The 72,089-nt window shown below is 36.3% G+C and overlaps 3 protein-coding genes across 5 annotated transcripts; all 3 read right to left on the bottom strand.

Moving 5' to 3' along the window:
* Positions 1-22,044: 22,044 nt before the first annotated feature.
* On the bottom strand, positions 22,045-23,042 carry LOC111022135 (uncharacterized). The gene is made up of 4 exons (XM_022299300.2): positions 22,766-23,042; positions 22,642-22,691; positions 22,313-22,394; positions 22,045-22,226 (listed from the first exon to the last, which is right to left on the bottom strand). Exons 1-4 carry the CDS (start codon positions 23,025-23,027, stop codon positions 22,180-22,182), a joined length of 441 nt encoding a protein of 146 aa, XP_022154992.2. The 5' UTR covers positions 23,028-23,042; the 3' UTR covers positions 22,045-22,179.
* A 7,921-nt stretch (positions 23,043-30,963) lies between these two features.
* On the bottom strand, positions 30,964-34,550 carry LOC111022133 (zinc finger CCCH domain-containing protein 18). 3 transcript variants are annotated; one of them, XM_022299294.2, is made up of 9 exons: positions 34,357-34,550; positions 34,090-34,214; positions 32,796-33,676; positions 32,537-32,704; positions 32,262-32,441; positions 32,094-32,173; positions 31,846-32,016; positions 31,648-31,771; positions 30,964-31,575 (listed from the first exon to the last, which is right to left on the bottom strand). In XM_022299294.2, the coding sequence occupies exons 3-9, from the start codon at positions 33,659-33,661 to the stop codon at positions 31,500-31,502; spliced, it is 1,665 nt and encodes a 554-aa protein (XP_022154986.1). In that variant the 5' UTR covers positions 33,662-33,676; positions 34,090-34,214; positions 34,357-34,550; the 3' UTR covers positions 30,964-31,499. The 3 variants fall into 3 exon arrangements, with proteins under 3 accessions (XP_022154986.1, XP_022154989.1, XP_022154988.1); XM_022299297.2 differs by lacking the exon at positions 34,357-34,550 and having other exon boundaries at positions 30,964-31,569; positions 34,090-34,343; XM_022299296.2 differs by lacking the exon at positions 34,357-34,550 and having other exon boundaries at positions 30,964-31,572; positions 34,090-34,342.
* Positions 34,551-44,823: 10,273 nt separating this feature from the next.
* LOC148208641 (uncharacterized) lies at positions 44,824-47,455 on the bottom strand. The gene has a single exon (XM_088118054.1). It carries the CDS (start codon positions 46,137-46,139, stop codon positions 45,072-45,074), a length of 1,068 nt encoding a protein of 355 aa, XP_087974180.1. The 5' UTR covers positions 46,140-47,455; the 3' UTR covers positions 44,824-45,071.
* Between the last annotated feature and the right edge of the window lie 24,634 nt (positions 47,456-72,089).

Raw genomic sequence — 72,089 nt, 5'->3', positions numbered from 1 at the left:
ACAAACAGCATACTTATCAAGGAACAACGTGTCATGCTTATTAAAGAATCAACACACACACATTATGCTCAACCAAATCATGAAACATTCACAGTCATGCTTTTCATCACATTATGCATTCAAACATAGACACATTCTATAAAACTCAGTGACAACCACAACCAGGAACACATTAACTACCAGTACCAACCTCTAGTCTCCCTAACATCTCAAGTACCTCTACGCTTATCACAGCTACTCTAGCCTTCCACAGTTAACTCCTTCGAGCAAAGTCGGCCCCTGACCATTTATACCCAGAGCCCCAACTCTGCAGCATCGGCCCTCGACCATTTATACCCGAGGCCCCAATGACTTCACCGTCTACTGGCCCTTGACCATTTGTACACAAGGCCCAATAGTTCTCCTTTCGAAAGACTCCTCGCATCGACCCCCGACCATTTATACCCGAGGCCTCGACGCTCATCTTTATCCAATATTGGCGTATCGACCCCCGACCATTTATACCCGAGGCCTCGATACCCAATTAGTGACGTATCAGCCCTCGACCATTTATACCCGAGGCCCTGACACTCACCAATTCACTTCGTAACTTTCATAACTCCACAAATCATTTCTAGCCTCCAACCAGGATTTCAGTACTACTTCCCTAATAACACCAACCACCACAACGCCCATCAACAACACCACCACTAGTATGATTTCAATGCATCTCTCAGCTCACCAACACAATTCAGCATGCTTCCACAACATAAACATCATTCTACTAACAAAACAATAAACCAAACATGCTTTCACAACATACCAAATCTTAACAACAGCGCCACAGTGAGTTTAGTCATAACAGAGCATAATCAACAAATTGCAAACGATTGGAGCCCAACACAATTCATCCAAACACTTAATATCCAACGTCCATATTCAATAAGCACTGCTAGATATAATAAAACTCATGAGATACGTCAAACACTTCATACAAATTCAGGCAACAAACATTTCCAAAAATAAATTCACTTTAACGAACATTCCCTACAATCATACATCATTCTACAACAGATCTCAGCAGTTCAACAATACAAAATTCCCACTATTATCACCGACGGACATTCAACACTAACCACGCATACAAAACAACATAAACAAGAGTTACACTACACAACCACGTATCAGAACCAATATTAAGCATCATAAACAGCACATCGACAACCAAATAACGAACATCAACGCACGCACCCGCCCCCGTGCTACTTACTTTGTTATGTCCCAAAATTCTCATAAGAGTCATACTTGCTACTACGTCATGCCTCATGCATCAACAATCTCATAACAGTCCAATATGCGATACACCAAAATGATCATATGTAAAAGCCAATCAATCTAAAATAGTCCAACATGATCCAACAGCTCCAACAGGCATCGTTCCCAGAAAGCATAATCAACCACTTAACCAAAATATAATTGATAAATTCCTAGCATACATCAAACACAACCGATTTCAATATGCTTTCGAAACAACAGATTATAGTATCGGTATACAAATTTCATCATGAAAACCAATTAGAACATAATAACAATTCAATCATAGTCATCCAAGATCACCTGGCTACAATTTATTCACACAACCACATAATTTTCCCAAGATACATCAACAGTTTTATCAACAATGACGTTTACTAAATGATAACAACGACAAGCGACATACAAGTATCACACATGGGCACACGAGCAAACAACCATATCATATCAGCACACAACAACCAATCCCTCCAGTAAGAGACTACTTACAACAAAGTTCTAATGCGCTACCAAGTTCACCGTAGGGTTCCTAAATCCAAAAGCAAACCAAACTTGATTAGAATTCATGTTAGAAACACTCAGTTTGCATCGAAAGTGAGTTTAGATGATCCGTTACCTACTATCTCACCATAAAACCTCTTGGGTAAGGAGTGGGTCGACGCCGAGGAGGTTCGGACATCCAAAACTGAGCTCGAATGTCCTTATGCTTGCTGTTCCGATGTCAAAAGCGATGGGTAACGTTGATTCGGGTCCAAATAGGAGTGGGTCACTGCCGAACGTCCTAAAACACTACTGTATTGTAAATTCCCGTTGGAACGTCACTGGTCGCTCGTGGGTAACATCTGTTTGTCGAGTACTATCGCGGTTCGTGAGCCACCACCACCTACTGCTGCCGACCCCAAGCCCCACCACCACCGCACTGTTTTCGCATCAGAGAATTGGCTGCGCGCAATGCTAAGCCATCGGAGAATGCCCAAATAGTCGCTGCCACTGGTTCGGGTCGTGAGTACTCTGTTATGCAGTTGTGGCTGCTACAGAACTTGTAGCGTCGCCCCTACTGTCGGGAAATCGCGCCGCCGCCGAGGATGCGTCGCTGCAAACGCCTGCTGTTCGTGGGTCTGCTCGATGTCAGCTGCCGCCGGAGAAGAACTTGAACTACCATGGGCGACGCCGTCACTGGAGGGCTGGGTCGCCGGAGGGAGCTGTTGCCGGTGCTGCTTCGCCGGAGAAGAAATTCGAAGAGGGGGGGGGGGGGGCTGGCGGCTGCAACAAGAAAGGGAGAAGGAGATGATGGTGAGTTAGGGTTTTCTTTTGTTTATTTTATTTATTTTGCATTTAAACCAAAAAAGCCCACATTCCCAATTTTTAAAGAATCCTTTTAATTAGTTTTGAAAATGAAAAGCCCAACTTCCAACTCTAATGGAAAGCCCATGGGCTAGAAGAAACTAGAATTCTATTTTCAAATAGTTCTAACGGCCCAAAACAAGAAACCCGAAATAAAATAGCTAATTTAAACTCTAATAGCCAAGAATAATAACCCAATAAGTAGAAATTAAGAGTCCCAAAAACCATGAATTTAAGATTTAACTAAAAATCTCCTACCCTGCTCGAGAACTTAGATTATCTTAATCCAATGAAATTAAGCTTAATTCTAATTTAGCCAAAAATTATAATTTCAAAATTATAAAATCCAAGAATTAAAGTTATCAGCTTAGGGAAAAAATCCAAAGACACTATTTATCTCTAAAAAGACAAGTCAGAGAACGCGGGGCGTTACACAATAACTAGAGAATAAAACATCGAGGAATAATAATAGAAATTAACATTTCCACACAAACATCCAAACGCCAGAACTCTCGTGGCTTCAATCACACGGCCCACTAGTCTCTAACTCCCTCGAGTTGCTTCTCGCCCAACACCCTGAGTTAGTACTCCAAGTCTAACTCTTCGAGGCGTATCGGCCCTTGACATTTATCCGCAAGGTACCGACATCCCTATACAGAAGCTTGGCGTTCGACCTTGCCATTTATCCCCAAGGCCTTGAACTCTTACTCATAAACCTCGCACAATGTTAGTCCTCCAAGTCTAACACTTCGAGTCGTATCGGCCCTTGACATTTATCCCCAAGACCCCGACACTCCTCTACAGAAACTTGGTGTTCGACCTTGCCATTTATCCTCAAGACCTTGAACTGTGCATCGTCCTTGACATTTATCCCCAAGGCCCCGACGACTACTCAGCGTATTGGTCCTTGACCGCCACCACTCAAGACCCAATACTCATCATCAATTAGACTCATCATGGCGACCCCCGACATTTTATACCCGGAGCCTCGACACTCATCTCTACCAAGACTGGTCTGTCAACCTCAACCTTTTGCTCCTGAAGCCTCGACACCTAGTAGTGACGTAATCGCCTCGGCCATTGCCCACGAGGCCATGAAACTCGTATATCCACTTTTCATCACACGATAGACCACACATTTGAATCACAGTCCTCCACTAGGATTCTATCACATAATACCCAAATCACCCACTATAAGGGCTTTGAATAACCAAACGACTAATCTGCATTTGCACTTTTGGCATAAACAAAATAACACGCAACTAGTCTGTTCCACCACTCTAGAAAACTCCAACTAATCCCTCCAAGACATCTATAAGTCATTGACCCTTCTAGTCACAACACAATTTTTCCAACATGGTTTTCATCATACAAAGCAAAAGCAATAACCCAACAGCTTCCAACTAAGCAACCATCAAACTAAATAATATAAAATTTACACATGCATTTCATCTCAAACATGTTTTCAAACGTCAGAGATTAATCACTCCCAACCATACTAATAAAAAACTTTCCAATCATACGCAAAAATCAAAAATGAAACGTTTTCATAATGTATATGAAAAAAAAATACATCAACATGCAACCCAACAATATCCACTAGTAGTTCACAAACCAAGCCTAACAATTTTTATATACATGAGATAAATTAACATAATAAAAATCAGCACGAAACCATTCCACTAACACTCAATAATGCACGCACCCACCCCTTGGTGCTACTTACACACTGCTACGCTTATAAATCTTGCGTTGATTCAACACCTAAGCATCAATAGACAAACAAAAATAATTAAAACAAAAATTCCAGCCATCAAAATCCATTATAATGGGTCTTGCAATGTCCATTACAGCAAAATCGACGTCGTTTAGGTGCGGGTAACTCAGGCCTAACTCGAATGGATGTGGTCTGCGTATATCGAGCTTTTAACGGATATGGGTAGATGCCGAAAGCCACAAACTGTTGCTGTTAGTGCTTTTGCATCAATAAAAACTCACTAATCGATACCCACTATGCTGTGTGCAGTGAGGACCCGATTTTAAATCAAAATATAATCAATGTTAGAATTATTTGTGAAAAAGAAATCAATTTGGATAAGATTTGGTGGCCCAAAGATTTTCTCTAAAAATGTCCGGCTTCAAATTTGGAATGTCTTCTGCTTGGACACCTTCTTTTCTTTTGCCGATAACTTCTGCTACAGACCTTAGATGATGGTGATCTATATGTGACTACAAAGTTCTTTCAAAGACCTTTAATTTGATACCTAATTTGACTAAATTCAGTCAAAAGGCCAGTAAGATATTAATCGTCGAAGTTGGGACACTGCTTCTTCGGCGGCTGCAGGATTTCCAGAATGCACAGTATTTTTGAAAACGCGACAACTTCCAAACTGCTGATAGAAAACTATCGATTCTGAGCTTTATGGAAAGCTAACACATAGAACTTTCGAACCGTACCAGTTTCACTCAATTTAAACTTCTGAGAAAAAAGTTATGGATTTCTAAATTTGGCTCTCCATTTATGCTCTCTGCATGTTTCTCTCAATTTCTGGGGTTCGAAGAGAAATTGATAACTTTGGCTATAGGGCTCGGATTAAAGTGAAACTTGGTTTGTTGGAAAGCTTTTGAGGTGTAGAACACAAACAAATAAGTTTTGAAGACTTTAAAGTAAATTTTCAAAATAAAAAATTCTTTGCAAGAATGATAGACAAAGTTGGCTCGCGGAAGACAATGAACAATGAAACTTTTTAAGATATTTTTTTGGATAAAGGAATTTAAAGACAATGACAAGAATTTAAAGTCTGAATATATCCCGGTCTAGAGCCTAAGCTCTGATACCAAATGATACACGACAACCCAAGCGTATTGAGCTACTCGAGCCACAAGCCACTTGAATCCAATCGTATAGTTGGTTCAACCCGAAAGTCCAAGGTTAGAGGAAATTACCTTTGTAGTCGTTGCCTCACCAGACAGATGACTCACTATGCTCGAGGCCGGAAACACTCCACGAGTTTGATGACCAATCAAACAAGCATGCTCCGAGGGGTTCAAATATGAAGGCCTAAGTTCAACCACACAAAGGGATTCGAAAGTATAGGGGGGTTTGCACGAAGCAATTGAGAGAAACACTCACTCTATTTTAATCTATTAGAAAAGTCTAAGGTCTAGAATAATGAAGGGGTACATGCCTTTATATAGGCCAAGGGCCTTGGCCTTTTAAGGAAAATAACAAAATTAAAAAATAAAACAAAAATTGATAAATTCCCTAATAGTCTAAAACTTGCCTAAAAGTGAATTTAAATTTGATAAATAAGACAAAGAAATCAGAGATAAAATCCTAAAACAAATCTCCCAAGAATAAACCAAAATATTAAGGAAATATATTCCTTAATTGGGAGGAGTCGACGGCAAGGAAGGATGGCGCGCATGGGGGATGAGCGGACAGGCGGGGTGCGCACGCGGGGGCTGGGGGCACGTTGGGCGTGCGCGCACGGCGCTGGGCTGGCGCTGGCACGGTGGCATGCAGACGGGCACTAGGGCAAAGCGCTGGCGTTTGCGTAGGCGCAGGGCAGAGGTGCTGGCACAAAAGCGCGCACAGGGCGCTGGTGCTTGGTGGGCGACATGGGCGCTAGGCCGCAGTGTGCTAGCGGCATAGGCGGCAAGGCACTGGCAGGCGTGGGGCGCGCATGGGCGCTGGTGGCCGTAAGACGCGCAGGTGTTTGGGCGTGCAAAGGGCATGGGCGCGCTGACGGCTGGCATAGGCGAGCAGCAGGGGTGCGTGGGTTTGGCGTTGTGTGGTTAGCGCGATAGGGGAGCGCACTTGCGATGTTAGCGCTGCAAGTGGATGGCTTCGCGAGTGGTTGGCGCAGGCGTTGGGGCGTTGGCCGCTGGTATCAGGCGAATGCGCATACTGGCGGGGCCGCTGCCTCTTGTGAGGTTAGCACGGAAGGAGCGCGCAGGCGCTGGCAGGATAAGGGCTCGCGTGGGCGGTGTTGGTCGGTGGGGGCGTAGGCATAGGCGCGCGTGTTGTGGGCATTTTGCGTACAGTCGAGTTCTCGTCTTTGCTTGACTTGATTCCAAGGACTTCAAGACAATTATGATCACATCACCTAGCCTCTACAGCAACCGAAAGCGGTTGTGAAAGAGTAGAACTCAGTTTCCCAAGAAAAGCTAGAGAATTGCGGGTGGTGCATTTTCCCAACAACGTGTATCTACCATGTTTTGCATAAAAACTAAGGTAGGAAGCAAAAAGGTTAAGTTTTATTAAATTGCATGATATTTTAAACCTCATACAACAACATTTCATCATTATTTTCCTCATAAATCATAATTGCATTTTGAGTCATTCACTTCTTTAAAATAAGTTTTGAAAGCAACAAGTCCATGAGGATTCAACCTTGGATTACTCCAAAATATTACTTGTGACCGTGTAAACTTACACGATCTCTAATCTTTTTAAAGGTGGAGAAAGTCCCAACAAGTTTTTGGCACCGTTGCTCGGACTTAATTTTTCAAATCATATTCTTTTTAAGTAAATTGCTTCATGTGTGATTGTTGCATACCTCTATCATTAGACTTAATTGTTATATCTAACCTTTAAGGGAGTTGTGTAAGAACAGATGGTCTGGTTGGTTGACCTTTGATCAAAAGATTGAAAGAACCCTTAAAAGGATAAGGCATGAGCAGAGGTTGAGAAAAGAAAAAGAAAATAAAAAAGAGAAAGAAGTTGAAGTTGAAGTTAAAGAAGAGACTATCGAGATGAATCGAAATCCACAAGATCCTCCACCTCCACAAGTTCCACCTGTGAACGGAGATATGGTAGGTGAAGGAGCAGCAAACCGAGTAGGAGAAGTTCCTAATCCGATCCTATTAGTTGATAATCGAGATGTAGCCATGCAGAACTATGTCACTCATGTGTTCCACAACTTAAATTCAAGGATAAGTAAACCTTTACCCCAAGCCGTACAGTTTGAGCTTAAGGCAGTCATGTTCCAGATGTTGTAGACGATAAGCCAATTTGGAGGATTAACTAATGAAGATCCTTACTCCCATCTCAAATCTTTTATTGAAATAGCTAATGCATTTCAACTTCCTCATGTCTCTGAAGATGCACTAAGACTAAAAATATTTCCTTTTTTTTTCTCAGGGACAGTGTAAGGACTTGGCTAAACATGCTAAAACCAAATTCTATCACCATGTGGATGGAACTGATGGAGAAATTCTTGGCAAAGTACCATACTTTGACAAGGAACGCGACCTTCGAGAAGACATTGTGTCTTTTAGGCAAAGGGAAAACGAAGCAGTTCAAGAAGCTTGGGAGTGCTTCAAAGAGTTACTTAGAAGATGCTCGAGCCATGAATTTCCCTCATGTGTGCAAATCGAGCAATTTTATAGAGGATTGGATCGTTCATCAAGAATGATGTTGAACACTGCAGCCAATGGCTCTTTGTTAGAGAAGTCAGTTAATGAGATCGTTGATATTTTGAACAAGATGACAGACATTAATGACCAATGAGAAGTAGGAAGGTCATTGCCAAAGAAGCAAGCATCAGCCGGAATCTTTGAGTTAGACACAGTGGCCTTAATGCAAGCCCACATGGCGACTATGAACCAGATGTTGAAACAACTGACTATGGAGAAGGAAACCAAAACCGCCACTTCAGCAGCGATTCTTGACCCCTCTCATGTTTTACAAATTTAAGATATATCTTGTGTTTATTGTGATGATAACCACTTGTATGAGAACTATCCAGCTAATCCAGCGTTTGTTTTCTTTGTAGGTCAAGATGCCCAGCGGAACTTCAATCCATATTCAAACACCTACAACCCTGGATGGAGGCACCATCCAAACTTCTTTTGGAGTAACCAAGAAGGAGCTAGTAGTAGTGTACAAGCACCCGCTCAACAATTCAAGCAAAACTATACCCCTCATGGTTTTCCCACTCAACCTACGTTCCCGCCACAGTAGTACAATCAACAAAGAGCTCAAAACACTACTCAACAAGGTGGTAACAATGCAAGTTTGGAGGCCATGATGAAGGAATACATGACAAGGAATGATGCTGCGATGAGGAACTTGGAAATGCAAATGGGGAAGTTAGCGAATGACCTAAAATCTAGACCACAAGATAAATTGCCTAGACACACAGAGAATCCAAAGCGAGATCGTGAAGGTAAGGATCAGTGTAAGGCAATCATCACAAAAAGCGGACTAAGTTATGACAGACCCTCACTTCCAGATAGAGGAACATATGTGGCTACACCTATTCCCGCATCCGTCTCCACTCCACAACCAGAAGAGAAAGCAGAACCCGTAAGTTCGGAAGAGAAAGATAAGAAGGCCGACAAAGGTAAACAAGTAGTGCCTTGCATTACCCCGCAGGTAGGTAATGTTAAGATTCCTCCACCTTTCCTCCAAAGGTTAGTTAAAAAGAACCAAGATAGTAATTTTATGAAGTTCTTTGAAATATTGAAACAGTTGCATATTAACATACCTCTCATAGATGCTTTAGAGCAAATGCCTAATTACACCAAGTTTTTTAAAGATATCATTTCTAGGTGAAAGAAATTAGGAGAGCATGAGACGGTAGCCCTAACAAAGTGTAGGAGCGATGCTCTAGGGAATCCATTGCCTGTTAAGTGTAAGGACCCAAGTAGTTTCACTATACCTTGCTCGATAAGTGGTAAGAATTTAGGTAGAGCATTGTCTGACTTAGGGCTAAGCATTAATCTTATGTTTCTTTCAGTCTTTAAAGAGTTAAAATATAGGAGAAGCTCGTCCAACTACTGTCACTTTGAAACTAGCTGATAGGTGGATGAAGAAACCGGAAAGGAAAATAGAAGATGTGCTTGTTAAGGTTGATAAGTTTATTTTTCCCACCGATTTCATAATTTTTTATTGTGAAGCAGATCTTGAGGTGCCGATCATTCTTAATAGGTCTTTTTTAGCAACTGGAGACATGGTATTCAACGTTAGGAAAGGAGAAATCACTATGAAGGTTAATGATGAGCAAGTCACCTTCAACGTCCTTGATGTGATGCATCTCCCGGATAAAGTCAAGAAGTGCTCTGCAATAGAGGCAACTATGGAGGAACTCCAGGACATGATTGTAGAAGATTTAGAAGTAGATTTGGAGGCCACATAAAAAGAATGGAAAACTGCGTCTGGCGCAATTTTGACACATTTCGAGTAGTTTGAGTTTTTGTAGCGAACAGTAGCTGATTTGAAAGCTTTGCAGCCTTTCATCCTTGAACCTCCAGAACTGGAGAAGAAACCCTTACCCTCGCATTTAAAATATGCATATTTAGGTTTAAACGATACTTTATCAGTTATCATTTCTTCATATTTAACTAATGAACATGAATATTTGCTTTTGCAAGTTTTATCTAAGTACAAAAAGTGATATTGGATGGACCATAGCAGACATAAAAGAAATTAGCCCTACTTTTTGCATTCACAAAATCATCCTAGAAGAATGAGCCACCAATTCTATTGAGAGCCAAATGAGGCTCAACCCCAAAATGAAAGAGGTGGTAAAAAAGGAACTAATAAAATGGTTAGACACTGAGGTGATCTACCCCATTTTAGATAGCAACTAGGTTAGCCCGGTTCAATGCATTCCTAAGAAGGGTGGTATGATGGTAATAACTAATGATGGCAATGAGTTGATCCCGACAAGAACGGTGACTGGTTGGAGAGCGTGCATAGACTACCGTCACCTAAACAAGGTAACAAGAAAAAACCATTTTCCACTTCTATTTATTGACCAAATGCTTGATTTTCTTGTAGGGAATGAGTGCTATTGCTTCCTTGACAAGTATTTTGGTTACAACCAGATAACAATCGCTCCAGAGGACCAAGAAAATACCACTTCCACATGTCCCTACAAGACATTTGCATTATGATGGATGTCGTTCGGTCTTCGTAACGCTCTTACCACCTTCGAAAGATTCATGACTGCTATTTTTTCTGACATGGTAGAAAGTACGGTAGAAATATTCATAGATGATTTTTCTGTGTTTGGTGAGTCATTTGAAGTTTGTTTGGATAATTTCGAGAATGTTTTAAAAAGGTGTGAAGAGACTAACCTTGTGCTTAGTTGGGAGAAGTGTCATTTTATGGTACGTGAAGGAATAGTATTAGGTCACAAAATTTCAGGAAAAAGAATTGAGGTCGATAGGGCTAAGATAGATCTGATTGCCAAATTACCCTTTCCCACTATTGTAAAAGGTGTTAGAAGTTTCTTAGGACATGCGGGTTTCTACCGTCGTTTTATAAAAGATTTTGCGAAAATTTCTAAACCTTTGTGTCAATTTTTAGAAGTAGATCCACCCTTTGATTTTGATGAAAACTGTTTGAAAGCTTTTGAGACACTTAAAGATGCACTTAGTTGAGCTCCCATCATAATTGAACCATATTGGAACTTGTCATTTGAACTAATGTGTGATGCAGGTGATTTTGCAGTGGGTGTGATGTTGGGTTAGCAAAAAGTTAAAATTCTTCATCCTATTTATTATGCAAGTAAGACTTTGAATAGTAGTCAGTTAAACTACACTGTGACTGAGAAAGAGCTTTTCGCTGTCGTTTTCACATTTGATATATTTCGTTCATATTTGATTGGGACTAAGGTGATAGTCTTTACTGATCACTCTGCATTAAAATACTTATTGCTAAAAAAGAAGCCAAGCATAGGTTAATTAGATGGATATTATTGCTACAAGAGTTTGATATAGAGATAAAAGATAGAAAAGGAACAAAAAAACCAAGTAGCAGATCACTTGTCTAATGATTTGAGTAAGCACTAGATTAAAAACATAATTCCTAATGATTTGAGTAAGTCGTAACATGATAACTCGGAAATTAGAGAACGTTCTGTTGATGAGCATCTTTTAGCTATTTCTGAAGTCCCTTGGTATGCTGATTATGCGAACTATCTCGTTAGCAACATAATTCCTAATGATTAAAATACTTAGCACGGCTGGAGTGCGCAGGCGCTGGCAGGACTAGGGCGCGTGTGAGCGCGTGTGGGCGCGCGGGCGTAGACGTGCGCATGCTGGACGCTGGCGGGCGCGCGGGCGTAGACGTGCGCATGCTGGACGCTGGCGGGCGCATGTGGGGTAGTGTCTTGTGAGGTTAGCCCGTCGTTGGTGGCGTAGGCGCGCACGTTATGGGCATTTTGTGTGCGGTCGAGCTCTCTTATTCGCTTGACTTGATTCCAACGACTTGAGGCTAAATATGATCACATCAGTTGGGCTTACAAATGTTTTATGGAAGTGAGCCGAAGACACCTCCCCACAGCGCACTATCGCCACCATCTATTCGGTCGTACAGTAGGGTTTAGGTCACTCGCACTTGCGCAAAAAACAATTTTTTTTTTTTACAAATTTTTTTTTATTTTTGGTGATCATCTTGTGGCACACAGTCTGATCCACCAGCCCATTAGCAGTGGCCCATTAAAAACAAAAACATATTTTGTAAAACATTTTATATTTATAACAGATTTTGTATAACGTTTTATATTTATTATGTGAACATTTTTTAAACATTTTTAACGTTTTTATAAATGTTGAAAATTAATGTTGCAAAAAAAGTTTTCAACCTCAAGGCTATATTCACCTTTGCTCTTTTCAATTTCAAAACACACAAATTCACAAGTTCTTCTTTTACTATCTCGACATTCTCCTTTGTTTACAAATTTTGTTATTAGCTGATTCCAATCCGTTTTCCGGTAAGTGCACACCTGAAGTTGGGTGTTGGGTTAACTAGAGAAGCAACCGGCTTAACAATTTAGCACTATGGTCGAATCGAATTTTGATTTCAGGGCAGTGGGTTCCACGACACAACAACATATTCTTCGTTATTTTGCTACTACACAAAATACTTCCCCTACAAGCAATCTACCTATATTTAGTTTTACTAAATTTAGACACCCTAAATTAAGTCACCCCACTCTTTTAGCCCACTTCCTCAAGTCTCTCAACCACACTCTAATAATAGTATATAGAATCTATTCTCAAAGGAGGTTAGACGGAGTCTCAAAGAGAAAGCCACCCACTTTCAAGACTGTGTTTTTTAAAATGCGTCGTTCTGTGTACTGGTGGCATATAGCGTCGCACGCGTGCACTTGCCACCTTGTTGCCCACTCGCTTGCGTGCGTGCGTGTCAAGCAATCCTGCGGGCCCACCAACGCACATCGGCCATTTCCCATCTGCCTTGGCCCCATGTTGGCTCAATGATTGCATGTCTGGGGATGCTAGCCACCTACTATCACCCATGTGCATTTTCAAGCTGATAAACTCTTTCTTTCATTCATCAATAGGGCCCTGGTTGGTCACTTTTTCGGGCCCAAGAAGCGAAGGGAATGAGCTCGGCTACTTCTTCTCCACACTTTTTTTTTATCCGTGTTTGTTCCGCATGTGCTTCGCTAGCCATTAGCACTTTGTTCTCCTCTTATTCTTCATTGGACGGTTCGGATGGACTTCGCCGTTCTTTCCCAACTCAAATTGAAAGGGCTGTCTCACATCGAGATGTCAAATCGTTTTCCGTCGGGGAGCCAAAAGCGTCGACCTCCATGAGAGTGGTAAGAAATCCTTCTTGGGTCATCGGATTAGACATTCCGTATGGAAGACCGCCTCTTTCAAGCACAGAGCATGGGATCACCCAAGGAATGGATGAGCTCCAAGGAAGCAAGGCCAATACCATGTATATAAGCTGTGATTTCAAATCCCGAGGTTAAGCATGCTCTGACAACTTTACGTAAGGCAGGGTTTGGTTTTTTGGGGGTGATAATGGAAAAGTTGATAGATAAGTCACCCTTACTACCACATGACAGAATCGTACGTGAGATTTTCACCGGGATTTTGGGTAGGGGTGGGGAAAAGGAGAAATGAGTTCATGCCACGATGATCTATATGTGATATGCGACAACCCAATTGTATTGGACTACTCGAGCCACAAGCCACTTGAATCCAATCGTATAGATGGTTCAACCCGAAAGGCTAAGAGTTAGATGGATTACCTTTGCAGTCGATTACCTTGAACAGATAGAATACTCACTATGCTCAAAGCCGGAAACACTCCACGAGTTTGGTGACCAACCAACCAAACATGCTCCGAGGGTAAAATTCGAAAAACCTAAGTTCAACCACATAAAGAAATTCAGTATCTTGGGTGGAGGGGTAGGGGGTTTGTACACGGCAAAAGGGTGAGAAACTCTCTAGTTTTATTCAATCAACATTCAAAAGATATCTAAAACATGAAGGGGGTACACGCCTATATATAGGCTAAGGCTCATGGTCTTTACAAGGAAAATAACAATATTAAAAAGATATTAAAAATGATAAATTCTTAAACTGTAATAAACTTGCCTAAAAGTGATTTTAAATTTGATAAAACTAAAAGAAATAAACCAAAATCAAATCCCACAAAATAATCCAAAAATAAAAGGGAAATCTTTTTCTTAAAAGAGATGGAGTGGAGGGCGAGCAAGGGTGGGCGCCAAAGGGGATGGGCGGCAGCATCAGGTGGGCGCCCATGAGGCTGGTGGTGTGGCACGTGCAAGAGGGTAGGCTGCTTGGCGTGAGTGCGCGTGGACGTAGGCACTGGCATGCGAGGGGCGTGCATGCGAGGCACATGGGAAGGGCGCTGGCATGGTGAGGCCGCGTGGGGCGCTGGCGACAGGCAGGGGCTAACGGACGGGTAGGATGTTATGAAGTTCACGTGGCAGGGGCGCGCGCTAGGTGTCATGGTCATGCTTGTCCAGGGCCTATTGCCTGGGCCGCATGCCCATAACAACCTCTTTCCACATACTTTTATGCCATGTATTTAGTTTTGCTTGTTATTTTCTTTTCCTTGTACTTTTGGTGGCGAGTGACTCCTCGCCACTTTGCATGTTCACGTCTGCCATAGCAATTATGCCTTAGAATGTACTATAGGGGGGTACACCTAGTCATTCTCCCTACATTGCGTTGTATTCTTGTTTTGCTGCTAATCTATTCTCTTACATTCAAGCTTACAACAACTTTCTAAAATGCTTTCAAATGTTTTCCAAAATCTTTTTCTCTAACCCTGTTTTCCAAAACCGTTTTCTCGAGAACGGGGGTGGAGGTTGCGACATATAGCCTTAGGGCCGCCGGCTACTCGTTTCCGCATTGGCTGACTTGCTGGAGGGTGAAAGCAAGTGCCACACAATTGCTTTCTGAGTCTCGTTAAAGTGCGATTGTGACAGTTGGTATCAGAGCCTAGTTGGCTCCTCGAGTCGGAAAACAGTAACCATGTCCGCGACAAAGCAGTTGGGCAAGTCCCACATCGACAGACTCGTCGAGATCGAAGAACAGTTGTTGTTCTTGAGGGAAATCCCTAACAACCTTAGATATGTGGAATCTCGGCTGAATGAGATCTCCACCAAAGCTAACGGAATTGATGTCGTGAATGCCCGCATAAATGGGCTTGCTATACGTGAGTTAATGCTTCAGGTTGAGACCCTTGAAGGTAAGGTTAAGCGAACTGATAACCTTGAGTGTGGCGAAAGCTCATCGAGCTCAATCGTCCACAAGGACGAGCATGTCGAAGAAATAGACATCTCCCAATATACTATTTTGTGCATATGGTCAGTGAGCTGACCGACGACTTCAAAGCCGCCATCGACGACATGAGGGCGGAGATTACCGAATTAGGCACCAAAGTAAATCTCACCATGAGAGCAGTGGGAAATCAGGCCCCAGCTGGGGGACCGATTTATTTCAACAAGGTGAAAGTTCCCCAACCCAAGCCCTTCTGTAGGGCGCGAGATGCTAAAGCTCTTGAGAACTTCATCTTCGACCTTGAGCAGTACTTCAAGGCGACAAGCACGGTGATAGAGGAATCGAAAGTCACACTAGCCACAATGCATCTTGCTGACGATGCGAAGTTGTGGTGGAGAGCGAGATATGTAGATGTACAAGAAGGCAGATGTACCATCGACACGTGGGAAAAACTAATGCAGGAACTTAGATCCCAATTTTTCCCAGAGAATGTAGAGATCCTTGCCCACCTTAAACTGCGTGAATTACGACACACATGAAATATTTGAGACTATGTAAAGTAGTTTTCAGGATTGATGTTGGACATCCGTGATATGTCCGAGAAAGACAAGGTCTTTGCTTTTATGGAGGGCTTGAAACCATGGGCCCGGGCCAAACTATATGAACAGAAGGTACAAGATAGCCCTACTACTTACGCAACAGCCGAACGACTGTTCGATCTTAGCAACGATACATCACAAGAGCAGAGGAAGACCCAAGCTTCTTCTAGTAGTGGAAACAAACCTGCTAGATCGAGGTCCCCTAAAAGTGGGGGAGCTGACAGAAATGGAGGAGGAAACCGCAGACCCTTCCAGCAGAGAGGTGGAAATACATAGAGAGGGCCGAACCTACAAAACAATAACAATCAGACAGGACCATCCTACTTCATTTATAAAAGACCGCATAGAGTATACGAGTGTCCGAATCGAGCTGCCCTCCGGCCTTCCAAGCCACATTGACGAACGATCGAGCGACCGAACGGGAAGGCCCCGAAACAGATACTCCTCCCGAAGACGTCGATGACAACCCCCATATGGGAGCACTCAAATTCTTATTGGCGCTTCAAAAGAAAGCCGAGGAAGTGAAGGAACCTCTAGAACGTGGTCTGATGTATGTAGAAGTGTGAGTCAATCAGAGAGCTGCAAAAAGCACTATGGTAGATTCTGGTGCCACCCACAATTTCATGACGGAAACCGAAGCACGTCGGCTGAACTTGCGATGGGATAAAGACCCAGGAAAGATGAAAGCTGTCAACTCGGCCGCCCTCCCCATCATGGGAATTGCCAAGAGAGTCCCAGTAAAGCTAGGGACATGGAGTGGACATGTCGACTTTGTGATAGTGCGGATGGACGACTTCGACGTAGTGTTGGGAATGGAATTTCTACTGGAACACAAAGTCATCCCCATGCCTCTCGCTAAGTGCCTGGTTGTAATAGGTTCCGATCCCACGATTGTTCAAACAAGCATCAAACAACCAAGCAGAGTGAAGATGATATCAACACTCCAACTAAAGAAAGGTCTCGCTCGTGACGAACCAACGTTCATGGCCATCCCTGTTGTGGAAGGAGGAAATTCTGAAGAGCCAATTCCCAGAAAAATCCAGCGAGTCTTGAATGTGTATGTCGATGTAATGCCAGACAACCTACCCAAAACTCTACCTCCAAGACGGGGGACAGACCACGAGATTGAATTGTTACCGGGGGCAAAATCGCCTACCAAGAACGCCTATCGGATGGCTCCTCCCGAGCTAGCCGAACTGAGGAAACAACTTGATGAGTTACTGAATGATAGATTCATCTGCCCGGCTAAGGCTCCCTATGGGGCCCCAGTCCTTTTTCAAAAGAAGAAAGACGGAAGCCTCCGCCTATGCATCGACTATCGAGCATTAAACAAGCTCACTGTTCGCAACAAGTACCCTTTGCCCATCAGCATAGACCTTTTCGATCAACTTCATGGGGCAAAGTACTTCTCTAAACTGGATCTGCAATCTGGGTACTATTAGATGCGCATCGCAGAAGGAGACGAACCGAAGACGACCTGCATCACTCGGTATGGGGCCTTTGAATTTCTTGTCATGCCCTTCGGCCTTACGAACGCTCCCACCACCTTCTGCATAATGAACCAAGTGTTTCGTGAATATCTCGACAAATTTATGGTGGTATACCTAGATGACATAGTCGTCTACAGTCCAACCATGGAAGAACACCAGGTACACTTACAGCTTGTTTTCGAGAAGCTCAAGCAGAACCAGTTGTATGTCAAGCGGGAAAAGTGTTCTTTTGCTCAAGAACGCATCAGTTTCTTGGGTCATGTCATAGAATGTGGTCAAATAGGCATGGAAGATGGAACGGTCAAAGCCATTCAAGAGTGGAAAATTCCGACGTCCATCACAGAACTACATTCATTCCTCGGATTAGCCAATTACTATAGGCGATTTGTGGAAGGATTCTCGAAACGGACAGGGCCCTTAATGGAATTACTAAAGAAGAACTAGAAGTGGAATTGGACCCCAGAATGTCAAGCCGCATTTGAGAGTTTGAAAAAGGCGATGATGGAGGGGCCAGTGTTGGGGATTGCAGACGTCACACAATCGTTCGAAGTCGAGACTGATGCGTCAAACTTCGCTGTAGGAGGAGTGTTTCTCCAAGACGGTCACCCCATTGTGTACGAGAGTCGCAAGTTAAGTGATGCTGAAAGGAGGTATGCTGCCTCCGAGAAAGAGATGTTAGCAGTAGTCCACTACTTGAGGGCCTGGAGCTCAGTCTGTCACTTCTTCAACCAACCAAAGTTATGGTCCAAGAAAGCTAGGTGGCAAGAATACCTTGCCGAGTTTGATTTTCAGTTTGAACATAAGCCAGGTCGAGCAAATCAGGCAGCAGATGCCCTAGCAGAAAGAGCGAACATGCAGCCCTGTGCATGTTAGCTCACCTAAAAGCGAGCAAGCTAACTGGATCCATTCGTGAAGCCATCAAAGAGAACTTACAGAATGACCCAGCTGCCCAAGCGATAATTCAGTTGGCCAACGAAAGGAAGACTAGACAGTTTTTGGTGAAGAATGACCCCCTCTTCACCAAAGGTAACCGTTTGTACGTTCCCCATTCTGGGAACCTAAGGAAGCTCCTACTTGGGGAATGTCATGACACGATGTGGGCAGGCCATGCTAGATGGCAGAGAACTTACGCCCTGCTAAAGAAAGGCTATTACTGGCCGAATTTGAGAGACGACGTGATGAGGTATACCAAAACGTGTCTCATCTGCCAACAGGACAAGGTCAAGCGAAACAAAATTGCGGGTTTACTGGAACCCATACCAATCCCATCACGACCATGGGAGAGTGTGTCTCTCGATTTCATCACGCACCTACCAAAAGTCGGGGAGACAGAAGCGATCATCGTGATAGTTGACCGGTTCTCTAAATATGCTACCTTTATTCCAACTCCGAAGATGTGCTCGGCCGAAATGACTGCACAGTTATTTTTCAGAAATGTTGTGAAACTATGGGGTGTCCCTGAGAGCATCGTGAGCGACAAAGATCGACGCTTCACAGGGACATTCTGGACAGAACTTTTCCGCCTATTGGGATCCAATTTGAACATAGCTTCGAGTTATCACCCACAGACATACGGACAGACGGAACGCTTCAACAGTATGCTAGAAGAGTACCTCCGCCACTTTATTGATGCTCGGCAAAAGAATTGGATCCAGATGCTCGATGTAGCTCAATTCTGTTTCAATTGCCAAAAGAGCACCACCACAAGAAGAACTCCTTTCAAAATCGTGTGTGGGCGACAACCTATGTTACCTCATGTTGTCGACCATCCTTATGTGGGCAAGAGCCCTCAAGCCTACAATTTCACTAAGGAATGGCGTCAATCCATCGAAGTGGCCCGAGCATACCTGGAGAAGGCGTCTAAACACATGAAAAAGTGGGCAGACAAAAAGCGAAGACCATTAGAATTCTAGGCAAGAGATCAAGTCCTTGTGAAATTGAGACCTGAACAACTTCGTTTTCGAGGTAACAAAGACCAGCGCCTTGTGCGAAAATACGAAGGACCTGTCAACGTCCTTCAGAAGGTGGGCAAGATATCCTATAGGGTTTAACTACCCTCATGGATGAAAATCCATCTAGTAATCCACGTGAGCAACTTGAAGTCTTACCACCCCGACACCGTCGACCCTACACGAAACGAGGTAACCCGTCCAGCAGTCACGTTGACAAATAAGGTTGACAAATAAGTTGAGTCAATCCTCGCCGAAAGAACACGTCGAGTAGGAAGACCACGAAGGGACGTACAAGAATTCCTAGTCAAGTGGAAAGGGCTCCCAGATGAAGAGATAAGTTGGGAGCGTACTGAAAACCTGAAGACAACTGCAGCAACAATTGAAGAGTTCGAGCAACGACAGTTGACGGGGACGTCAACCATATAAGTGGGGGAGAATGTCATGGTAATGCTTGTCCAGGGCATGTTGCCTGTGGCTGCATGCCCGTAACAACCTCTTTCCACATATTATTATGCCATGTATTAAGTTTTGCTTGTTATTTTCTTTTCCTTGTACTTTTGGTGGCGAGTGGCTTCTCGCCACTTTGCATGTTCACACCTGCCATAGCAATTATGCCTTAGAATGTACTAAAAGAGGGTACACCTAGTCATCCTCCCTACATTGCGTTGTATTCTTGTCTTGCCGCTAATCTATTCTCTTGCATTCAAGCTTACAACAACTTTCTAAAATGTTTTCAAACGTTTTCCAAAACCTTTTTCTCTAACCCCATTTTCCAAAACCGTTTTCTCGTCAACGAGGGTGGAGGTTGCGACATATAGCCTTTGTGTTGCTGGCTATTCGTTTCTGCATTGGCTGACTTGCTTGAGGGTGAAAGCAAGTGCCGCAAAATCGCTTTCTGAGTCCCGTTAAAGTGCGATTGTGACACTGGGCAAGGCGCTTGCAACGTTAGCGCTGCAGGTGGGCGGTCTCGCGAGTGGAAATAGCGCGCTGGGACGTGTGCGGGTTGAGCGAGGCAAGCGGCAGGAGGCATGCACAGCAATGGGTGATGGCACGCGCGGTAGGAGGCGATGACGAGCACGCGGAGGACGTTGCTTTGTTAGGTTAGCTCGTGATGGTAGGGTGTGCTGTGTAGTCAACGTGCGAGCGGTGGGCTTATTCTTCGATCAAGGCATTTTTTTTGCGTCCTCCTCGAAATCCATCTTCCTTTTATGTGGCTTCCCGTCTTTATCTTTCTTTTCATTGACGTAGCTTGATTCTTAGACCTCAAGCCCAAATATGATCATATCAATAGGGAAGGGCAGTTTGATGCATTCTTGTTGAGAATGAAGAAGAACATAAATCCTCTTTTGAACAAGAAAATTTGGTCACATAGATCCTCGATTTTGCCAGAATTCGTTGATAGCACCGTCACACACTCATTTTCTAGAAATACAAAAAAAAAAAAAAAGAAATTCCACAATCGAACTACAAAAAAAGAGTGGGCTAAAAAGCAGACCCAAATTATCAATAAGCTCTCCTAGCACGTTGAAAATTCGATCGAAAATCCCACATCGTGCTTGCCTACACATGATATACCGAACCTTATTTTGTTGTTTGAGTGATGTGCCGCCCCATCACTTTGAAATTGGCTCGTGTAAGGCCCTACAAACCATTTCACATTTCTCAAGATAAGGTGCTAACAAGTTGCTCATTGGTCCAAATCGACCAAGGTAAATCAAAACGATTTAGAGGAAATGAGTTCAAACTCCATGATCATTACCTACCTATGAACTAATTTCATATTTGTTTCATTAACAACCAAATGTACTAGGGTTGGACAGGACGATTGTCCTGTAAGATTAGTATAGGTGCGTGCAAGATAGCTCTGACACTCACGGATATAAAAAAACAAAAAAAAAACACTTTCAAAATTGAGATGGCTTAGCTTTGCCCCACTCAACAAGCTTGAGTTTGCACATCTGACTGAGAAAATAACAAAATGGCCCGCATTAAGAGATTTACTAGCTGACAAATAAAGTATATATTTGGTCCAAAACATTTTTATTTTTGTCTAACAAATTCCTAAATTTAAAAAAGTGTATAATAAAATTCCTAAACTTTCATCCAACTTTAAAAAGTATCTAATAAGTTGTGAAAATATTGTGTCTAATAGGTCACTAACATACAAAAATTAAAAAAAAAAAAAGAAGTTAAGTACCAATTAGATGGAAAATTAAAAAGATAGAGACCTATTAAACAAAAAATTCAAATTTATGTGTCTCATGGGTCTTGAATTTAAAAAGAAAAAAAAATGTAATGGGTGAGAATTTATTAGATACAAAATTGATTTAAGAGATTTAGAGATGTTTTTTAGAGTTTAAGGATATATTAGACACAAAATATTAAATTAGGTTTTGAGACATATTAGCTAAGTTATAAAATCTATTAGATATAATAGAGAAAAAGTTTAAGGACTAAACTTGTAATTTAACCTTAAATAATAAGTTGCATGCTATACTATTAAACTAAAATAAAAATAAAAAATAAAAAATAAAACTTAATTAGACTGTTTTTTTTTAATACAACATGTGGGAGTGAAAATTTGAATTCTCAATCTTATGATTTGATACATATGTCTTGTCTTAACTCGGTGAATTGTGCATTGGCATATTAACATGAGGTTTCTTCTGCTGTGAGCTAAGTAGCTCCAGACTCAAAATTGAATATGAATATTAATTCAAAAAAAAATAACATTATAGAATTGGATCACCTCCTATTCTTATATCATATTAAACACTCTGTAAACCCATAAGTTTAAAAGTGGTAGGATATTCACAGTTTAGGGCTGTAACAATTACAAACCAATGAGCAATATGTTACCATTCCATTTGATTGAGCATTTAATTTATGTAAACACATCTTTAGTACCATAATTACATGTAATACAATCAAGGAATAGAAGTGCTTAAATGAAGTGCTTTTTGTTGTTTTTTTAGATGTTTAGCCCCAAAAGAATCGCTTCCATGACTGCCAAGGCAAAAACCCACCTGCCCAAAACTCACAAATGTAAAAAACCAAGGCAACTTTTGACGTAAAAAATCATCCCTAAATACTCGAAAGTCACTATTAATACCGCATTGTGGGCAACGGAAGTAGTCGTCCTCCATAAGAACAAGCCCCGAACCTCCACATTCTTCACATCTTTGCTGTGCCACCTGCCCACTTAAGATCATGATTCTTCAACTTCATCGATTTTGGTTGGACCTTATTTTTTGGTTCGAATATCATATTAAAAGTTGTACCTCAAACCAATTAGTAACGAAAGGAAATCCACTTTTATCTGTATCGTGAGATACTTAACAACAATATCTCTATCGAACTGAAGCTTTTCGAGTTTCCTAGATGTTCTAATTTGTTAGTTAATGCGGAATTTAGTTTGCAATTTGGAATTGGTAAACTCACAATTCTCTTGGTGAACTCAATTCCGGCCACCACAAACGGGGTTACTCCAGCTGCAACATATATAGGATACAAAATGAAAACAAAAGCAATAGAGAGTATTGAATTGGAAGATTGGCGATTTTACCAATGGCGCCGACGGCTATTTGCCAAGTAATCTGGAGTTGGGAGGGATCAGCTTGCTGCTGCGAAGCGGCGTCGTTTATGGCGGCAATCGTGGTTTTTGGTCTCCGATTTGGGATCGAATTTAAAGGTTTTGTGAATCGGAAGAGAGAGTTGGAGATTGGGGCTAAAGCTTCCATTGCTGAAATTTGGAGTTTGGAGTTTGGAGTTTGGAGAAGGGAGGGGCAATTAAATGAGCCGTTCTCAGATGCGACACGTCGTCCCATGTTCACCACTCACTTCATCAAAATGTGAAATATCTTTAATTCTTTTTTACCTATTCTTTTAGGTTATTGAAGAGTTTTCAAAGCAAAACAAAAGAAATTAAAGGAAAAGTGGATCTTTGGTGGTAGCATCCTTAACTCAAGGTGGGTGGTCGGTTTCTAACTAGATCTCGCTTCTCATGGTCTTTGAGTTCATTGATAAAAAATTTTAAGTTCATTTACCATGGCTTGTTCGTCACGAACGAGAATGTTCAACTTCAGCCCATAAGGAATGAAGACCCGTTTCATGCGGTCTCTAGATGCCTTCATCAAATCTATTGTTTATGCAAGCTTCACGGGACTTCTGGCAGTTCTATAGTTTAAACAATTATATATTCATAGATATATGTGTATATATGTTGGGATTGGTCGAGCGAAATCGACATCGGAACGAATCAAGATCGAGTCGGGACGAAGAAAGATGAAAAATAGTGGAAGAAGCGAAACTGCAAGCCAGAGGAGTCGAGGAAGCAGTGTTGCAGTGCTGCTATAGAGTGCCCCTGGTGCTAAGGGACAACATCGCAGTGCTGTCGTGATGTGGTGCACACGGATGTTTTCCGTCCATAGTGCCATGACACTTTTGCAACTTATTTAAAAGCAGTTTTTCGTGTTTCAGGGTTTAGCAGCTCAAAATATTAATTTGAGTGAGTTTTTGAGGCGGCGGCTCAAGGTATTGACAGCAACATTGAGACAGATCAAAATAGACATATTCGAGGTAATTAGATCTGAGTTTATCATTCATGTACGTAATTATAGTGTGTTATAATACTAATTAGAAGCTAGAGGGTTTTCGTTGGAACTTGTAGAGGATGAATATATGGGGAGATATTTGTGAGCAGTTGTACCAATGTCATATTAGTAAAACTCGCATCTCAGCGGAAGATGGACGTAGCCATTGTTGGGTGAACCAGTATAAAATTCTTTATGTTGTTATTGATTTCCCTTTAATCTCTTATTGTGTGTGATTGCTTTTAATTTACTAGATATAAATGTGGAAGGGAAAATTGTTAGAGGCTTAATCTCCCAATAATGTATATATGTCATCCTGAATATAGTTCAACAGTTCAAATATCTTACTCATTTTTTATAAGTTGGTGGTTCAATCCCTCGTCTCCTAGTGTAGAGATTTTTCAAATCAATATTATATATCTAAATAATAATTTAAAATTACTGTACTTTTTAAAGCATTTATAAAAAAAGTGGGTACTTGGTTAAAGTTTTTGGTAAAATATAGTAGTTCTGCTGAGGTTGTGATTGGTTTGATTGGAGAAATTGTGGGTTGATGATACGATTTCAATTGAAAGTTTTAACCAAAAAAAAAAAAGGTTCGAACTTATACTTTCATAGGAACCAAATATTTGTGGAGTCGACAATGGAGAAAGGGAGAGAGAGGAAGTGGCGTATGAAGGAGATCCAAATTTCTTCTTTTGTACGTGTGAGGGGGAGAAGAGGCCTTTAGAAAAGATTGTTTGAGGCTGAGCCCAATATAAAGTCCAAATGGACTCTCTCACACCAACCCCAAATGAAACCTTAACATAAAATTAAGTTGGGTAATTAGTAACTTCTTAAAACTCCTTTCATGGCTGATTTTGAGACTCCATTCAAGGTAATTTTCAACTTTCTTGTTCTTATGAGGTGAAAAACTCAATACACAAGCATATGCAATTGTAGGTACAGTAATTGGTAAACCAAGGTCGATTCCATGAAGACAAGTTATTGCAAATATTATAAAATTGAGATTCAAACAAGTACTAATATTAATAGTATACATGAGAAGCTAAGAAGAGACCATTACAAGCTACCAACATTCCATGGGAAATCTAGACCTAGGGAGTATAAGACATGTGAGAATGAGATAATGCTAGTATTTGCATTTCACAACCATGATGATGGAAAGAAGGCAACTCTTGTTATCACTTCACTTTTAAGATTTTTACACTAATTAACTTGGTGAGATAAAGTAATGTATTATAGGAGAAGAAACTACAAAGGACATGTAGAATCTTGGATTGTGTTCAAGGAGCTCATGAAGAAGAGATTTGTGCTTCAACACTACTAAAGAACTACTGCCAAACAAGTCAACAAGCTCTACCAAGGAACCAAACGTATTGAAAATTACTATACAAAGAGATGGAGATGACCATGAACCGCTTGCACATTAGAAGAATATGAGGAGACCACGATGTCTAGATTCTTTGATGGACTCAATCTGGGCATTGCCAAAAGGTAGACTTGCAACCTTATAAAGATGTGGAGATGAGCTAATACATCTTGCCGTAAAAAAAATTGAGGAGAAAAACCATAAAAGAAAGCCAAAAGCTACCCCAAAAGCTACTTCTAAGTCTAATTCTAGTTGGAAAAAGATAGCAAACCCTTGGAGTCCAAACCTAAACTTGTCTATGTAGACAAGTTTAAGAAAAATTGAGTCTCCACCAAACAAAAGTCCCAACCCAAAAGCCCCCACTTAAGACAAGAGAGATTAAATATTGGAAGTGTCATGGTGTAGGTTACATGAGTAGAGATTGCCCAAAGAGATGGAAAGCTAGTAAAAAATGACGAGGAAGAAATTGAGGAAGAGGAAAGGGATAGTAGCATGAAGGAGAGGATGTCCAAAGCGTAGCCCTAGTTGCTAGGAGGACCCTCAATGTCCGATATAAGGAACATCCCTTAGGTACATAGTAAACTCCACCTCTTGTAGTATCATTAATTGTAGTAGGAGTTGTACTAATGTAGCATAGTATCGACATAGTTGAAAGATTGAAGTTAGTCATCACACCACACTCATGGTCTTATAGATTGCAATGACTTAATGATAGTGTCACACATCTCTGCCCATTCTTTATGTGTCATCCCAACCTGTTGTTCTTTTAGGATATTGTGCATCTTCTTATATATGAGATACTTGCATCTTCCAAAACCGAAAATTTTTCCCGTTAAATCTCATAAACCCCTCGAAGTTAGTCTTTCCACAGGATGCCATGATGTTGAACACCTACATCTCTTGTACCACTTATTAGGAAAATTGCTTACCAATTAACTTTTCCCCTTCCACAGTTCGTCAGTGAAAAAACTAAGCCAACCACAATAATAAGAGAAATATATGGAAAACACACTAAACGACACAAGCAATTTGTACTAGTTCACCGAACTATGGTTTACATCTAGTCTTCCACGATAATGAGTTCTAGTATTATTCTAGGATAAATACAATTAACAATACAATATTTGTTAAGATAATCTCTCTCTAGTGCCTCACCAAAGGCATACTAACTTCTAGGAACTACAACATAAAAATCATAAGATTACAGGAATCAAAACCTCACCAAATATCCACGAGAACTGGTTGTCGATAATGCACTGTTGTTGGGTTTATGCCATAAACTCATGGTTTGTAAACATAAAACAAATATTCATTCAATAAAGTTGTTATTAATGTAGTATCCGAAATCCAATAAACTAACATCCGAGGTTATGTCATGTAATTGGAACAATATATAACAGATATACAGTATATATTTAATATACAACGTATATATTTGATATACAGTGTATATACATACAGTATATATTCGATATACAGGTAGATAATGTTCCAATAGTAACCTAAAGAGTATATAGTATATGGATAAGGTTGGGTACCTTATCCTGGTAAAACTATGGATACGACCCACTTTATAATAGTTACAAATAACTTGTTCTAGGTCGTTCTTGTGGAGAAATGAGAGTGGAGGTATCCTATGTAATGAGTTTATATAAGACTAGACCATAAAATAAATACTCTTGTCCAATGCTACATTTTATGACTATGAAATTTGATAAATGGATGTCAAGAATGTTTTTCTGAATGGCAATCTTGAAGATAGTATTTATATGTCTCAACCAGAAGGGTTCATTAAGTAAGGTCAAGAGCAAAAGGTTTGCAAGCTTAAACGATCCATTTATGGTTTAAAATAAGCATCTAAATCTTGGAATATAAGATTTGATACTGCGATCAAGTCTTACGGTTTTGACCATAATGTTGATGAACCTTGTGTATACAAGAAGATCATCAACAACACTGTATCTTTCTTGGTGTTGTATGTGGATGATATCCTACTCATTGGGAATGATGTAGGTTTCCTAACTGACATTAAGAAGTGGCTGGCAACTGAATTCCAAATAAAAGATTTGGGAGACGCTCAGTTTGTTCTAGAGATTCAAATCATAAGGAATCGAAAGAACAAAACGCTAGCTGTTGGGACTTTCTCTACCTTAAAAAGATTAGAGACTCGTGCAAGCGCACACGATCACAAGTAATACTTGGGAGTAATCCAAGGTCGAATCCTCAGGGACTCGTTGCTTTTCAAAATAGTTTAATAAAGTGAGTGGTTCAAATATGCAATTGCGTTTTATGAAGAAAATAGTGATGAAATGTTGTTATTTGGGGTTTTAACTATCAAGAAATTTAATAAAACTCAACCTCTTTGTTTCCTACCTTAGTTTTGATGCAAAACAGGGGAAATACACTCTGTTGGGAAAATGTGCCAGGTGCAATTCTAGCTCTTCTTGGGAAACTGAGTTCTACTCTTTCACTACCGCTTTTGGTTGATGCAGAGGCTTGGATAACCTACAATCATATGTCTATGTGTTATTACAATCCTAGAGAATATTTATCAACTCATTTGCATTATGGGTCAGAGGGCCTATGTTTAGGACCATATTTTATGCATTTATGTCTAAGTTACATCACATGTTGGTTTCCTATTATTTTACTTTACTCACCCTTCTTAGGGTTGGACTTTAGTGTATAAATCAAGTTCCCACTGGCCAAATGAAAAAAAGACGTAAAGAAAAGTTTTTAAAAACCAACCCAAAAAGGTGTCAGGCGCAATTCTGGGCAAATCTAGGCAAATCCCGAGCGTGTTGAAAATGAAATCATTTTGACTAAAGCATTCCACAAAGAGGTTGATAACTAATTAGAACATTATTAAAGGAAAGCAAATGCACGAAAACATAAAAAGAAGTATTTTTCATTGAATTAAAATGAATAAACGAGCCGTACAATGAGTTCTAGCTTGACCTTTTTTTTTTCTCAAGCATGAGGGGAGTATAAACTCGCTAAAGAACCTGAGAAGAGAAAAATAAATGCAGAACCAAAGGTAGAACTTGAATTAAAAGCAATACGGTAAGCAAAAGTATGAAAATACGAGGAAATAACAACTAAAATATAAATCTAAAGCCTAAGAACGAGTTCTACAACGAAGGAGAAAGTAAATGAAGTTGAAAATGAGTTTGATAGATTTGCTACTGGAAGAATGACTTTCTTATGGAGGCCCTTGGAGTTGTTGAACTTTCCACCATTTTAGGTGGAAATCAGTTAAGATACACCTAACCACTCCCATTTGATTTAGGCTCAGGGTTATAGCTTTGATTCAAACACATGGGAAATGTCCTCTTTATCCTTCATTAATCAAAACACACATTTTGGTAAGTTGGTGTCCAAAATTGCGATAGGCGCAATTCCTGCAAAATAGAAAGCTATTATTTTCTTCCAACTTTGACCCAATTTTTCTCATATTTTTCCTAAAGTACCATAGTATAACTTTTATGCAGAAATGTTATATGCATGTTCTACTTTAATGTAATCCTTTTTTACAAATAATGATGGAAAAGAAGTCAAAATCATGGTCAAACAAGCTTACCGACATTGTTTCTGTAGTAAAAAGTCAACCCTAACACACCCCCAAACTTAACCATTTGCTTATCATATACGTCTCAGGAAAGGCTCCACAGACATCCTAACTTTAATCTCAAGCCAACAAACTATAAACCATTGTTTGTTTTGAAATAAAAATGATTCTAAATCTCCTTCTTTTCTAAAACACAAAACGTTTTTACAAAACCAAGAAATATGCACACTTCTATTTTGATTCAAAAAGTTTTACATCAAGAAGACACATGGACCAGCTACTAGCCTCTGAAGTTTTCCACACACTAACATCGGTTTCCAACCACAGCCACTCATAGAGACTTGCTAGGTAGCAACCCGGCATAAAATGATGTCGACAATAATTTTCTCGAAGCCACCTTGATATGTAGGCTACTACCCTCCAAGATGCTAACACCACCCATTTAAAGAAAACGAATGTCTATAGTGGGGACTCCCGAAAAAGTAGATGTGTTTTCTTGCCTCTCGTGTTTTTTACCACTCTTATTCTACTCTCACTTTTATTTTTCTTTCCCTCACTCTTATTTTCTCTCAATACTCTTATTTTACTTGTTTTTTTTTTTCTTTTGAACTCTTTTTTCATACTCTTTTTTCGAAAAATTTTCTTGCATAGACTCTTTTTTGCATTAAGACTCTTTTATTGCTTGCATTTTCTTTCTAACTCTTTTTACAAACGTAAACAACATTTTCTTTCTTAAAACAAAAAGACACACATTGTTCCCCCAAACGGGAAACCGTGTCCTCACTGGGGAAGGAAATTTTGAAAGATGCAAAATTTTGGCACAAAAAGGACAAGAAATTAACAAAGTTTATACCCAAAACAAAAAAAATGGAAAATGATTTATGGCTTGATCATAAAACTAAGAAATCTAACCTATTCACGCATTTAAGAATTTTCATCGACATGATACAAAAACAAAGAACAAAGGAAAGCATTTTGAACATGTTGAGAGTTTAGAACAGATGCATTGAAGAAGTTAAAGACAAACTAGTAGTTAGAACAAAGAAGTATGCAAGCTTGAACTTTAAACCTATGCAAAAACACAACTTATATATACATTCCGAACAGCAAACATCCCAACAACTAACCTAGAACAAAACTAAGCTTAACAAATGCAAACTAAAAGAACAAAAAAAACCTTTTTTTGTATAGGAACGTATTACAAAATTAGTATGGTTTTTTTACCTTACTTGTTTCTTTATATAGGTGTGGATATGAGAGCATATTCACGTTGACGGGATGTGTTAGCTAATCATTTGAATGACTAGACATGATAAATGCCAGTCAATATTAACTGTTGGATTATGGTTTTTGACAGCCAAGCCTGATCAATTATACCTGGCATGTTCGAAGAGACACTAGCAGGTGGATCAATGACCTCCACAACTGTCCAAATAAAATAAAAAACCCAATTAATTCACTCTTTTTCTGATTTTTTTATATTATTTTTGTAAAATCCTTTAATATTTTTTTTAGAAAACATGTATGCTTTGCTTTAAATGTTTTATAAAAAAAAAAGCATTATTTATAATTTTTAACTTGAGATATTGTCTAATTAATTAGTTTCTAAATTACTCATACTCACAAAAAAAAAAATCAAAATTGCTATTGATTTTCATTTTTAATAATAGAAATTACTATTGATAGATTAGCATGCTCACTTCAATAATAAATGGGGGTTGAAGTTTTGCAGTCAATCAATAATATGAGAAGAGCATGATTATCCATTCAAATGTCACCTATCATTTTCATCGCAAGCTAAGTTTTTTTTTTTTTAATTCGTGCACCTACTTAACCTACATTTAGTTGACAAAATTGTTTGAACTCCCTCTAAATCCTTTACTATTTAGATTGACCACTAGACCATCTCAATATGATTCTTTAGAATTGAATTTTAGGAATAATTTTTACACTAAAATTGTTTTTGAGTACAACAAATATTAGGATGAGACCTTCAATACCAAAATGCCCCGCTACTTAATTTAATCATATTTTTAAACCTGAATTTTTCTTTTAATTCCAAAATGTACCTAACGTTATTAAGAAAAATATGGAAAAAAAGTGCATTAAATAAATCTCATGATTTCCCACCTATCTTATAATAAAAAGGTCCAAGATCAACCTTAAAAATAATCTAAAACAGACAATAAATAGAAAAAAATACAGACAAGTTGAATTAACACATAAAAAGCTGCCAAACAACCTCCCTTTTTTATCAGTTCTAATATCATCTGTGCCTCAAAATGGCATATTTTTGCATGAAGATTCTAAAAAACATTTCACAATCTTTCAAAGAGATTGCATGTATTGTGGTTCCTTCTTCCATCTAAAACAAAGAAAGAAAAAACAAGACCCTCCCTATATTCCCTAATCTAAAACCAGAAAGAAATCTCTCTTCTTCTGTAAACAACTGAAGTAAAAAAAATAAAAATAAAAAATAAGAAAATAAGAAACCTTAGAATCTTCTTACATGTAACTTCTAGGCATTATTACATCCATCTCTTTACTACTTTCAAACTCGTAAATTCGAGAACTCTTTCTCGATCTTAAGCTGTCGTCAATGTATATACTCGGGCGGGGAGTCGAGGCAGGGCGAAAAAGAGGCCGAGAATGTGATGAATCAATCAAATGGTAGAGGTAAAAATTGCCTTTGAATCAGTTGTTTTTCAACTATATAAAAATGCTTCTACTGTATTGTAAGCTGAGCTGCTGGTTTTGTTTGATAAACCTATATCAGTGTGGATATGTCATCCTCTATTGGAGATGCAAATGGGCTGTCTGGTAGATTTAATCCTTGACTGCTGCTTCAAACAACAAACAACAAACAAAAATCAACCAAGTTTCGAGTCGAGAATTTGTTTCCTACTTTGGCCTACCTATCGTCGCTGCGATTCGAGTCCGTGTTGTTCCGGGGCCGATTATGATCCTCACTAGTAGAGCCAATTTTTATGACATCCATCAGATAGTTCAGCCTTTGTGTAGTTGGGAAATTGAAATGATCTGCACACAAGTTAAAATCACTTGAAATTGTTAACAGAATTGAAAACATGGAGATCTGAAAGGGGATTGATTACCTTCTGGAACTTTTAGTTCGTCCATCAAATAGCTAAAGTACGGCTGATTGATTACGGATTTTCGGATCGAGCTGAGCCCCAAGAGATGCCTCCTCTCGAGTTCGAGTGCGATTGCTTGCTGTTCTTGTTCTTCCATCCTCAGCATTCTGGCCGCATCATATCCTCTTGGAACTAGAAGCATTGTGTAAGAAAACAAACCAAAAACCAACAAGCTTAAATAATGGTTCTGCCACAATCCTACTGCTTACTCGACGAGTGAAGCTCGGAATCGATGTCTGCGTAGTGCGAAGAATAATAAACTTGCTGCTCAATTCTATCTTGGTACTTCCTGGCATCGAAATGAGAGAGACTAAAGTGAAACAGGTAAATGCTGAAGGAAAAAGCAGAGGAATGGCATAGAAAACACAGTAGGGAACCTGTCGAAAAGCTTCGACTTTTCCCTGTAAGGTTTAACAAGAACACGAGCTCCGCAAATATAATGCGGGTTGCCCTTTGTCAGGATTGTTTTCACAGTATCAGCACTGCTGAACGTCACGAACCCAAACATCCTTTTTTGTTGGCAGGGAATCCTTACATCTTCAACCATTCCAAAGGAGCTACAACAAGAAAGATATGTGAAACAAAACACAATAAGAATTGTATCAAAGGAAGCCTGTAAAACAACACTCAACAGTTTTGAAATGGCATTTACCTGAAGTAGTCGGAAACATCATCTTCAGTAAAGGTACTCTCAGCTGGAAATGTCAGATATATCTGTCGTGACCCGCTAACGATCGGTCCGGGGTCATTCTTGTCGCTTCGATTGTCCATGAATTTTGGAGCATCCTCAGCCAAAATGACTGCGTGTTGCCCATGAGGTCTGAATGGCATACAAACCACCAAAGTCAGGAATATAAAAAGTTTACCAAAAACAAAGCTTGTTTTGATGTTTCGATATCTCTAAACCATACCGATCGATTAGCCGAATGCTGCTTTTCAAGCGAGCAAGGAGTTTGGTCAAGCTATAGCCTGATTTGCCATGCCTCTGGCTCTCAGTGAGGTATCCTTCTGCCTGAAGAACTTTTCCATACTTTTCATAGTAAATCATAGGCAGGGAAGCAATTGAAATAGGAGTGCCTCTTCTTGACTTAAGAAGATCGACTATTTCCATCTCCAAGGTCTTGAGCGACCCGGCCAAAAACACTTGATCATCATTGACAGAATTGGAGTTATACATCTGAGAAAAGCTCTCAGGATTGAGGCTGCCATGAATGTACCTACAACTATTTCCATGCTTGCAAAATCCTTTGTTATAATAGTGACATGTCTTAGGCTGAAACTCAGGAACAGTCAAGAAATGGCGGCTGCTGTTCCTAGTACTCAAGTTGCTGAGCATTGAATTGCTGTCGGGGTAGCCAACATCGGTCGGGAAGCCAGAGATTGCGGAGCCAAGCGGGTCGATATGGTCCTCTAAACTCAAGAACTGAGCCTGGTTTTGGAGTTCAAACATAGCTGCAGCATCAGGGTAGCCTAATGGTATGAAATCATGGCTACGTTTGTTAGGACTAAGATGTTGGTCCCAAGAAGGAAAGTGCCTACGAGCAGCAAAACCGCCCGGGTTCGGGTTCGAAGCTTTGATCGACAATTGTTGCAGCTCGGTCTTGGCTATGAATATAACTTCATGGAGAAATTGGTCAGGCCCCATAGCCAAGCGAGCCATTTCTTGATCACAGTGATCATGAAGAAGCAGACATCCAATGATCTTCGTAACATTCTCTGGTTCTATCTTTTGAATTCGACTGTATACAATTTTTGTGTACTCCGAAAAGAACTCCATTATGCATTTAAAACACTGAAACCAAACTCAAAAATCTAAGAAAATAACCACAACATATTCACAGAATAAAAGCAAAAAAAAAAAACCACCAAAGTTCAAATATACAATTCAAATCCTTCAAACAACTTTCTTCGAACAGTTTCAGACACACAAATTTGAAGATTCATTCTTCAAAAAACGAATTGATTTCACAAATGGAACGGTTTCATCAAATATGGCAAAAATCATTTTCGCATTCAAACATCATAATTACTGTCTTCAAAAATTTATGCTCTTTCCATATAAAAAAAACACACACACGCACACAGCCGGATCTACTTCTTTGAAATTCTCGGGATTAAACCAAGGGAAAATCTTGAAAAAGTGAATTTGAGAACAAATATGAGTGTTCATAAACTGAGAGCAGAAGAAAAGTAAAGAAAAAGTACCAAATCTGATGAGAAAACGATCAGAGAAGAACTGAGAGCTTCAAAACAAAGGCCTGTTTCGCAAAACGCCGTAAGAATCTATTTCCTTCTTCTTCTACTTTTCAAGAATCAAGGAGCAACAAAATCTGTAGAACTCAAAAGGCAAAGAGAAGAGAAATTGTTCTTAAAAGAGTACATATATATATAAAGAAGAAAAGAGAGAACCAAACTGATCTTTAATTTTGTGGGAAAAAAAAGGGAAAAAAAGAAAGAAAGATGAAAACCCACTTAATAGATTCTAATATATTTAGTTTTTGAGAATTAATTGATTTGAATTTGAACGCTTGATGGTGCTTGGTTTTCATTTATACTGGAAAATTACAGCCAGATTTTTCCAAATTGAGAGAATTGAGGCATTAAATTTTGCTGCAATATCGAACTGGAGTGTAACTGAAACGATGGAAAATCTTGAATTACAGATACACCCTTGGAACCCAACATTTGAATTTCGAATTTAAAATCAGAAAAACCAATGTGGTAAGATTAAGAAAATAATAATAAAAAGAATTTGATTTTTTGTCTTTTGAAAATAATGATGATGGAATCTGAGCCGTTGGTTCATTGTTGTGATTGACAAACTAAAATAATAAAATTTATTATTATTATTTTTTTATGGATCACAGCGAAGCTTAGAAACAAATTATCCATTTGAGCCAACATTATGCGACAAAAAGCTACTTGTTCCTATGCGGTCCCATGTTGTCTTCAAAAATTGTTTTTTTTTTTTTTTTTAACATCCATAATAATTAAAATAATTCAGCATGGAATAAACGTCCAAACAAAATTCACCTAATTTCAAATTTAGAGAAATCGAAAAATTCGAGTAAATTAGTAAGGTTGGTTTTTTCTTTTTCTTTTTTTTTTTTGTCTAATTTGATGCTATTAATTTTGCGAGAATGTGGGAGGAGAGAGAGAGAAGAAAGGGTAAATTGGGGATAGTGGAAGTTAGAGAGAGAGTGGGTTTAGTCAGAGAAAGTGTAGGAATGAGGGCTATTCAAAAGGCTTGATGGGAGGGAATTTTGTAGTCAAAACTATTTTAAGTATGGAAATATCTCATATCTAGAGAGAGATTTTTTTTTTGTTTAAATTTTAGATTTTTATTGTTTACCGAGATTGAACTTAAAAAAAGAATAAATAATAAGAGGGAGAGAGAGAAAGTAGTGATTTCTGTTTTTGAATCTATTCTTTGTCATTGAAAGTTTTGGAAGCTATAATATTAGAGAGAAATTCTCTTCCAAATTCATAGGGATTTAATGTTTCAAAACATTAGTTTTTTCTTTTTAATTGAAATAGAAAAACGAATAAATTTATATATATATATATAATATATATACTTTTTTTCAATGAAAGAGGACATGTATATATAGATATGGGTAGAGCAAATTTTCATAAGGAAGAAATTTTTATATTCGAATTTCGAAGTAGAGAAAGAAAAATACCTTTTTAGTCCAATAAATAAAGAAGGGTAGAAATAAAATTTTTTTTAAAACAATGAAATTTTATTTATATATCTATTTTAAGTTGAGAGAAATTAAGATATGCTGCACCCTTGTGTTCTTTGTATGCCTCCTACATTAATGAACATAATAATTTATATTTTGAAGAATGAAGAAAAAGTATGAGATTAGGATTGTATCTAATTTAGATTTAATTTTTTTTATATATTTTGACTTAACTGAAGTATACAAAAATAAAAAATAAAATAAAATAAGAAATAATAGATTTGGAGCAATAAAACTCTTTTATTTCAATATTCGTGGAACAAATTTTGAATATACTATTTGTGGGAGTAGAACTTGATCCAAGATATATATTATTAATTGTGTCTCTTTTACTCCTTTTATATTTAATTAAATAAATCTTTGGATAAAAATCTCTAAATATATTTGATTAATAAAAGTTCAATATTATTTAACATAATCTAAAAAGGTTGGTTAGTTGTTTATCAAAAAGAGTAATAAAAACGAGAGATCATGGTATGAAAAAAGAAGTATAGTTTTAGAGTTAATACATTTTTTTTATTTCTTTAAGATGTCACATGTTCGAATCTGTTGACGATAAAATTTACCATTAATCGTTCCACAGAATTTTTTTTTTTCATCTTTTTTGTATGATAAGTTGGTATTTAAAATCCAAACCTTCCAATTTTCTTGTTGTTAACAATAATCATGATGACAGATTATGGCCCATTGCTTAAGTTTATGCCTTAGTTATGAATTAGGAAAATTATAATAAAAAGTTGTTAGGTGGTAAAGACAATTGTACTCTTAGCTGTTGGGTCATTTTCAACATCAAACTCATTTTTGGTAATGCAATTTGGCCCTATATGTCTAACCCTTCTCCCTTATCCACTTGCACCAATCATTTTGAATCCTTTTTTATTTTTTTTTTACACCAAAATACTTTTAATCATATGGTTGGTTTCAATTTCTTCCATCAATCTTTTGCTACATTTCAGAAATATTCATTTGTTAGCAATTTCCATTAAAATATATACTTAATCAAAATTTAAAATTTGCAGATAGGATTGAAACTTCTAAAATATTGTAGATGAAATTGAAATCAAATACTTGGTTTTAGTTTATCGAAACTTTAAGAAGATTATGTAAAAGTTTGAAATTAGAATAGATGAACGACCATTTATGTAATTTAACCTTATTTTCTTTCTCTCCTCAATTTTTGTAAGTCTAATAACAAGTTTTTTTTAACATAACTAATTACATTTTATTTATTTAATTTTTTAAATTTTAAAAGTGCTTTTAAAACTTTGTTCCATTCTCAACGATAAAAAAATAAAGTTTAATTTTTTTTATAACAAGTTTAAAGAATTACTTGTTTGTAGTTTTGGAAATTCTACTCTGATTTTGTTAGGTTATTAAGGCTTTTGTCTTGTTTAATAACTATTTTTATTTTTTATTTTTTATTTTAAAAATTAAGTTTATAAAAACGAAAGATTCACCTTCTTCTTCTTTTTTCAATGCTATCAACGTTTTAGCCAAAATTTGAAAATGAAGAGAAGTAGCTTTTCAAATTTTGTTTTTGTTTTTGAAATTTAACTAACAATTCAAATGCAAAAGATAAAGGCGTGAGAATTTGTAGTGTATATAAAACTTTTTAATCATCATTATTATTATTATCATCATGTAAATGGTGAGATTTTACCTAAATACACTACAACTTTTGAAAGGGACCTTTAAGTTTGGACCATTTGCCTTTTCCTTTCCATGTCAATTTTTAGTTTTCCTTTCTTTGCTAGCTGCTTCACATGATTTCAATTAATAATTGTTCTCTTTCCAGGCAACATACTGTATGTTCAACCAAACCCCAAGAAGGAAAATAAAAAATAAAAAATAAAAAAAGGGAAATAAAAAGGCCAAAAGGCTATGAATGAAAAAAAAACTTTGGAATAAGAAAGCAAAACAAAGCAAACTTGCTTTTCTTTTCTTCCAAAACCATCATAATTTGACTGTGTTTTATCCCAAACCAACGAGTTAGAGAGGAAGAAGGAAAAGAATTGTAATAAAAAGGATTTTGACCTAATCTCACGCAATAATTAAATTAAATATCTCATATAAAAGATCCGAGAGAAATTTGGACAATAAGGTGCTATTCAGTAAAATTGAGGTGCCACGCGACTTAAGGCCCGTCCAACCATGAAGAAAATAACCGTACATTACCTAGTGCACTAGACCAACTCCTGAGCGTGTGGACATCCTATACAGAGAATAGCCAGTAGGCAGGATATTGACACTATGTACCCAAATCGTGATATGCTTTAGGGGGCCACTCAAGATACTACAATGCATGCTCTCCATTCACGATACAGAGGGGAAAAAAAGAATGTCGGTGGTCCCTACGATAGCTCCTCGTGAGGATTTGACATACTCTCAAGCAAACTCTCATCATCGAGATTTCTGCACTCTAACTCTTTCTGTTCCATATCCATTTCTCCTTAACTTGAGTTCTAAATTAAGCATCGGAATGAATTGGCAAAGTACTATACCGGTGCTAGATTTGTATGTACAAGCATCAAGACTTTGAAGATGAAGAGGCACGTGGATCTCGCTTAGAAATCGGCATCAGGTTTTCTTTCGTACAGCTCTAAATTCCCTAATGTGTTTATAAAAACTCTTCATTGTTGGACAAGTGAGATTCAAGAAGATAAGTGGTAGTTTTTTTTTTATTAAAATAGTAAGTGCATTCATGGATATAATTCATGTAGTGGAGGCGTTTAAATCGCAGTGGAGTAACACTTTTGGTTAAATTATAATAAAAATTTGATTACTTGAAGGGTTTTATTAAATAACTCGATGTCCATACAACTAAAACATTCATAGATTCATTTGATACCTCATTTTTCATTGTGGAAAATTTAGTTACGGGAAGAATATTAGCCTTTATTTAATAATGAGAATGAATTGAATTAATGTTATTAATTAAATACAAGAGAGATTTTCTCCTGGGTTTTTGAGAAGCATAGGGTGTGTTTGGACAAGTTATGAAAAATATATTTTTAAAAAGAAAACGCTTTTGTAGAAGCACATTTTGAAGAATTATTAATTGAGCATGTTTTTTAGTACAACATGTTCGGGTGGGATCGAATTGAGCGTGTTCATTATAGTTTATTAAACTATCTAATTAGATGGCTATAAATGCGCTAAAAAAATACTTAGGTTCTAAGAGCATATCTCTATGGTGGTCATTATTGAAAAATTCAAAATTTATTATTTATTAAAAAATATTATTTTTATATTTCTCTCTTAATTGTCTAACAATTGTATTCTACAAGATAGTCTCACGAGTCTAGAACTAAGTATTTTCCTATGGTGTTTGACAATAAATAAAAACATTGCTTAAAAATCTAAATTTCACTCTTTTCTTTGCATATTTGCATATTGTTGCATGTTACATTTCATGACCATTCTATAGAATTTAAGCATTTAAAATGACTTTCACTTATCGATTTTTCATTAACTTTAATTTAATGAATTTTAATGGTGCAAAATATTGAATGTTGGTTCAAGCACAAATTAAATAACTATGGTGGCTGAGAATAACTAATTTAAATAAAAATGTTACTTATTAAAATTTATCCTCTCTCCTATATAATAAAAATATTTTAGGAGAGAAGATAAATTGCTTTATAATTTTTGTATATGAATTATTTTACTTTAGGAGAGAACATAAATTTAACAAGTGACATTTATTTAAATTTATTTAAAAAAACTAGAATATAACATTTAAAAAAATGGGGAGAGAAGATAAAATTTTATTTTATTATTAAAGTAAATAAAATAAATTATATTAATATTGTAATTATAGTAATTACAAATATTTAAAAGAAAAAAAAAACACTTAATAATTGTCTTTGACCTTTGGCTGATGAATTCAAATCTCTCATCTCATTTATAGTAAATAAATAATTAATTAAAGTGTGTATATATATATATATATAATAGTTTGTTTTATATTTTATTTTATTTTTTTAGAATTAGTAATTATTTTATTTTGAAAGAGAATATAAATTTTATTAAATAACATTTACTTAAATTTATTTAAAACTAAAATAAATTACAATATAGTATTCTATTGGCTAAAAAGGAAAAGAGAAAAAGGCATAACCAATATGACATTATGGAGGATTGAATCCAACAACTCCTATATTGAATATTGAGAATATAGCCTCTGTAATAAGGTAGGTAAAAAATTTTAAACAACTAGAAGTTAATACTTAATGTTTTTTTCTTTTTACAAGCAACGTGTCTGCGTATCAATGAAACTGCCACGTTGTCTCTTAAGTCGTCTTTTGAGAGACGACCTAAACGCAATTTTTCCAACATTTTTTTTGAATAAGTTTGAGATATATATTATTAAGTATGAAAATTATTAATATCATAAAAAAAACAAAAAGGAAAAAAAAAAACTTCCTTTGTACCAAACATTATTTATCCAGATATTTTAGTTGAATATATTATTCGTCATTATTTATCAAGATATTTTAGTTGAATATATTATTGGTCTAAATAAGGACGACTAATCATTGTTTTCAAAATATATTTAGATCATCTCTAAAATCCATTTTTGTTAATTATACATATCTTTATCATTTGGTCACACACAAACATCTAATAATTTTGAGTATAATTCAATCTAAAAATGATATGTTTGTTTGACAACTTGTTTCATCAATCCATAAATTAAAGAAAATTATTAAGTGGTAAAAGAACATGTCACAACGTTGTTAGGAAAATGGATTTGGATGATGATGCTGCTGTAATTTTTGCCAAATTAAAATTTTGTTTTCAGTCAATTATAATTTACATAAATTATGGTTTTCGTGGATAAATTTATATATGCGATCTACACTATACAGAAGTCACTATGAAAACTTAGAATATCAATAAGTTTAATCACTACATCATATTTAAAATGTGGAAATCAATCTCCAGAATAATCCAAATTCAAGATTACACCACCAACAGCATGATTTAGGGTACTAAATTTTTAAGAAAATGCAACATGCTTAAAGATTCCAAAATAATGTTCTCCAATCATTATTCTTTTAGGTCTGTTTTTAAATTATAAGATGGAAATCAACATTTTTTTTATACAACAACATAGGTGAGATTTATTCGGTGTGTTCGGTGTGTGTATAAGCTGGTCTATACACTCACATATTCAATTAAGAAAAAAAATAAATAAAAATAACGTGAGGTGTTGACCAACACCTCCATCAACTCCATCAACTGGGATCTTTCGCAACACCTCCATCAGCCGGGATCTTTCTTCGAAGACCATTTATGATAGGAACGACCTTTCATATCAAGCTAAATACTAGACAAGAATGCCCCTAAATAGGATGAATGTCTCCCTATCCAGAACATGGACGCCTGACAGGCCGACCTCCGGCCCCATATGTTCGATTGCCCATCAAATTCCCTATCGGGTACCCTAGCCTATAAGTAGAGCACTTCACTCTCCAGATATTTTCTCACTGAGTGACACTCAAGCTCTTCCCTAATCAACCACCTTTGACCTGGTTCGACCTTGACCGACTTTTGTTCTACTAACAGATTCGAATTCACGATCTTTTCGTTGGAGATAGATGTACCTTAACCAATTGACCTATACTCAAAGATTGACATTGAGATAGACCGTTAATCTATTCAAAATTGATTAAAGATTTTATTTCCAACATTAATAGTTAACTAATACATTATATAGTCTTCTTTATAAGTTATCGGTTCAAAATCTTACTCATTGTTTAAATCATAATTTACAAAACAAATACAAAAATCATGTACTACGCTTAGATTATTTATTCATAATATTATCACCCAAATTAAGCCTAAGAAGACAACTTGAACATATAGTTCTGGTTAAGGTACATATCTCTGATTAAAGATTCTTAAATTCAAATCTGTACCCTACATTGTATTAATTAAAATTAAGCATAAGAAATGTTAACAAATATTTATGAATATTCTATACCTTTATCATGTAAGTTTATTTAGATACTCTCTATCTATATATATACACATATATTTGACTGTTCAAGTTAAAGTGTCTGTTGAGATAACAAATCCAAAAAAGTTGTACAAAGAGTTTAATCCAAAAGAGTTGTAACTGTTCAAGTGAAAAAGTGTGTTGAGAGAAGTTAATCCCATGAAAAGTAATTGTTTGATGAAGATATGCATTTATCCGTCTATAGGTGCCATAACAAATAATCTATTAAATGAAAGATTATGTCTTTTTCTTCTATAACCTAAAACTCATTTCCAAAAAATATTAATGAAGATTTTTCTTATCTTCATGAGTGAAAACTGAACCATGTCAAAATAATATTTGAGAATCTAGAAACATATTTAATCGATTAAAAGGTAGAGTAACAAAATTATGTATTCATGTTACCTTCAACTTTTATTTTTTTAGATTATTTTAATATTTTTATGTGGATTACTTTTAAGTTATATATTAATGCTACCTTCGTGTTTTAATATTTAGTTAATGTTATTTTCAAGTTTGATTTAATATTTAGTTAAATGTTGTTTTCACATTTGATTTATATTTTAGTATTAGTTTTCTTATTTGTCTTAATATGACTTTTTGATTGCTGTTGTTCTTATTTTATTTTTCTTAATCATGTGAATCTTTATCCCACATTTTTTCAATGATTTCATGGCAGTATACATTATTCAATTTCTTTCTAAATTTCAATTCTTTAATTTTGGTTCATTCTTCCTTATTACATAATATACAAAAGATAAAAAGAATGAGTAAATAATTTAAGAAAACACACAAAAATATTATTGTTGTATTCATTTTAAAAAAAATTGACAACGAATAAGAATTGTCTGGTTCAAATGAATTTTGCATTGAAATTATGTTTGCATAGATAGTAATGAATCATTGTGGGCACTAAGCAGAAGTTCAAGAGAGAGTAATATAAAGTTTTCATTTAAAAATATTTTTCAAAAAAATAATTATTGAAACTAATAATTAATAAATTTAAGATGAAAGAGACAGATCCTCGTTCATAGTTGAATAAGATTTTTTTTTCTTATTTATTATTTTGGTTTAATTTATATTTACATCAGAAACTTCAATTTTTGTATTGAGTCTATTTTATTTTTAGTTTTTTAATATCAAAACATTATTTCTTTAAGTAGATAATATTACCTTAATATATTTAATTATACCATCCATTTTTTAAATTGTATCTATATTTAGATTAAGAAAGTTGTTAATAATTGTGCCAATAGGTATAAATTGTATTTTTTAATTATTATTATATTTAAATGATGTAGTATAATTTATATTTATCATTTTAAAAATAGAAAAAATATATTTGATTTTTCAATTTTAGAAAGTAGCTTAAGAGTAAAAATAGTAATTTTATTTGTTCCAATCATTTAATATTTAATTATAATTTTGACAATCTAACAAATTATTTCACTACTATTCGAATTTTTAGTTACATAATTTGATTTAATTTATTATGTCTCATTTAACAATAGACTTGATTATCAAAAATTGATAACCACATTAATTATTTCAATTTTATAGTATATTCAATATCTTTTATACCTCTTATTTTATTATTTTAGTTTGAAGAGTGTACTTTTTTTTTATTGAAAATGTTAGCAAATAATAATATATTTTATTTGAAACAAAATATTCATACCATTTAAAAGTTCCGTTGAGTTGTTATTCTATATGTTAAATTGGTAGAAATATTATATTAAATATATTTTATTTGAAACAAAATATTATTAGATTTAAAAGTTCTGTTAATTTGTTATTATATATGTTAAATTGTTAGAAATATTATATTAAAATGTTTATAACCACGTGCAATGCACTGTGATACTAACTATTACTAAATGTGCAGTTATTTTTTTTTAGAATTGAATTTCTTTTATTTTTGTTTTTAAAAATTATTTTATGAAGTCTTAGTCGAATTTTGAAAAAAAAAAAAAAACTGGTCTTTGAAAACTATTTTAGCTTACAAAATTTGGCTACAGCTTAAAAAATATTTTAGAAATTAGTTTAGAAAAAAGTTTAGTAAATGAGTAGAATTTTAAAGTAAGAAAACCATAAACGAAAACAATATGAACGAACCTTTTAATTTAATGGGTTTACTTGAATAAGATAAGATCAATTAATAGGAATGTATTTGATTCTAAGAGAAATAAAAAGGTTAATTAACTACAAAACCCTAAGAAAAATTTTTAGAAGTAAAAAATCTTTGCAACCTACCAATAAAATAAAAAGAATCAAGTTTAATTTGGCCATTTTTAATTATTTTTTTGAAATAAGGCCATTTTTAATTTTATTTTAAAGTTTGTGTTTTTTTATTCACAATTTTTATGGGATTTAATAAGTTTATTTTTGCCAAAACGAACATAGCTTAGCTGCAACTGGTAGATACATCCAATCAAGAGATCGTGAGTTCCAATTAAGATTTTATAAGTTTATGGGGCATAATTTTGGCTAGGGTGAATGTAGGGCTATTATAGGTAAAATTATTGATAATAAAAGCTTTTCTCAAGAGATGAAAAACAAAACAAAACAAATTTTTTTTCTTATAAGTAGACAAAATGAATTTTTAAAAACATAAAGCTTAGAAATTATCAATCTTTGTCTTAATTATTTTTCAATTTCTTGATTTTCAACATAAAATTGAAAATATATGCTTGTTTGTAACAAGATTTTGTTTTTAAAAATTTAGCATAGAGACCATATCTAATTTTTCACTTTTAAAAAACTTTCAATCTTAATCAAATATTTTTTAAAATTACTAAAATATTTTGAAATTAGATTTTAAAAGGAAAAGAAAACGATAGTAAATAAGCATGAATTTTTAAAAGTACAAAAATAAAATAAAAACGTTATGAAATTAGTCCAATTTATAAGAGAATTGTGTTTATGGATTTTTTAACTTTAAAAGTTATCCATAATAAATTTTTAAACTTTAAACTTTGTATTTAATATATTAATATATCACTAAACTTTAAAAACAACTCTATCTCTAAATTTTCAATTTTGTGTCTAACAAATCTTTGACCTATTAAATATTTTTTAAAATTTAAGGATCTCTTAAATATTTAAATATTTTTTAAAGTTTAAGGACAACTATTAAACACAATATAGAAAATTTATTAATTTATTAAAAAAAATTTTATAGTTCAAGGACCTATTGGATATAACTAAACTTATAATTTAAAAAAAAAAATAGCCCATGAATTTTTTTTAGAAGAAAACAACTTAACATAAAACAAATTCTGGAAAAACTAAATTGTCGAGCCACGAGTTGTTCCACTCTTCCCTCAAATCGTTTTCCATCGCTCATCCGGCTAAGACATGGGCCACCTTATTTGCCTCTCGACTGATATGTCTCATTGAAACTATTTCCATATCTTCCATCATCTGCCGAATTTCTTCTAAAAGCCAAATAATTTCAGTTTGATCTTGACATGTCTGTGAAGTAGATGAATGGCTTCGAGGGAGTCAGATTCCAAGTGAATTGGTCGACAGTGTTCTTGTCGAATCGCACGCAATCCCTCGCAAATAGCCATCACCTCTAGGTAAGTAATATTTCTTTCCGCTCTTATAATTCTACAGCCTGTTTTGATGACTTCTCCCTTCTCGTCTCTTAAAATCCAGCCAATCCCATCGGTGTTTGTATCAGCTCGCCATGCTGCATCCGTATTTAACTTCCATGAATTTGATGTGGGAGGTTTCCATCGGGCACGTGTATTATCTCCAATTCGCCTTATTGGGTGAAAGTCCTTCGACTTTCTTTTTAGATTTGTGTCTTGACCCGCACTGTTGATTATGTATCTATCAATCGCCAATTGAATGTCTCTAGTTTCTGAATGAACACCTTTGAAAATTGATTTGTTCCGCATTTCCCAAATCTGACAAGCTATTATCATGCTTCTTCTACGTTCTTCTTCACCAGCCTTATCCATTAGCCACTCCCAATACTCTTTTGTAGTCCAGTTTGTCCTGTCAATATAGAAAAAATTTGCTTCAATGGGAGTGCAATTTATCCATATATCTTTAATTACCTTACATTCCCATAGGATATGTTGAGTAGTCTCTTCTTTTTTCCTACAAAAAGGACAAAACAGATCAGTAATAATTCTTTTTTTCACCGGATTAACTTTAGAAGGAAGAATATCATTATAACTCTTCCAACAGCAGATTTTAATCTTTAGGGACACATTAGTTTTCCAGAACTTCTTCCACCACAGCTTTTGATTTTCGCCATTAGAAGTAGAACATTCTTTTGCTCGCTCCAATTCCATCCCCAAGTGATAGGCGCTTTTAATAGTGAAAAACCCTCTTTTGTCTTTATTCCATATAATTTCATCTTCTTGACTCTGTCGCGGTAAAGGAATTTTAAGAATCATTTCAGCTTCCTCCTCACAAAAGTTATCATGGACAAGATTCTCATTCCACCTTCCCCTTTCACTCATTAGAAATGCCACAGAATTGTGCTTCATCCCATCTTGGACATAAACTGGTGTGCAATTGCCTTCTCGAGGAATCTATGGATCATTTCCTATGGTAACAGTAGCCCCATTCCCAATAAATTTTTGCCCCACATTATACTTCGCCAAACAAAGGAAGGATTTTTCCCAATTTTAGCCCTCATGAAGTTACCATGAATAAAATATTTTCCCCTCATAACCCTCGCAAAAAGACTATCCGGACTCCTAATCAATCTCCAACATTGTTTTGCTAGCATAGCTTGATTGAAAATGCTCACATCTTTAAAACTCATACCTCTTTTATCTTTACTGATAAACATCTTCTTCCCACTCCTCCAATGTATTTTCTTTGTCTTATCTGATGATCCCCAACAAAACTTAGCACATAAAGAATTGATTTCTTTGCACAAGCTAACAGGTAACCTGAAACAATTCATGGCATAATTAGGAATGGCTTGAGCAACTGTTTTAATCAATACTTCTTTATTGAGAAAATTTTCTCCTTCCAACCTTGAAACACCTTCCAAACTCTCTCCTTAATTGAGTTAAAGGCTTGACATCGACTCCGAGTTATCTGCGAAGGTAACCCCAAATATTGCCCTAGAGTGTTCGTATACTTGATCTTCAATTCATCTTTGATATAATCGATCATCTCCGAACTTGTGTTTTTGCTGGCCATAAACATTGACTTTTCAAAGTTGATAATTTGCCCCGATGCTTTCTCATAGAAGTGAAGAACATTCTTAATAGCTTGACAATCTCGATGGGTAGCTTTGAAAAAAAAAAGGGTTATAGAAGGGCAATATTTATTTATACACAAACCTGAATAATTTCGAAGTTGTTCCTCTTTATTAAGGAGTGTGGAAAGACCTTCTGCACAAAGGAGAAAAAGGTACGGGGATAAAGGATCGCCTTGGCGAAGACCTCTTTGAGGAATAAAATTCCTTCTAGGAAACCCATTAAGAATGACTGAGAAGCTAACAGACTCAACACAATCCATTATCAAAAAAATCCATCTACTACAAAACCTCAATTTCTCCATAACTGCCCTCAAGTACCCCCACTCGACTCGATCATACGCCTTGCTCATATCCAACTTCATAGCGACCACTCCATCTTTCCCTGTTCTTTTATTGTTAATTGCATGAATACACTCAAACCCAATCATCGCATTATCTGTAATTAATCTTCCTGGCACAAACGCTGATTGGTTGGGGGAAATAACCTTATCAAGAACTTGTTTCAACCTATTAGCCAGGACTTTTGTCATAAGCTTGTAAATCACATTACATAAACTTATAGGGCGAAAATCTTTCACATCCGAGGGTTCCTGTTTTTTTGGGATTAAAGCAATAAAGGTTTTGTTAAGGATCGCCAGCTCAGACTGACCATTTAAGAACTTCAAACACAGATTGGTCGTTTCCTCCCCCACAATATCCCAATATTTCTTATAGAAAATTGCCTGCAATCCATCTGGTCCCGGTGCCTTCGTAGGGGCATACCTTTTAGTGCCCTCTCAATTTCCTCCTTCACAAAAGGATTTGTTAGTTGAGCATTATCCTCATCACTAATCTTAATAGAAATTGAGTTGAGAATTTTCCTCGTATCTTCAGCAGAGGCATTCTTAGTAGAAAAAAGAGTCTTAAAATACTCTCTAGCAATTTCCCCCATTTCCTCATCTTGATCGGTCCATCCCCCGTTTATCCGGTCCAACCCTTTAATTATGTTTTGATTCCTTCTCTGGCTAGCTTTAATATGGAACCACTTTGTATTTCTATCCCCCCATATAATCCAATCTTCTCTAGTTCTTTGTTTCCAGTACATTTCATCTTCTTCGAGGAGATGCTCAAGCTCTTTCTCTGCACCCATCATGGCTTCTCTCCAGTTTGTCTCCCTTCTGTTCACAATATCTTGAATTTCCTCCTCTTTCCTAGCAATTGCACCTTTAATGGACCCTCCTAATCTTTCCTTGTTCCACCTTTTTAAATCATGTAAACACTTTCCTAGCTTTAAATTGAAGGTAACAACATTGTCCCCCTCTATATCTTGCCAATTTCTCCTAATAAGCTCTCTACAGTGCTCAAACTTCGTCCAGCCCTCTTCAAAACGACTAGGCTTCCATCTTCTTCCTTGTTGACTGATCGTGTTCCACCATTCCCAATCGGCAAGTATCGGTCTATGATCCGAGGCGAGAAAATCCAGGTGCCTCACAACAAAAGAAGAGCATATAGTGTCCAACTCCACATTCAGCAAGAACCGGTCCAAACGCTCCCAAATGTTCTCACCACGAAACTGTTTATACCAAGTAAATTTATCTCCCACCACTTCCGCATCTAGCAACCCACAGTGATCGATTACATTTCTAAAGTCCTCCATCTGACTTAATCTTTTACCAGCACCTCCTTCTTTTTCAGAATCCATGGTTATCTCATTGAAATCACCACCCAAAATCCATGGCACATAACAAAAATCTGGAAGCTTTTCGTATGTTATGGGTATCCATCTTTCATCCGCCATCACACCGATCTTTATCATTACTCCTCTACGTAAGGATTTGCTAACATCAATCTGAGATCTAACTCTAAGAGTTTTTCCCCAGCATTTCCCGTCCTCATCGGAATTTAGCTTTTCAAATTTCCCTACCAGATTTCCTAAAGCTATAACTGTCTTCCTAGAGAAACAAGCAAATGGTAGTTCATGGAAATGTATCCAAAAAGATGCATACCTGAATTCTAGCTCGTTGAAATTGCAGTTTGCTCTAGGTTCCTCCAACATTACCATAGACTTATCAAAAAACCATGGTCCATTGTTGAGAATTTTGCTTTTATCTCGAACAGTCTTGAATTTGCAGAGAAACAGATTCTTCCCTACTGACTCAATTTTCACATTTACATTAGCCCAGATCCTAGGCATCATGTTCTTGAAGACCTCACCAGGGATATTCTTCAATGTTAGGAGTTTGCAGACCAGTGAGAATTGAGCTTGTTTATCATAGTCCTCAATTTCATCTTCACCCATATCAAAAATTTCACCTTCACCCATATCAAAAATTTCACCCTTCTCCTCTTTAGTCAATTTCAGTCTTTCCACCAGTTGACTCAACAACTCATCCGCCATTAGAACCCGAAAAAATACGCAGGTAAACCCCTTCTAGCAGACCTTCGGCTGCCCCTATCAACACCTTGGCTGCCTTCCCTCTACAAACTCTCAGAGAGAATTCGAGAGCCTTAAATAGAGAGTATCAATTAACTAACCCATGAATTAATGTTTGACATTGCTGAGAAAAAGATTGAGCTCACTTATTGATCAATTGCTATTTCTTGTGGGCCAATGTATTAAATGTGAAAATCAAATTAATATGCCAATGAATTGGTAGGGCAATAGCTGTGTAGCACTCTTTATTTCAATAATAATAATAATAATAATAATAATAATAATAATAATAATACACTGACACACACCCAACACTAACATTTCATCTTTACTTCAACCTCAAGCAATTTTTACATGTGAAATCAATGTCCCCCCACTCTATTATTATTTTCGTACCATTTTTTCTTTTAATTTATAATTCACCCTCTAATTTTTGGTCAAAATACTACTTGGTCTTGGTATTTTCAGCATTGATTCATTTTGGTTCGTGTACTTTTAAATTTGGTTCATTTTAATCATTGTACTTTGAAAATTTCATTTTGGTCCCTATACTTTTAAAAAGGGATCATTTTAGCCCATCTTTACAAAATTTTAACACAAAATTTACACATAAAAGAGACTCTTTAGTATAAACTGATATTCACATTTTAAGAAATATATTGATTGTAGTGTTGTGTTGAAATAATTAATGACAGAAAAAATGAGATAATTAATGATAGAAAAAATGAGATTAGGAATAAAATTAAAAGTGAACATGGACAAAAATGAACATTTTGAAAGTTTATGGACAATCAAGTACAAACACCAAAGTATAAAAGCAGGAACAAACTAGTATTTTAATCCTAATTTTTCTACATTATCAGTCTTGTTGCCTTGCAATTAGTGATATATATGATGTTATGCCTTTTCTCTCTTTCATTGGGTAGGGAACAAGTATACTTTTTAATGCATAGTAAGGAGCATATGTAAATGAATGGTGTTGATGCGTAGATTTCGGTCCTCCGGTTCACTACCTCGCATCCACCAAACTTGTTGATCCGGGACTAGTACCTGCAAAATCAAATCGAGCTAAACCGGTGTGACTCTAGTCACACGGGCTCCGATGCTTAAGTTAGCAAGAGAATAACGTAAATGTAGTCAACTCTCTTCCCCATATACCTCTAAGGTTGGATCAATACTTATACGTGAAGTTGTTCCAGAATCTTCCGTAGCTAACCCTAATTCACCGTTGCAGGGCCTGGGCGACATCGTCGATCGAAGACGGGGATCACTGGCTGGGCCGTGGGCCGAGCACGGCTCGGGACCGAGCCCCGGGTCGGGGCCGAGCCCTTCGTGGCTCAGTGGGCTTCCCTCTGGTCGCTTTCCTCGTTCTCTGCCCCGGCGTTAGGTCACTCTTTTGGTCGGCCCGTTATGTCCCGGGCCGGTCTTCCCCAATTAGACTTCAACTCCTTGTCTCGTTTCAGGTCATTTTTGTTCTCCATAACAATGGCCCCCACTCTCAAAACAGAAGACGAATAATTGTGTAATGATCTTTGTTTTGAGAGTACTTGTCGCTTTGTCGTTACCACGAGATCATTGTATATCAGTGGCTAAAAATGGGAAGGTTGCTAACGCACAGGGCTTCTACCAAAAGCTTTTGATCCAATTTTGGATCTTAGTGCTTGGTTCCTGCCACTGGTTTTGTACCTTGAACTTGTCGATACTATTCATGAATTGGAAGTTTTTCCAATTTTCGTTGACCATAATCAAGTCTCCTGAGCCTGGTTTTATTCTCATCTGAGTTTAAACCATTTTGGCCTTGGGATCTAACTTTAACAGAACTAATGTCGATACCTTTGGGTTTCTAACCTATTTGGCTTTTGCCCATGTTTTATACCTCAGGGTTTACTCTCGGGTTTCTAACCCACTTGGCTTTTGCCAATGGCCTTTATACCCTGAGTTTAGTCGGTACCCTTAGGTTTCTAACATATTTGGCTTCTGCCGGTTTTTTACCCCCAGTTAAATCAACACCCTCAGGTTTTTAACCTATTTTGGCTTTTGCCATATGATTTCTACCCGTGGGTTTCGTTGATCGGTTAGGCTTGCCTGTTTTCTGTTTTAACCTTGCTGGGCCCGTACGCATGCCTTTCTCAGCACATCGGGATTCTTTTCCCTGGTTTCACTGATTGGCTTTCAACTTATCGGTCTGCTTCTAGGTCCGTCCCAATTTTGAGTTCCTTGATTGGTCGTAGATATGTAGATGTTCAGGTCGTAGATATGTAGATATTTATATGATGCCCCCTGCTTGAGAAATTTATTTCATAATGAACATAAGAACTCAAGTATCACGTTGAAAGTCGAATACTTTATTAGTAGAAAAATCGTCCTGTCGAAGATTTGGTTACAATAAGCTTAGTTGGTCCAAACAATGGAGAAACATAAAAATGTCCAGAAATATGTCGAACTAGTGGTAGTATCTTTTGAGGTGTTGGGCGTGCCACGGGTGTAGTAAGGCCTTCCCCCGCTGGTCTTCTAAAGCATAAGTGCCTATTCGCACCACTTTAGTGACTTTGTATGGGCCCTCCCATGTTGGCCCGAGCGCACCGCTAGTTGAATCTTTTGTATTGGGCATAACCCTTCTTAACACCAGATCACCTTCTCTAAAGTCACGTTGCTTGACCTTCGAGTTGTCGAGCTATTCGATTTTTGTATTCAGCCGTTCGTAGTCGTGCTGTTTCTCGATGTTCTTCTAATAGGTCGAGGTTGAGCTTTACGGATTCGTTGTTGTCAAGTAGAGTGAACTGCTCTACCCTTGGGGAGGGGAGTCCGATCTCGACTGGCACTACCGCCTCAGAGCCAAATGATAATGAAAATGGCGTTTCTCCTGTCGAAGTACAAGGTGTCGTTCTGTATGCCCATAATGCGTTGGGAAGTTCCTCTGCCCACAACCCTTTGAGCTTTTCTAATCTGGTCTTCAGAGTTCTTTTGATAATTTTGTTGACTGCTTCAATCTGCCCATTAGCCTGCGGATGTGCTGGCGAGGAACAGGTGTGCTTAATGCCCAACTCCCTGCAAAATTCTCGAAAGGCAGCATTGTCGAACTGCTTCCCATTATCACTGATAATGGCGTAGGGTATTCCGAAGCGGCAAATTATGTTCTTCCAGATGAAGTCGGTGACCTTTTTCTCTGTAATTGTCGCTAGGGCTTTGGCTTCGGCCCACTTAGTAAAATAGTCGACTGCCACTACTGCAAATTTGGTCTGGCCCTTTCCTAGTGGGAGAGACCCTATAAGGTCTATTCCCCACTGAGCAAAGGGCCAAGGACTCATTATGCTTGTCAGAGGCTCTGGCGGTTGTCTAGGTACGGTTGCAAACCGTTGGCATTTGTCGCATTTTTTGGTGAATTGCTTCGTGTCATTCAGCATGGTCGGCCAGTAGTACCCTTGTCGAATTATTTTGTGACGTAGGGATCGTGCTCCAGAATGGCTCCCACAAACACCCTCATGTATCTCTCTCATGACGTAGTCGGCTTCATCGGGCGTTAGACATTTTAAAAGCGGCAACGAGTAGCCTCTTTTGTACAAATTGTCGTCTTTAAGCACATATCTGGCCGCTCGTCGTTGTAGCTGCTGGGCCTCTATCTTTTCAGTAGGCAGGATCCCATCTTTCAAATATTTGATTAAAGGGCTCTTCCAGTTTTCTTCTGGTTGCCCTTGATTGTCGATATCCATGGCTTCCTGAGCTTCTATGCTTGGCTCGGGTAGAATCTCGACCGGTACAGTTCTGCCTAAGTCGGTTTCATAAGCCGCAGCTAGTCGAGCTAACGCATCTGCGTTGACGTTTTAAGCACGTGGAATTTGTCGAATCTCATATTTTGAGAACTGGTCGAGCTGGTTTCTTACCTGTGAAAGGTATTTCGCCATTCGCGGTTCTCTAGCCTGGAACTCCTCTTTCACCTGACCCACAATCAGCTGTGAATCACTAAGTATTAGTATGTTCCTGACCCCAACGTACCTGGCCACTTTTAGTTCTGCTAGTAGAGCTTCGTACTCGGCTTCGTTGTTGGATGCATGAAAGTTGAATCGCAGCGCATATTCGAATCTTTCTTTATCTGGAGAGATTAGTAGGAGTCCTGCCCCACATCCCTGAAAATTTGAGGACCCATCTACGTAGAGTGTTCAAAGTTGTTCTTCCTCAACCACTTTTGGGTCGATACTATATACTTGAGGCTCTGTTGGTGTTAATTCCGCTATGAAGTCTGCCACAACCTGCCATTTCATGGCAGTTCTTGGCTTATAGTGAATGTCGTACTCGCTGAGCTCTACAGCCCACTTTACCAGTCGTCCAGAAGTGTCTGGTTTTTTAAGATCTGTCGTAAGGGAAAGTTGGTGAGGACCATTATTTTGTGAGCTTGGAAATACGGGCGTAGTCTCCGAGCTGAAGTGACCAGTGCCAATGCCATCTTCTCCATTGGTGGGTATCTAAGTTCTGCATCTACCATTGCTTTGCTTGTGTAGTAAATTGGGGATTGTCGTCCATCTTCTTCCTTTATTAACGCGGAACTCACCGCAGTGCTGGATACAGCTAAGTATAAGTAGAGCTCATCACCCACGATCGGCTTTGCGAGGAGTGGAGCTGCCCCTAGGTACTGTTTCAGCTCCTTAAGGGCAGCCTCGCACTCTTCCGTCCATTCAAATTGTCCTTTCTTCCTTAAGATTTTGAAGAATGGTAGGCACTTGTCAGTGGAACGGCTAACGAATCTGTTGAGTGCTGCTATCCTTCCATTGAGTCCCTGCAGCTGCTTTAGAGTTTTAGGTGGATCCATCTCCAGAACAGCTTTGATCTTATCTGGATTGGCTTCGATTCCCCTTTGGTGCACTAAAAATCCCAGGAACTTGCCTGAGGTCACTCCAAACGTGCATTTGGTGGGATTCAACTTCATCTTGTACTTTCGCAAGATGTCAAACGCTTCTGCCAAATCCTCTTCGTGTCGCTCGTTCTTTCGACTCTTTACCAGCATGTCGTCTACGTAGACTTCCATATTTTTGCCGATTAAGGCTGCAAACATCCGATTCACCATTCGTTGGTAGGTTGCACCTGCATTCTTTAATCCAAACGGCATCACGGTGTAGCAATACAAGCCTCGACTCGTGACAAAAGAAGTTTTCTCCTGATCCGGTACATGCATCTTGATTTGATTATATCCAGAGTAGGCATCCATGAAACTCAATCTTTCATGTCCTGCAGTGGCATCAACCAGTTGATCTATTCGAGGCAAAGGAAAAGAATCCTTTGGACATGCCTTATTTAGATCCGTGAAGTCGATGCACATTCTCCATTTGCCGTTTGGCTTCTTTACCAGCACCACGTTGGATATCCACTGGGGATAATGTACTTCCCGAATGAAGCCTGTTTTCAGTAGCTCATCCACCTGTTCAGCTACAATCTCGTTCCTTTCTTGGTTGAACGCGCGACGCTTCTGTTTCACTGGCTTACAGCTCTCGTCGACGTTGAGTCGATGTACCATAACTCCTCGGTCGATTCCCGGCATGTCCTCCGGTACCATGCGAACACATCAGCGTTGCTTCTGAGGAAGTTTATAAGGCTTTCTCTTTCCTCACTCCCCAACTTGGTTCCGATGTTGACCCGTCGATCTTCGGCTGTCAAAGGGACAGATTCTACCTCTTCAGCCGGTTCTCCCCTGTCAAGGGTGGTCGAATTAAGTCGATGACCAGGGCTCGGCATTGCCTCTCCCGAAAGATCTGTCGCTTTAATCAGGCCCGCCACTGGTTCTCCCTTATCAAGGGTGGTCGGATTAAGTCGATAACCAGGGCTCGACCTCGCCTTTCCCGAGAGGTCTGTCGCTTTATTCAGGCCCGACACTGGTTCTCCCCCGTCAAGGGTGGTCGGATTAAGTTGACAATCAGGGCTCGGTCTTGCCTCATCTAAGTGATCAGCCGCTTCTTTCAGGCTCTTCTCTGCGAAGCACCGATGGCTCTCATAAGGATTCATGTCGCTTTCGGACCAAGTCGATGATCAGGGCTTCGTCCTACCTCGCCTGAATGGTCGGCCACTGCACCCTACACGCCTTGGATCGAAATTTCACCTCAGATCGGGATTTTGCTTCGACGAAACTCGTTTTGCTGTATCGTCCCCACAGACGGCGCCAATTGTTGATGCGTAGATTTCGGTCCTCCGGTTCACTACCTCGCATCCACCAAACTTGTTGATCCGGGACTAGTACCTGCAAAATCAAATCGAGCTAAACCGGTGTGACTCTAGTCACACGGGCTCCGATGCTTAAGTTAGCAAGAGAATAACGTAAATGTAGTCAACTCTCTTCCCCATATACCTCTAAGGCTGGATCAATACTTATAGCGTGAAGTTGTTCCAGAATCTTCCGTAGCTAACCCTAATTCACCGTTGCAGGGCCTGGGCGACATCGTCGATCGAAGACGGGGGATCACTGGCTGGGCCGTGGGCCGAGCACGGCTCGGGACCGAGCCCCGGGTCGGGACCGAGCACCGGGTCGGGGCCGAGCCCTTCGTGGCTCAGTGGGCTTCCCTCTGGTCGCTTTCCTCGTTCTCTGCCCCGGCGTTGGGTCACTCTTTTGGCCGGCCCGTTATGTCCCGGGCTGGTCTTCCCCAATCAGACTTCAACTCCTTGTCTCGTTTCGGGTCATTTTCGTTCTCCATAACAAATGGTATTGAAATTAAAAGCTTTTGCAGTAAAATAATTGAATTGGTCCATTACAATTTTTATGTACAAATAGTCAAGAAAGAATATACCTTGGCTCCATACTAAAAGTATACATTACTATATATAACTTGATGGTTGAATAGTCATTGGTGTGGATGGAAGAATGCCCAAAAAAAAAAAAACCACAATTTCTTCCAGTAAACTTCAATCTCATTAAAACTTCTCCACGTTTACGATTGTATCTCTTCTTTTTTTATTTAATACAAGTGGAGGAATTCGAACTCGAATTCATGACCAGATTAGAGATAGGTGTCAATTACTATTAGACTAAGTTCGTATTGGTCCGATTATATCTCATTTTAAACATTTCATGCACATGATAGGTGGAGAATTTTTCATTGTGAAATATAATGGATTTACCTACTGCCACAATCGTTTGATAAGGATTATAACTGAGTGCCACTATATTTTTATATAGTTTATCACTTAAGTTGAACGATGAACATATCTCTCTACCATAAAATTATTTTGTTGAATATGGGTGACCTTAAATTTTATGATTCAACTAAAAAAAATAATTTGGAAACTGACATTTATAAAGTAAGAAAAACTAAGGTCCATGAAGATTTTCATTAGAATAGTAGATTCTTTCTTCTCTAGTTGTAGCCATTTTCCTCGTCTTTTTCATTATTATTATTATTATTATTGTTTATTCTTGTGATTTTCATTCTATTATTTACTATGTATTTCTCTCCTTTTTTGATAGCATATAGTAGCTATAGCTAGAAATATTTATCAAAGCCTTTCAAGTCAATCGGATACTAAATATTGGAAATAAAGAGAATCAATAAACTCCAATGACAATATATAAATTTAAAAATGATAATTTTTTTGTTTTTTTTATTTTATATTTTACGACACAAGAGGACTCCCGAATCTTGGGTATGAACACTTAAGCCTCTTACCACTGCGCCAACACCCTAGAGTATAAAATTATAATTTTGTTGAGACCAACGTTCCGGTCTCATGAGTCTTTTTAATAACAACAAGCAATTTCTAAATTAAATAAGTTATTATGTATTGTGTTTAAAAAATAATTACTACAAACTAAGACATATAAAATAAGCTAGCATGTGTATATATATCATCAAATTAGAATATAAAGGAATCAATTTCATCAAATTATAATATAAAGTAAAGTATTTTTTTAAACTCAATTAATAAAGTATTTTTTAATATTATATCATCATTTCTTATGTCAATTAATTTTGACATTTTGTGACAAGAACTTACTTGAGAAAACGTTCGGTTCGATAAATAGAGATGAAGTTGAAATTTTATAAAGTTAGGAAGTATATAAATTATATATTCAGAGTAGGTTATCAAGAATGATATATGTAACAAATAAAATTTTAATATCTACATAAACATTAAAAAAATCAATACAAAAACAATAAACATTAAAAAAATCAATACAAAAACAACAAAAGAGAAATTGGAAATTCATTTCTCCTTCTAAGTTTTTTTTTCTCGGTATACATATAGGGATTGAAATTTGAATAATTCACGACATTTTGGTTAGAGATATGTACCTTAAAAATCCTAGTATCCATTATATCAATTGAGGTGATAGACCGACATATATAAATTTTATAGGTTGCAAGGTAAACATAACCCTAGACTCTTGACTATTCAAAATATTTTATTTCTAGGAAGAATTAGAAGTTAATGTTGTGTGAGAATAATGACACACATAAATTTTTAGGGTTTCAGGGCGTATAGAACTATTAATGTAGTCAACCACCTTTACTTTGTTTGACATTGAAAAGAAAAAGGAAAAAAAAAAAAGAAAAAAGGAAAAAACTCTCAATCAACTTAAAAGAGCCTTTATTTTTTTTTTTTCCTTCTTTCCCTCTTTTCAAGTATAATGAGAAAGAATCTCTTTGGTAATAAGTGGAGTATAAATAATATTTCATTGAACTAAAACAAGTAATAAGAATATTTGATTTTGTCAATGTGGATCTAAATGACATCTATTTCTTTTCTTTAGATCAGGGCTCAAATCTCATCCTCCCACATTTAATATACTAAAAAAATGGTTAAAATAGTTTTGGTGATCTCTTTTATAGGCCTTTTGACCTACATATTTGTAATTCTATATATAACATTATGTTATTCTATCAAAAGGTAAAATCATATGTATATATAATTTTATTCCAACTATAACTTGAATAATGTCATTAAAGGTATAATTTATTTCAATTGATTTATTGATTATATAATTTATTTTCTACATCAATGTTACGTGCAAGAGCATATATCAAAATATATATATGCCAACTTAAGGAATCTATCTCCGACCAAAAATGTGTGAGTTCCAATCTCGATCGATACTAAAAAAATCTAATATATATACAATTTTTTTTGCTTTAAAATTAATGTTGATCTTTATAAAGATACACTACACTATTTTTATTAAAAAATAACAATATGACAATAGATATATTAAGTTACACTTTAAAAATAATGTTCACCCGAGATTTTTGAAAAAAAAATAATTTGTGAAATTAACTTCATTTTGTATTAATGCAAAGAGGTTGAAGCTGGGAGCGTAACTTTGGAAAATACAGAAAAATTAATGTATTATTTAAGTTACTCTTTTTTCTATATTTACATAAAAAATTTTGAAACAAACTTGCAAGAAATTTGATCTTTCGCGTCAAAAGTAATCGTTGTCATAGAGACAAAATCTGTCGGCAAAGATATCTTTTGCAACGAAAATAACATCGTTAGTATAGATATTTTTGTCGATGAAACATAGAATTCCTCGGGAAAGATATAATTCGCAACAAACTTCTTCACTAAAGATACTGTTTCGGGAAAGAAATTGTGGACCCACGTGGAGGATGGTGATTCGTCCAAGACTGCGGATTGGGTTATTTCAATTGGCAGCTCTACCTCCAATGTGTCGAGGTGAGAGACTTAGCCGCTTCACCTATTCTCATACTTGCTAAACGGTTTGACCTGCTCTGGTTCGACTTGAATAGCTCGACAGATTCAATCTGCATTACGATAAGAATAACCGTTGGTCGTAAGGTCTGTCAGACCCCGCACCAATAAATTGAGGGCTTCATTCTCATCCCAGGTATCGAATTTCTTCTCAAATTTCTTATTAAGTCCAAGCTGTTTACTGACTTGAGCGTCGGTACAGTTTACCCTCTTGTACAGGTCAGTCCGAAGAGACTCGAGTTTTTCAGCTTCGGAATTAACCTTGACTAGGTCAAACCTTGTGCAAATTTTTGTATAAATAGATACCTGTAGACACTGGTCCGGCTAATTTTTAATTATTATTTATTTATTTATTATTATTATTTTTAAATATCTTCATTAAAAAAGATTACTTTATTATTGTTTATAAGCTAAAGTTTTAATTTAAATTAAAAAAAAAAAGTTTTCTTTTAAAGATTTTGATTTTATTAATAAAATTACAAATCTAAAAATAAAGATTTTATTTTAAACGTATGATATTAACAATTTTTTTCTCCCTTTGATTTTTTCTTAGTCAAGGTTCTACATGTGTCATTCCCTACGTTTTCCCTTTTTTTCTCTCTCTAGTTTTACTTGATTCACGCATTATTTTTTTTGTTGTTGTGTATTTAAACGACATAGACATACAGAGAAAACCATACGGAGCAGAAGAAATTTGAGACCTTCATCCCCCTACTTTTCTCTTTCTCTCATCTTCGTACTTCTCAATCCCTTTTCTTTACCATCTTGGACCACAAAAGTTAGACGTGTTCAAATTTGCCAATTATAGTGTTCTAACATATTCCTCCTTCACGCCCCAATTTCATTATCATCGTCGGAATTGGCGAATTGAGAATTTTTCAGCCTGTTCCATTGTCAAAGTTTGATCATGGAAAATTCTATATGGGGGATAGCTACATAACGTCTCTGCGTTTGGTCGGTCAATCGATCTCGGTCATTCGTTTCTTTCCTGAAGGAGGCAGTGTGCTTGATCGGCACGAGCAGAGACGATATGCTTACTTCCGGTGGCAAAACCGAATGGTATAGTAAAATTCAAGATTTCTTTTAAATAAAAGATTTTATTTATTTATTATTATTTTCTTTTTAAGAAAAGGGGCTTGTTGTGAAGAAATAAAAAGTTTCAAATCAGAACTTTTTAAAGGAAGATTTCAAATAAGTTTTAGAAATTTTTACAATAAAATTTGTTTTAAATAAAATACTAGAGGAATAAAAAGTTTAATTTTAAAATAAAAGTACATGTTTGTTTTTAAATAAGTTTCTCTTTAAAAAAATTAATAAAAGATTTTGATAAATAGATTTTGTTTTAAACTCAATGGTTTTTTGGTAAATAAAGACAATTTTGAAAGATAAAATTGTGTTTGAAGTTAAGTTATTATTATTACTGTTTTTTTAAAACGCAAAAATAAATTATTATTATTATTATTATTATTTTTCTCTCCTAAGCTTGAATTATTGAGTTTCTTATAATTTTAAAAAAAAATTATCTAGGAGGCAGTAAAAAGATCTGAAGACAATCTTTTAGTTTTTAAAAATACATGATTGAAATCTTTTTAAACAAGTTTTTTAATTATTGTTGGGGGAATCTCAACAAATAAAATCTGTTTTATAAAACATTTGGTTGAATTAAGAAATAAAGTTTTCTTTCAAAAATCTCTTTAATTTCGAATTAAATAAAATTTTTGTTTTAATTTAACAAAATTCGTTATTTTTTAGTTTTAAAAAATAAATTAAAAACTTTGTTTTTTTTTAAATATTATGTTTACATCTTAGGATGTTGACATAGTGGTAAGATGTTTGATTCTTAATGTATAAGACCTAAGTTTGAATCTTTGAATGTTTGATTTTTGTCATTTGTTTTTACTAAATAATTATTTTAAATAAAAGATTTCGTTTGGAGTTTTTTTTAAAACAAAATTCAAAAATACAAAATTTGTATTTTAAAAAGGATCATAACTTATAGATCAATATGAATAGGATTCATATTACAACTATTGGTTAAAAATAATGTGCATAAGATATACATTGCAACTATAGGTTATATGAGAGAATTGCTTTAGAATATGATTATATTTTGGGATTAAAGAATTAAATGTTAATTATTTAATTAATTATTTAATTAATTAATTGTTAATTGATTTAATAATTAATTAATTAATAAGATTAATTAATTATTAATATAACTAATATTAATTAATATTAATATTTATCACTCCTTGCTTAATTGTAGGGGAGTGGGTGGTTTGTAATGAGTGGGCTAACTTCACACGTCATCTGTTTTTTGACCACCCCTGGATTTTGGTGTCTAAAGCTCTCTCTCTCAATTCTCTCTGAGTTTCCAATCGCTGTTCCCACAAGCAAAGATCTTCACCAGAGACATAGCAAGGAAGATTGTTTCGTGGTGTCAATTGGATTTGTTGAAGAACTCTTCATCAAAGGTAATACCCAATTCTTCTGTATTTTCCTTTTTCATTTGTGGGTTTTGTTCACAAAAAATTCAAGAACAAAGATCCATGTTTCCGCTGCGGGATTTACATCCTTTCACCACTGATATAATAATAATATACAATTGATTTACTTTTGATATAACTATGATATCTATTGAAATTCTAACATGGCTTACCACTGATATACATATGATAACCATTGATTTACCACGCCAGTACAACATTTATATATCTGTGATATGTACTTGATATGTCTCTAAATTACCATTGATATACAATTGTGATATATACTGATATAAACTAATATAACACTGATATATACTTAATATGCTTCTAATTTACTATTGATATACCTCTGATATAACCATGATATCTACTAACATAACTATGATACATGTGTGTTGATATAATACTATTATATCCACTATTTTTTCATATGAAAACAATGGTCAAAAAAATTTGAAATATAAAGTAATTGTATAAAAGGTTTATGTGGATCATGCACGTCAAAAAAATAAATAAATAAAAATCTGATATACTTCAACTCCATTTAGCGGTCTGCTTAAAAAAAAAACTTCTGCTTCCGTGCATTTCTCCTAACTCTAATTCTCTCTCAATAAGAACATAATCCTAATAGTTTTGCTTCCAAATGAGTGCTACCACAAGTAATTTCTCGTTCTTAGAGGATAGCAGGGAAGATTTGGTGGCAGTGTTGAACGAATTTGTTGAGAATCTTTGAAAAAGGTCTTCACAAGTAACTATAACTTCCCTATTTTTATTTTACCGTATTGTCAAATTTCATCATTAAATTCATGAACACAATCTTTGTTTCCGCTGCGGGATTAACGTCTCATCATCTTGAACCTCATTTCGATGTCGAACGTCACCCTTATCCTCGCATCGGGATCATCCGTCAGACCAGCAAAGTCGCTAGCCCTCACCTCGACCACGACATTGTCAAAGGAGATGGTCTTCCTCTTCTTCTTCTTAGACTTCTTTGGGGGAGACCTCCTCTGAACCTCTTGAAGAGGTGAGATGCCAAGCACCTCGTTTGAAAACTCAGTTCTCTCATCTCCGCCAAAGGGTTGTTCCTCGCGAGCCCCTCATCCACGACGACCTCGGAAGGAGTCTCAACGACACCGCAGTCGAGGCTAGTCCAGATTTAGACGCACTTCCAGCACAAGGGCGCTTGCACTTCACGTCCTAGGCGAACCCGCAAACCATGGCTACGGGGGTTTAATTGGTGAAAAAATAAAAAAGTAAGGTTGAATGAAGAAGCAAGGTGACAGGTTCCGAAGTAGGCCTACCTAGTTTGAAATTCGGTTTTCGGGACTCTGGAGGGAGGGCAAAGGGTTGTAGTCGAGCAACCTAAAAGCCAACAGAAGCTTGTCAGTCAACAAGGATCCGACCTTTCTCCTGCTTTTGTACTTGTCTTTGTAATACTTCAAAATGTCGAAGGTCGGTTGGGTCAGTTGGAAAATATCAATCTATTAGTCAATGGTGTTACATCTAAAGATTGACTATTTCGCAATTCGGTCTTATACAAACTCATTGTATAGGATACCCTCACTCTCATGTCTTCACACGAACAACCTAGATCAGATCGTTTGTAACATTTTCAAAGTGGGTCGTATCCATAGTGTTTCCAATATAAAGTACCCAGCCATCCATATAATATATACTCTTTAGGTTATTCCCATGACATTATCCATTTGTATATCGAGGATATATCAAATATATACCCAGTATATATACTGTCCAAGTTACATGAAGATAACCTTGGTTGTTTAGTTTATTGGATTTGGACAATAAATTCAACAACAATTTTATTGAATATGAAAACATAACTTTATTGAATATAAATATGTTTTTACATAATTACAAACTACAAGTTTAGGATAACACACCTAACATCTATGTTGTCTGGAATATTATACCACTTACGAAGGGGTCCTAGATAGTTTTCAGGCATTTGGGAATGATATTATAGCCCTTGGCCCAAAGTGAAAACGTCGTTGTCCTCACCATCATTATCTGACAACCTAAAGTTTTCTATCTTCTCAAGCTCGGCATCTAACCTATCAGCCAGTTCTTCGCCAGAGCTAACTTGCATAGGGGAGGAGGTGTTAAGGTTCCGACCTAAGCTACCAAATGAACTACTGCTGGAAGAGCTTGACATGACTAGAAAGGAAAAGAGCAAAAAATATCAAAAGGTAGAGACTAACCTAGAGTGAAGTTCCGAGCTGCTCAGGTCGGACTCAAGATTTTCAGAAAGCGTAAAAAGCGGATATGAACCTTGGGGCTATTTATAGTACTCTAGAAATTGATCTTCGTCATACACGTATCCAGAAAATGACGAACTGAATTCCTCGGAAGTTCGAACGTCGAAACACTTTAGTGCCTTGACAGTTGTTAAATTGACTCTCGATTTCTTGAACGGCTATAATTTTCATCACAAACTTGGGAGTCACCATGTCAGCAGATTTACCATCAAATGAAAACTTCTATACCAGGTCGATCTCGGACCTGCCAGAAAGGGGGCCAATGTTTAGGGAGGAAATCATGGTGCCATGTGGAAGACAGATAACTGCCCACGAAAGCAGTAGTTTCAGACAAGTCCACCTCGAACCTTCTGAGATGGGTCACTTAGTCATTTCTCCTCCATTTACCTTTGTTGATGATTCAATCTGCTCCAAGATTGACCTGCCAAGCCCGACACGTCCAATCTACTATCTGACACGAGTGATCGCCGGTCGGGAGGTCTGTTAGATCTCAAACCTATAAATAGAGGGCACCATATTTCTACATATTAGTTGTATTTACCTATGGTTAGTTTGTTAATATTTTGTTAACTATAGTTAGTTTGTTAACTGCTTGCGTTAGTTCTTTTTACTAAAATTAGCTAGGTCTTCCCCTTTATGTATGTACTATGAGATATTAATCGAACCCCTATGCCTCTGTTGTCAATTGCCACTCCATTCACTGTTCTACACCATAAAGATGTTGATTACTCTTCTCTAAGTGCCTTTGGTTGTCTCTGTTATGCTTCCACTTTGAGTTATCACAGACGAAAGTTTGATCCACGCGCAGTCCTTTGTGTGTTCATTGGGTATCCTTCAGGGATCAAAGGCAACAAATTATATAATATTAGTAAGAAGTAGGTTTTCATTTCTAGAGATGTCATATTTCATTAGGAATTTTTCCCTTTCCACCACATTTCTTCACAACATGATGATTCCATTACTGATTTTGTACTCTCTTCATCTACCGTTAAAACACTTGTCGAGTCTCCCTCTCTTGTTCCAAGTTCTATGGCTTTTGCAGATGACAGAAATGTACCTGTTGTCTTTGATATTGTCGTGGCAGATAACCCATCACCTACTGATGATATTTGACAATACTATGACCGTCACTCCAACCCATATTGCTACTATTGAGATGCCTACAGCTCCTGCTGAGATGTTTGCACCTACCCATATTAATTTTGTTGCTGCTTCCAATGGTTCTAGTGATGCTTCCTTATCTGCTAGTCCACATGGTGCTCTATTACCCACTAGGTTTTCTAATGTTCCTCGTAGATCTCAAAGGCATCATCATCCTTCTAGCTATTTACATGATTTTCATTGCAATCTCTTGCAATCTTCACATTCTAATTTGCTGCAATCCAACACTTCTCATCCAATTGAAAAGCTTCTTTCTTATGATATTTTTACATCTGCTCAACACCACTTTCTCCTTGCTGTTTCTACAGAATTTGAGCCAAGTTTTTTTCATCAAGCAGTCCATATCCCCATTGGAAGCAAGCTATGGATGAAGAAATTGCAGCTATGGAGAGAACCAGGACTTGGAGTTTGATGCCTTTTCCTCATGGCCATCATGCTGTTGGTTGCAAATGGGTGTATCGTATTAAATGCAACCCAGATGGGTCGGTTAATCGTTATAAAGCGTGCCTTGTGGCCAATGGTTACAATCAATTGGAAGGTATCAATTTTCTTGATACTTATTTTCTAGTAGTAAAAATTGTGACTGTCAAGGTGTTCTCTAAACTCTTTCTGCTTCTTTTTCTTGGCCATTAGCTCAAATGGACATCAATAATGCATTTTTTAATGGAGATCTTTTTTAGGAGGTTTATATGTCTTTACCTTTGGGTTATTATCGAGATTCGAAGGCTTCTGATCAAAATTTAGTTTGTCGTTTAAACAAATCTATATATGGTCTTAAACAAGCATTTGGTTTATATGTTCTCCAAGTTTTCAGCTGCTCTGTTGGCCTCTGGTTTTTCTCAAACTAAAGCTGACTATTCTCTCCTTACTATAGGATCTGGGTCTTCTTTTGTTGCTTTGCTTGTTTACGTGGATGATATTCTTATCACTGGTCCTTCACCGGATATTATTGCTTCTGTAAAAGCTGATTTAGGTTCTCATTTTCAGTTGAAGGACTTAGGCACTGCAAAATATTTTCTTGGACTTGAACTTTCTCGTTCTTCTCATGGCATTTACTTGTCTCAACAAAAATATTGCCTGCAAATTTTGGAGAACTTTGGTTTTCTTGGTGCTCGATCTGCCTCTTACCCTATGACACCAGATCTTAAGCTCTCTGCTTCTTCGGGTGCTGTCCTTTCCTTAGAAAATGCCACTGCTTACCATCGTCTTGTTGGACGTCTCTTGTATCTTCAAATTTATGATATACATTCTCTGTCCACTACCTCAGTCAATTTCTCCAACGACCTTGTACGGGTCACGTCGTTGTTGTCCATCATTTGCTTCGCTACCTCAAATGTACTATTGGTCAGGAAATTATGCTTCGTGCATCCTCTTCTTTTAAACTCAAGGCTTTTATTGATGCTGATTGGGGTGCTTGTTTAGACACTCGTCGCTCCGTTTCTGGTTTTTGCATATTTCTTGGTGATTCTTTGGTCTCATGGAAGTCCAAGAAACAAAATACAGTCTCGCGGTCGTCTGCTGAGGCTGAATATCGTGCCCTTGCCACCGTTGCTAGTGAGTTAGTCTAGGTTGCTAAACTTCTTTTTGATTACATATCACTTCCCCTTGCCCTGCTTTGGTTTACTGTGATAACCAAGCTGCTGTTTCCATGGTTCCAATCCTACTTTCCATGTGCACACTAAGCACATCGAGATTGATTGTCATTTCGTTCATGATCGTGTTATTGGTGGTTTTTTGAAGCTTCTTCCTATACGCTCACGGGATCAACTTGCAGACATTTTCACCAAAGCTGTGCCTTCTTCTACTTTATAGAGTTTTTTGTTCAAGAAAGGTGTATTAGTTGTGTTTACCTATGGTTAGTTTGTGTTAATATTTTGTTAACTATAGTTGGTTTGTTAACTGCTTGTGTTAGTTCATGTTACTAAAATTGAGTTAGTTCTTTATATATGTACTTTGAGATATTATTTGTTGAGCAAGATAATATGTAAATAATAACATATTTCAATTCTCCCATATTTGTGATACTATGCCAGGTATTGAATTTCTCTCGAACTCTCTATTAATCTCGAGTTGTTTACTAACTTGAGTGTCGGAGAGTTTGCCCTCTTTTGCAAGTCAATTCGTACCGTACTAAGTCAACAGGCTTTCGTGTCCGCCAGGTTACTCGTTCCAATTTTTGTATAAACACACTTAATGATCACTAATTAGACCACAAGATTCTAGACATGATATGTAGAGTAATGAACGGGTGGTTGAGAATGATTTCATTTGATATTTCAACCCCAACCTTTATTTGGACAAAACCTAAATGAAATTCTGAAGTATGATTCATCAGACCATAACTCAAATACTTTTTATTTCTCAAACATTCAACGGACTCATGTGGTAAGAGACACAAGTCCTGGTATGTGTTCGTTCTCAATTTATTTTAAGCACACACATCATCCGGTGAGGAAGGATTCTTTAATAAATTTTGGAAAATCAAATTTCCTTTTCGTATTTTGTTCCTTTGTCATCTTTAATTTTCATTTTCGAGATGTAAAATGATGTTTTTGAATCGTATCCAATCCAAATCAAATTATATTATGATGTGAAAATTTAGATTTATGCATGTGAGGAACAGAGGGATTGGATTTTGTGGAAATTTTGATGTTGACGTGGAGAGTGTCCATTGGCTTTGAGTGATACGAAATGGATAATTTTGAAACAATATTTATTATGTATTTTTTTCTCAATCTTTCATTCTTGGGATTTTTTTATTAAATAATTATTTTTTAAAAACAAATTACAAAACTAAGGTAGGTTTCAAAATAATTACAAAAACAAAGTAGATAAATCGCAGGGGTGACCTGCAATTTGATCAAAGTCGTAACCGTTGCCCGCAATTAATGCTGAAATGGCCGGTCATTTAAAGTCGCAGCCATTGATTGCGACTTCTCCCTCACATGGCTCCACTGGAACTACGGCTCTAGCAGACCTTTTGTTCTTATTATTATTATTATTATTATTTTGAATTTGGGAGTCGCAGCTAATCTTTGTTTTTTTTCCCTCCTCAGTTGAATTTGGGAGTGTAGTCACTTTTTTTTTTATTTGGGAGTTCCCTTTGTTTTTTTTCCCTCTTTTATTATATTGAATTTGGAAGTCGCAACCATTTGCTTTGTTCTTTTTTTCTTTTGAATTTAGAAGTTGTATCCGTGCCACTCCCCACCAATACCTTTTATTCTTTTTTTTATTTTATTTTAAAAAATCATAATTTAAGAAAAAGGCTAAATTGTATAATCTTAATTTTTTCCATATTCGGAAAAAGGATCATGAATTACCTACAACATGATGGACATCTTCCTGTAGTGCAATAATTTAAAACAAAATAATTATAAAACAAACAAAACCCTAATTAATCATATCCTAGATTGAAAAACGGCCTCTAAATCCCAAACAAAAATCTTGGTTTTGTTTTAAAGCCATGTATTTGGCGATGCAAATGACAAAACAAATGACAAAACATGTGGGTTTCATGTAATTTATACTTGACTTTTATGTTTTGATTAATTTAATAATGTTTTTATCGATTTAGTTTATATTAAATTTAAATGTTCTTTTATAGAACATACGAAGATGAAGCACAAGAAGCTAAATGACATTTTAATCATCGAATTGGTTTTAATCTAATTTTAAACCTTCAGACTTTATATGACATTTTAATCAAAATTTAAAATATCATACTAAAAAAATAAAAATTTTAGTCACATCTTAATTAGATTTCGCAATATTAATAAAATAACAACATATAAATTAAAAATATAAATAAATAAAAAAGTGGAAGTCGCGTACAATAAAAGGTGAAAGTCGCATACATTACTTCTACCTAGTCACTTGCACCATCAAATATACACGTTTGCACGGAAATCGCAAACATTGTACGTGAGTTTTGACTTTTATTTTGACCTAACCTTTTTTTTAAACCAAACTTACGTTTGAATTTATTTATTTAAATTATATTTATTTTGTAGTTATTTTTAAACTAACATTATTTTTGTAATTTATTTTTAAAACTAGAATATTTTAAAACTTTGTCCTTCATTCTTGATGTGACACCAATAAAATAAGGTTAAATAAGAATATTAAATTAACCATGTTGTCATTTTTATCCATATTTTCAAGTATTTATATCAATAAAACACGTCATAGAGATTTCTGGTATAAAAAACAAATCGTAACAATATTAAAATACATATATCAACCAAATATCATCAAAATGGACATTTTATTCATATTAATAATTTTTAATTTATTTAAAAGGAGTAAAATATTTATTTGTTAATTTAAATATTTGTTATGATTTTTTTCCATTAATATTGATGGACATCCTATATATTTTTTCATACAATTGATATCTTAACGTTCCATCAATATTGAAAACCCTAGACCAAATATATGTTTTACATTAAAATATTTAAGAGTATCTTTTCAATTTAATTTTATTATTAAAAAATATTTTACCAAATTTTAATTTAGTCCCTAATCACTGAAATTAGTTAATAATAAACTTAACATAATATTTAGTGGATTTGTAGAAATTTAGAGAAGAAAGAAGATATAAATGGAAGAAATTTCAAAATTTTGTAAAAATTTGGAGGAATTAGAAATTTTCCTCCCTCTAAGTGATATTTTTCAACTTTGAAATTTGCATCAATTCACCAAGTATTATACTATATAAGTTTATAATTGACCAATTTTAACATTTACTAACGTCGGACTAAATTGAAAAATGTTAAATATTAAGAACTAAATAAAAGCATTTTAAACAATAGAAACTAATTTGGAAAATACGTCCCAACATTTCGAGACTAAAACATTTATTTAGCTCTAAAATAATTGTGTTTAGAAGTCAATAGGACAAACATAAACATATCATGGTTGGAAAAATTAGTATAATGTTTCCTAAATTTTAATTGTCCCAGGTTCCGAATATCATTTGTGTTATACAAGTTTAGCCCTAAAATTACTTTTATATATATATATAGAGGAATATAAGTATAGTTTATATGGTTAAGTTCAAACCGGTTAACATATTATAACTAAGTCATGTTGATGCGTGGATTTTGACCTTTTGGTTCTCCTTCTCGCATACACCTAACTGGATGATAAGGGAATGAATACCTACAAAACCAAATCGATCTAAATCGGTGTGACATTTGTCCCACGAGCTCCGATGCCTAAATTAGCAAGGAGAGTTGAGAAGTAATTAGTTTCAAGTATATCACTTGATTACCCTAGGGTTAGGCTGCATAACCTATTTATAGTCGTTTGGAGAGTTCTAGAGCCTTCTAGGTGAGCCCTAGATAACCGTCGTAAGGCCCAAGGCATCTTGACAACAGAAGAGGGAGGATGCCGGGCTCGGCTCGGCTCGGTTTGGCCGGCCATCTCGTCGATTCTCTTATGTTCCCTTGGTTGGTTTGTTTGTCGTTTTCCTTTGTATAACAAGTCACTCTAATTAATTCTTAGATTTTATCGATATTGATAGAAAAATTTTATATGTCAAAAGAAACTCAATATTCTAGTTAAATCTAGATTTAGATGTAAAAAAGAAATACATGGTTTGTTTTTTATTTTATTTTTTTCAGTACAACATGTAGGGGTGCGGATCGAAATCACAACCTCTTGATTGGAGATTGTCAATTACTACTAAGTTATGCTCGCTTTGGCAATAATATGGTTTGTTTTACTATTGATTATCATTCACATAGAATTAATGGTATACAAGGTAGAAATAGCAACATGAGAACTCATTTTATACCTCACTCATACATAAAACTTAGGGGTGTAAATTCTTGAATCGACGTAGTTCGGTTCGGTTAAAATAGATGTCATGTCGGTTGGCTCGGTTTTATCAAAACATATAACCCTACCTTTATAAACCTAACACTAGATCTTGTTACTTCCGTTCTTCCCTCCCTCTGTCCCAAATGCGCCTCCCTCCCCAAATGTGCCTCCCTCCCAAATGCGTTGGCGACCAAAAGGAGAACTCATTTTATGCCTCACTCATACATAAAACTCAAAAAAAGAGACATAATATGTAAGTATTAACGAGAAAAATTACAAATAACATAGGAAATTTTAATTTAGGTTGAACTAGCTAGTGGTTGTTAGAATTTTTAATAATATGGAGCACACATGTAATTACTTTTTTTTTTAATTAAACCAAATGAAGTGATCTCATTATGTGTAAATTTTAGAATAGTGGAATAATTTCGGGGGAAATAATAAAGACATTGTAAACAATACTTTTTTGTCAGTTTAATGGGATTTTTTTTTGAAACAATAGACTATTTCTTAAAATAAAAAAAGGAGAAAAACGGGCAATTTTAAAATAGGAACGCGTCTCTTTCACAGGCCCATTCCAATGTTTTGACTGAAATAAACGGGTCGTAATTGTCCATTACATATTTTTTCATTTTCATTTTTCTATTTTTAATTTTCTCGATATATTAATTCATTTTGTTTTTTGTTTTTCTAACTTTTTTATTAATTTTTTTATTTTTTTATTTTACTTGAATGCATCACTATTTATTTTGTATTATTGTTTTTAAACATTGCCCATATTAAAAATCTCTTAAATATAATATAACAAATCTAATTTAATTATCTAGATAGATTGTAGATCCATCAAATTAATCTTTCTAAAATAATTAAAAATTTAAGCTATTTATTTAAAAGCCAAAACTTTAAAGTAAATCCTAAGAAAAATATTTAAACCACTTGGAAAGATTATCTAAATAAATTCATAAATAATATCATTTTAAGGAGAATAATATTTACCATATTTAATTATTCTTAATTAATTTATCAAACTTATTTTCTGTTATTATAAAAACCATTTTAAGATTTCAATATTTGTTATTATAAAAACCATTTTAAGATTTCAATATTTGTTTGAATATTCGGTAAGTTTTCAATCTTCTCAACTTTTAAATATTTTTATTATAATAATAATATTTACTATAAATTTTTAATCTTTTTTAAAATATGTTTTAAAATTTTAATTATTTTGGAGAAATTGATTTTGTGAGCTCCATACTTATATGAAAAATACATGGCAAACTATATTTAAAAAAAAGAATTGATTTTCTGAATCCACAACTTATTTGAAAGATAGATTACAAAATCAGATTTGGTATATTAGTTTTTCTTTTTAA

This window comes from Momordica charantia, assembly GCF_013281855.1.
Source record: "Momordica charantia cultivar OHB3-1 chromosome 10 unlocalized genomic scaffold, Mcharantia_2.0 BLBB01000010.1, whole genome shotgun sequence".
Classification (NCBI taxonomy): domain Eukaryota; kingdom Viridiplantae; phylum Streptophyta; class Magnoliopsida; order Cucurbitales; family Cucurbitaceae; genus Momordica; species Momordica charantia.
This window is presented reverse-complemented; position numbering and strand designations above follow the sequence as displayed.

Excerpts from the sequence above, each read along its gene's own strand:
- LOC111022135 (XM_022299300.2), bottom strand. The coding sequence starts at position 23,027 with ATGGGACGACGTGTCGCATCTGAGAACGGCTCATTTAATTGCCCCTCC. Across the intron at positions 22,692-22,765 it reads AATAGCCGTCGGCGCCATTG|CTGGAGTAACCCCGTTTGTG; the intron begins GTAAAATCGCCA and ends TATATGTTGCAG. Across the intron at positions 22,227-22,312 it reads CTTCCGTTGCCCACAATGCG|GTGGGTTTTTGCCTTGGCAG; the intron begins GTATTAATAGTG and ends AGTTTTGGGCAG.
- LOC111022133 (XM_022299294.2), bottom strand. The coding sequence starts at position 33,661 with ATGGAGTTCTTTTCGGAGTACACAAAAATTGTATACAGTCGAATTCAA. Across the intron at positions 32,442-32,536 it reads GATGTTTCCGACTACTTCAG|CTCCTTTGGAATGGTTGAAG; the intron begins GTAAATGCCATT and ends TTCTTGTTGTAG. Across the intron at positions 31,576-31,647 it reads TCGAATCGCAGCGACGATAG|CAGCAGTCAAGGATTAAATC; the intron begins GTAGGCCAAAGT and ends TGTTGTTTGAAG.
- LOC148208641 (XM_088118054.1), bottom strand. The coding sequence starts at position 46,139 with ATGAAGCACAATTCTGTGGCATTTCTAATGAGTGAAAGGGGAAGGTGG.